Raw genomic sequence first — 72089 nt, 5'->3', positions numbered from 1 at the left:
TCACGTTGTAACGACTCTTCAAATAATTTTAAATTGCTCTGCACTAATTGTGATCAATGCTGCATTCATTTCTAATACCTCTTCAGATTGACAGCCATGTTGTATTTTAGAGGCTGACATAGTTTATTTAAATAAATTTTCCTTTAAAAATATTACCTATTTATCTGCAAGATAAATAAAAATCCTAGGCTATCACTTTTTATTATTTTGGCTAACACAGTATTTTTCTACAGAACTGTATGCTCAAATTTATAGTAACAAGGGAAACTATCATTCACTTAGTATATAGGTAAAGAAATTTACCGGAGTCATTATATTTTTGCCTAAGTTAGAAGAATAAGAAAGTATAAATATTTTTTCTATGTGTCCTAGATCTTTTGCTAAACATGGAGTTGGTAAGGTGGTTGAATGCTCTTTAAGGCTCATTATTTTCCAGTCTACTAGAAACACATTTCCTAAGAAATGCATTAATTTTAGGTTCTGAAAATAATCATTTTAGATGTTTATCCACCAAGATTAACATGGAGAAAACCTAGTGATGCATACTTTTTAGTACGCAGATGGAGATTTAGTAATACTCTGAACAGGCCAATGCCCATTTCCTGAGTGGTGATAACATTTTACTCCTCCCATTCCCAGTCCATTGCAAATGCGCTCAGTGTCTATGTTTTTTCTGTTTCAATTCAAAACTGCCGTTTTCTGACTTGAGCCATCTTAAGTCCTACAAGTAGATGATACCCAGTGTGCCATTCAAATCTAGTGACAGCCCCAGCTCTGATTGGCTGCAGTGCCTAGCATGCGCCTCCCCCTCCAGTTATGAGTTACTGTGCTATGCAGTCATTTCATCCTGAGCCATCAGGCTGTTAAATATTTGTTCTTCTGTGCTCTGCTCTGTATGCTGATTGACAAGTGCTGTATTTTAATAGTCTCACAATGGATCCAAATCTGTTAAAGTCAATGAACTTTCCTCAGTCCCCCATTCAACCTTTGCATCTCCCAGTAGGCACCCTTTTGGTTTCCATCCAGGATGAGTGAAATATGTTACATTCCTTTCCCAACTCTTTTTCTTTTTATTTATTTATTTTTGTCACAACATTATATACAAGCACATATAATGAAAGAAAACAATAGGACAGGAACGGTAGGCACTTTTGTGCACTTATGCATGCCCCTTATAGTCCTCTTAGGAATGGGGTGAGGTCAATGGTTTTTGGTTAAAGCTTTTGGGAGTTTGAGAAGAGACCAAAGAGTCAGGTAGTGTGTTCCAAGCGTTAACAACTCTGTTACAAAAGTCATATTCTCTGCAATCAAGATTGAAGCAGTTAACATTAAGTTTGAATCTATTGTTTGCTCTTGTATTATTGCAATTGAAGCTGAAGTAGTCTTTAACAGGAAAGACATTGCAATAGATGATTCTGTGTGTTAAACACAGGTCATGTCAGAGTCGGCGGAGTTCTAAATTTTCTAATCCCAGGATTTCAAGTCTGGAGGTATAAGGTATTTTGTTGTTTACAGAGGAGCGGAGAACTCTTCTTGTAAAATATTTCTGGACTCGTTCAATTGTATTAATGTCAGAGATGTGGTATGGGTTCCAGACAGGTGAGCTGTATTCTAGAATAGGTCTTGCAAATGTTTTGTATGCTCTGGTTAGTAGTGTAGAGTTTTTGGAAAAGAAGCTACGCAAAATTAGGTTTACAACTCTTAAGAGTCTTTTTTGCTATGTAGTTGCAGTGAGCTTTGGCACTTAGATCATTTGATATGAAAACTCCAAGGTCTTTTACAGGGTGGGGGTCATCAGTAAGGTAATGTCCTTCAAGCTTAGTGTTTGGGTTCTTTTTTCCAATATGTAAGACTGACCATTTGCTGGTTGAGATTTGAAGTTGCCAAGTTTTAGACCAATCGGATACAAAGTCAATTTGAAGGGTAGCAGTATTGTTGGTGGTGTTAAATAGTTTGACATCATCAGCAAAGAGAACACAATTACTTGAGATATGGTCACAGAGATCATTTATGTATAGTATGAAGAACGCTGCCTTGAGGAACGCCACTTTTGACAGGAACAGGATTTGATAGAGCATTGCCAATTTTGATCACTTGTTGTCTGTTTGATAGGAAAGCAGTTATCCAGTTGTGAAGAGGTCCTGAAATGTCATAGGATTTTAGTTTTAGGAGAAGTTTATCGTGTACTACTGAGTCAAAAGCTTTGCAGAAGTCTATGTAGATTGCATCTATTGCTTTGCCTTGATCAAGGTTAGTAGTCCATATGTTTTTGCAGTGGAGAAGTTGTAAGTTACATGATAATTTTTTCATGCGTTCTGTGCACCTTTGGCATTTAGTCATGATGGCCACATGACCACAGAGACATCTTCAGACAGCGCCTGTTCTTCGGCTTTGAAACAGAGATGAGCACCGCCCCTTAGAGTCGGGAATGACTAGCACATATGTATGAGGGGAACCTTTACCTTTATTGACCAATTATCATTTTCTTCATGACTATAATTTCCAAATTTGCTTCTTAAATGCACAAAACATGATGAAAAATCTATAGCCCTACTACCGAACTACTCATTTCCAACACTTGACTTAGTATTGAAAAACCCGTTTATACTTACATACATATGTGTACATGTGTACAGATACTGTGTCCTTTTGGAAAAAGCAAAACAGTAGGGAAAGGAAATTAAAGACAGGAGGTAAGATAAAAAGAAATCTAAATAAATCTAGAATGTTCTACACCATCACATTTTTACTTATTTATTTCATTTGTTTGTAGCCAATATTCATTATTTTTACAAATAAGTCAAAGTGGCAAATATGCCTAATACTCCTTCCTTCTCCTATTTTCCCCACAACAACAACAACCCTGGGAGGTGGTTTGGCTGAGAGAGCATGACTGACCCAAAGTCATCTAACCAGCTTTTATTTTTAATGCAGCACTACAACTCACAGTCTCCTGGTATCTAGTCTGTTGCCTTAACTACCAGACCAAACTAGCTTTGTACTCACTATATCTTTCTATAATTTTCTGTCCTTGCAAACCTTCATAATATCTACCATGTCCCTACACTAATTTCTACGTTGTCTCTTAGGTTATGTGGTATCATCATAATCTATAATAATAATGCTGAATTGTTTCTAACTAAAGAAAGTGTTACCTTTGAGTTTACACAAAGCTTGCAAGATGCTAGGATATTACTTTGTCATCTGAAAGTATTCAGTTTTAAATTTATTTTTTTAAGAACAATATAATACAAATTTGTAAAGTCTCTGAATATAATCTTTTTTTTTACTTAAATGCTAATATTAAATATTCTATTCTTTATTAAACAACTACTAGTATTGTGTTCATATAATAGTAACAAAGCTTGTCATGGATATTCATTCCACTGAATACATTTCAGACAAAAGCAAATAGCATGATTGCAGTTCTCTAGTCTCATTCATTGCAGTGCTATTAAGTTCCAAAGTTTCTTTTCCTTCCCTTCCCTTCCCTTTCCTTCCCTTTCCTTCCCTTTCCTTTTTCCTTTTCTCTCCTTATAGATTAATATTGCTCAGTCTTCATTTCTCCATTGCTGTCATTCATAAAAATATAAAATCCATGTGTGATCCCTGTTGGGTCCATATGTTTGACTTCAAGATACTGACAGCCCATAAGGTCAATAGACAGATGGCTAATGTGCTGAAAATTGACAGAGCATAAATTCAACAGTGATATCCATCATTCAAGCTGACAGGCAAGATAATTATTAACTTTTAAAGTCCAAGCAATAACACCTTTCTCTTTTATGCTGGCTATAGCATTCTTTCTCCAGAAGGTTCAGTGAGAAGCTGAAAATAAATTCAGTGGAAAAAATCTGTTGTTGTGGCTGTTTTATGGTCGTTATTGGTACTGATAATGATTTTGAGACCTGGCAATAAGAAACTGTGAATCTTGGCTTCTCAGAACTCAGGAAAAAACTTTCTGTTTATACCCAGAATTCCCACTGAAAGGAAATACCGTTTGATCTGGAGTGCTTTATATTAATTACATTACTATAAGATACAGCCTTTGCCTATTCCTGTGCACCTTTAGATGAAAGTTTCTCAATCTTGGCAAGTTTAAGATCTGTGGACTTATGTTGGCTGGGGAATTCTTGGAGTTGAAGTCCACATGTTTCAAAGTTGCTACAATTGAGAACACTGATCTAGTATGTCCGTTGTCCACTTTGGGGAGGTATGTTCATAAATGTTACATTTTCTAGCTGCCCTGCTTCTAGACATCTAATTCAAATGATGTGAATATAGCCCAACCTACCAAAATATAACTGTAAAAGTCAGACCAGGAATATAAATTAGAATAGGCAAGAAAGTGGTAAGAGAACATCTGTCTACTCTAGAGGAGTTCAAATCACCAGGACTTGATGGATTATATCCCAAAGTTCTAAAGAAGCCGGCAGATATGATTTTGGAACCATTGAACCAGGGGTGAAATGCTCCCAGTTCGGACCGGATCACCCAATCTGGTAGCGATGGTGGTTGGTGGTTGGAAGAACCGTTAGCAAAAATCCCTCCCACCCCCTGCCCATGCCCAGCTGTGCCGCACAATCATCAGAGGTTTTTTTTTTACTTTTAAAAGCATTTTTCTTTGAGCCTCTGATGATCGCATAGCTCAGCTGGGATCATCAGAACCCTTTAAAAGCATTTTTTTAATAACCTCTTTAGCCTCTTCGGCCAAAGAGGTTGTAGAAAAAATGCTTTTAAAAGTAAAAATAAAAAGTTGGCCACACCCATCCAGTCACATTACACCACACCACCAAGCCATGCCCACAGAACCAGTAGTAACAAATTTTACATTTCACCCCTGCATTTAACCAAATCTTCCAAAGATCCTGGACAACCAGGAAACTGCCAAAGGACTGGAAAAGAGCTGATGTGGTTCCCATCTTCAAAAAAGAAAAAGAAAAAAAACAGATTCGGGAAACTACAGACAAACCAGCCTGACCTGGGAAAATCCTAGAAAAGATAATCAAGCAACAGATCTGCAAACATCTAGAAGCAAGCAAAGTTATAACAAAAGTAAACAAGGTATTGTCAAAAAGAGAACATACCAAATAATTCATAAATGATTGAGATGAGAAAATAGTAGAACTCATCAAATTTGCAGATGACACTAAGCTGGCAGGAACAGCCAACACCCCAGAGTATGGTCTCAAAATCCAGATGGATCTCAACAGACTTGAATATTGGTCCCTATCCAACAAAATGAAATTCAACATAGAAAAAAATAAGGTCTTACACTTAGATAAAAAAAAACAAAAGTACAGGTACAGATTGGGTGAAACCTGACTCAATAATAGTAATTGTAAGAAGTATCTTGGAGTCTAGAGGACAATCATCTAAATATGAGCCAGCAGTGTGCAGCAGCAGCCAAAGAGCTAATGCAATCCTAGGTTGCATTATAAAGGGATAGAATCAAGATCATGTGAAGTACCAGGACTACTCTACAAAGTCTTAGTGAGACCATACCTGGAAAATGATGTTGTGACTTTGGAAAGAGTGAAGAGAATAGCAACAAAGGGACCTGGACACTAAAAGAAGTGGGCATGGCTAGTCTAATGAAAAGAAGGACTAGAGGTGACGTGATAGCAGTGTTCCAATATTTGAGGAGCTGCCACAAAGATGAGGGGGGGTCAACCTATTTTCCAAAGCAGCAGAAAGCAAGACAAGAAACAATGGATGGAAGATACTCAAGGAGAAATCCAGCTTAGAACTAAGGAGAAATTTCCTGACAATGAGGTTGCCTTCAGAAGTTTGGGTGCTCCATCACAGGAGAGACTGGAGAGTCATTGTCCAATCTCTTAAGAAGGGACTGGACAATCACTTGTCAGCAATGGTATAGGGTCTGCTGTGTGAGAGCTCCAAGGTCCCTTCCAACTCTGTTACTCTGCTATTCTGAAACCTCTGGTTCACACAACACCCTCATTCAAAATCAAACAACCTACATTCTGGCTTGGTTTCTGCACCAAGATGTATGGCTTTGTATATTGAGTATATAGTACAATATACTCAACCAATAGTAACGTATTCAATATTTTGATGATGTTAGCATAAAGTACAAATGTAATCATAGAGAGATACTATAATTATAGTAAATGGATTTTTCTCATCAAGTAAACAAAGTGAATCAGTTCTAAAGTCACACTAGCTAGAATTAAACAAAGACTAAAGCCATTACTAACCAGGTCTGCAAATCTGCTTGGAAAGATTGGAAAACCAAACTATGTGTTGGTTTCTCAGTGTTTTTTCAATCACACCAGGCCTAGATTCTTTTGCTACAAGGGTAAGATTTATACAAATGGTTTTTTCATCCTGCATCAGGAGAAAAATGGAACTTGCAAAACATGACAGCAGGAGAAAAAAAGTATCCACCAGTTTCAGCAGCAGGAGGTTCAATTCAATTTGCAGGCATATTTTCAGCCACGTTTGGTAATGCCTCTGTATCGTTCCTTTTCACAAACCTGGAGTAAAAATATCAGGAATGGCTGACCAGCCAAGGTATGTTCCAGAAAAAGGAAGAAAAACTAAATTTTTCTCTCTCTCTTTCTGTCTCTCTCTCTTATCCTCCCTCCCTCCGTGCATACATTGCTTTTAGTCTATCTGACCTTATAAAGCCACTGCAAAATATTGTTTTACTGTTCATCTTATTTTTCACATTTCAGTAATACTGGATATTCTTATAAATGGTAGATTATTAATTACTATTAAAGTAGCTTAAAATATTCTGATATCTTCCACCTCCTTAATAAGTATGACGTATGAAATAATCTATTTGTGGGGCAATTCCATAGAATATGAAAGAACATGTTTATTAGCTCTGAGAGTCCATTGAATATGCGCCTGCATGATTTTCATATTGCTTTTGAAATCACGAGGGCATTACATTGTACAGCCACCTTATTAAATTGCTCTTGAAAGACTAACGGGTGGCAGGAGGCTTTAATTATAAACTCAACATGAATTTGATGTGATGCACATGCTCCTCCTAATCACAAACCTGCAAAGCACTTTAAATTTAATTTTAATCATGGGACTGGTTCAGTATAAGTCAATGGGACTACTCTAACATTACAGATTGTTCAGAGGTATTTCCTACATAAATGTTCATTTGAAGAGCTCTCCCATAAGTCGCTGAGTGGCAAAGAACTCATAATGCAGGAAAGATTTATATACCTGAATCAGGTTGAAAGTAAAATACAGATAAACTGAAAATTCAAGCTATTTATTAAATGACAAGGACAAAACGCCTTCTCTCTCTATTTGCCCAATGTCCTCTAAAGTGGAGAAACTTAAGACACTCCCAATAACAACATAACTCATGAACCTCATGGCTGAAATGTCCTGTAATCATGTTCTGATTCTCATGAATTGCAAAGACTCTTTGGAACCGCTACTGTAGTAAATAGAGAGAAATATTATCAAAGATTCAGACATATAAGAAAACTTTGATCTATTACTCTACATAGTGACAAGAACAAGGAAAGAGACTAATGCAATGCTCTCTACATGGGGCTTCCCTTGAAGAGCACCAGGAGGCTTCAACTGGTCCAGAATGTGGCTGCGCGGGGGATAGAGGGAGCGTCCCGTAGCTCCCATATAGCACCTCTCCTGCGCAAGCTACACTGGTTACCGGTGGTCTTCCAGGTGCAATTTAAGGTGTTGGTTATCACCTTTAAAGCACTCTATGGCTTGGGACCGGGATATTTATGGGACCGCCTACTGCCACAAACAGCCTCCCATCGACCTGTGCGCTCTCACAGGGAGGGCCTTCTCAGGGTGCCATCAGCCAAACAATGTCGGCTGGCAGCCCCCAGGGGGACGGCCTTCTCTGTGGGGGCTCGTGCCCTGTGGAATGAGCTACCTTTGGGGCTATGCCAACTCCCTGACCTCCGGACCTTTAAGTGCGAGCTCAAGACTTTCTTATTTCATCGGGCAGGGTTGGCCTAATTGCAATTTTAATATGGGTGGTTTTTATAAGGGTTTTTAACAATCTCATTTTGGAGTTTTAAAATTTATTGGCCTATGAATTAGATTTTTTAAATTGCTTTTAATGTATGTGATGTGTTTATTTTATCTTGGCTGTAAACTGCCCTGAGTCTTCGGAGAAGGGCGGTATAGAAATATGAAATATGAAAAATAAAGAGGAGGGGAGGAAGGGAGAGGGGAGAGGGGAGGGAGAGGAAGATGGGGAAATGGAAAAGGATGAGAGACTCAGATTGCTTATCATAGAGGGAAATCTTCAGCCCCAACTGAAGCCTAAAATAACCATTTTGTGGATAGACAATTTGATACCCCTTCCCCTCCAAGTATATTAGGCTTCTGGGAGCCCAAAGAATAAGAGTTTGCCTTCCTGGAAAGCCTTATGGCACTTACCTGCCAAAGGGAGGGCCTATTGGTCCAATTGCCAGTGTTCTCTTCAACCCTGTCCCTCAAAAGATTCTTGGCATCCAAGGTGAATGGAGGGCTGGATCAGCACGTCTCAGCCTCCAATGTTTTCTCTTGCCAAAGACCCAAAGGGATATTTCCAATCTACGGGGGGGGGGGGTAGCATGGCCCAATTTGTAGGTGCCCTCTGTAAGATATTTCAGCCCTGTTCTTGAAATAATGGAGAAAGTGGGCCTGGAACATCCCTCTTTTTCAAACATACAGGGCAGAAGAAGCTGTTCAAAACCCACTCTTACTTCTACAGAATTTAACTATCATAGAATATGGTTTGGCAGGGCTGTCTGTGCCAGGGCCAGCAGTGTGGGATCCTGCCAGTCTAGGTGCCCACATGGCTTCCTCTTTAAGAAGACTTACTCTTAGACCCACCAACTTGCAGAGTTTAAAACTTGGTGAGAACACTCAAAAGGTTTGGATTTAGATGTTGGAGAAAGCAACTGTGGGGTTAGATTCTTCTGTTTGTGTGTTTGCGTACCAATATTAAAAGCCCATCCAAAATAGAAGTCATAAAAAAAGTCATAAAGCAATGAATTTATTTTTTTCTCTATTTTAGTTTGCAAATCCTCCTTTGTTTCTTAATTATAGATACACATAATAAAGATTTGACCTCTCCACATTCTAAGGCTGCCTACATATATGTGCACCCCAGTTATGGTTACATTTAGCAGGTTGTCCCAATTTACCTTTTTGGCACCTCTTGCCCGTGTCATCTAATTTCAATTTCTTTGGATTGCATACAGATGCTTTTCTTCCCATTCTACAAGCCTGTGAGCATAGCAATCTGTATGAGAACAAGCTACTGCAATAAGCGTATTTTATCTATTTGAGTCATTATGGCTTTTCTCATGAACTGGAATATTGTCCAAAGTTATTGCTTTGGACTCTTGATAACTTGTACAGAATTGACAAATTAGACACAAAATTATTTATGCAAGAAAAGTGTGCATCATCAAGTTAATAACAGAACCTAACAGGAGCTTAATGAAACATTAGTGATTATATTTAAAAGCTAATTTTATTGCAGCTCTGTGGACCCAGCCTTCTGGGAAGGGACATTGCCAGAATGTTTATACTGGGGAAAAAAAGAAGGCTGTTATTCAGACATTGGTGATCCAGACTTGCCACCTGAAGAACCCCAAAGTAAGGAACACTTTGTAAGATTTTTATTAAATGCTGCATTACTGAGGTCAGAATCTGAATGATTTTTATTTGAATAAACTGTGGTGCTATTGATTGAATGAATGCATGAATAAATGTTTTTCCTAGGAAATTGTTTCAAGAATTAATGGGTAGCATTCTTGACTAATGAAGTTCCTTGAAACTGATGGATTCTGTAAATTAATCATGATGACTCTCTAATTGATTGTAAAGGCAGTTCTTGTGAGTAACTTAAATTGGAACACTACCCCATTATTATTATTTACACAGCTTATTTGACCGCCCATCTCACTGAAGCAACTTTTGGCAGCTCACAACAAAACAACCCAATAAAAATACGTTAAAAACCAATATACAAACAAATAAAAGGCATCCATAATCAGTTTAAAAGAAAATAATATGATCAGCAGCAGAATCTATTCTTACATCAGCTCACTATTGCCAGACTCCCAAGAACTGCAGCAGAGCATGTCTTCAAAGCCTTCCCAAAGGCTGGGAGGGCTAGAGCTAATCTAAGATCCAGGGAGATGATGATGCACGGGTGGGCACCACAGCCGAAAAGGCTGTCTTCCTTGGTCCTACCAGATAGCAATAGCACTTGGACTTATATACCGCTTCACAGCACTTTGTAGTCCTCTCTAAGCAGTTTACAGAGTCAGTGAATTGCCCCCAACAATCTGAGTCCTCATTTTACCGAGCTCGGAAGGATGGAAGGCTGAGTCAACTTTGAGCTGCTGAGAATTTAATTGCCAAACTGTTGGCAGCCAGCAGTCAGCAGAAATAGCCTGCAATACTGTATTCTAACCACTGCACCACCATGGCTCTACAGAATATGACATTCTTCTATAGACAGAACTCATAACATGCCTTTCCTAGGTAGTTGTACCCAGAGAGAGATGATCCCTCATATAATCCAGTCTCATGCCATAAAACCAGGATCTTGAATTGAACAAGGAAAAATAATGGAAATCAATATAGCTCATGGAGCAGACATGTAACATGCGCTGAGAAAGAAATGCTCATAGTTGCCCATGATGCCATATTTTGCACCATATGCAGCTTCCAAATACACTTCAAGGACACATTACAATAATCCATATCAGAGGTGACCAGACCATGAGTGTCTATGAGCAGAATATCCAGGTCCTAAGAGTTAAACAATTATAACTCCTTATAATTATGGTCCAAGGCTGCATAACAATAATATCTTAAACAATTCAAACAGATGGCAAACTGAAATTAAAGTTACTTTTTGCAATTATAGTGACCCTTTTATCCATGAATATTTTTAATTATACTTTTCAGCTGCGAAAAGAGGCTTGTCCTTAATAATCAATATGTAGAAATCAGCATATAGCTCAGTTTTACGGGATTCCTACTGTAATCTTCATAACACATACTGCAAATACAGGAAATACTTTCTTCACTTTTCATATTATTTTTGTATTTCTGTACATGAAAGAGAAGGAAAGACTAAATTGTAGTCTGTTTTCTGTTCCACCAGGTTTAAGTTGCCCATAAAGATCAGGTTTGAGCTCCAAATCCTTCTTCTTGTAATACCATCCAAAATATGATCTACTTTCTAGGACTGGTAGAAGCAAAAATTATTTTTTTAGAATCCAAAACTGTGAATCCACCATCTTTGCACAAGCAGACTACCATCTGACCTAGTCCTCAAAGTCAGAGAAGAAGAAGAAAAGAAGAAACTAGTTTTTCCAATTCATTTGAAAAAATGTGAAATAATCATGAATAAGAACAGTTCCTTGAAATAAAGAATTAGTTGGCAAACCTAAAATATAACTTCAGCCCCACTGAGATGGATGAAAAATGCAGGAGAAGACGAGCTGAGGTGACACAGTGGTTAGTGTGCATTACTGCAGCTACTTCAGCTGACTGCTAGCTGCAGTCCAGCAGTTCAAATCACTCCAGGCTCAAGGTTGCCTCAACCTTCCATCCTTCCAAGGTAGGTAAAATGAGGACCCAAATTGTTGGGGGCAATATGGTGACTTTGTAAACCACTTAGAGACAGCTGTAAAAGCACTATGAAATGGTATACAAGTCTAAGTGCTATTGCTATTGCTATATAGTTTGACTTGGTTTAATACTAGCATTAATCAAAACCTGATTAATTTGCAATTTCTAAAGCATTGCCTCCAGAGGCTCTGTTTTTTACCTTATTGGTGTCTGTTTTTTAAAAAATATCTTAGTAAGTTATTTAAGCTTACAAGTTCCACTAGACTTATGATTGGTCGATTAGTGACCATTCAAAGATACTTACAACTCAGTTCTGAAATTCTGATTAGTGCCCCTTCTAGAATCATGTGACTGCATTTGAGGTGGTCAGCAATCAGCTCTCACTTATAGCTGTTTTCAGCATCCCACATGACTGCGATTTATGTTTTTTCCCAAAAACCAGCATTTAGATCTGATTTTCAGCAAAAAAATGGTCCATGAGAACAATGGGTTCACTTAACAACCATTGAAAAAAAAATGTAAAATTGGGTCAGTCACATGATGATCCACTTTACACCATCATATAATGGCCAAGTTCCATGACGGCCATAGGTCGAAGACTGCCTGTACTTGATTGTTGAAAGGTATTACAGGTGATGGCATTTACCATTCATTTCTGTCATTCTGACTTCTGTCCAATGACTAATGGCAGAAGATCACTCATGATTTCCTCCCTTGGGGTTGAATTGAATTGTGGGAAGACATGGTGAGGGCAGACTACTGGAAAAAGTTTCTACAATGAATGCATGTCATTTGGCTATTTCACAACCAAATAAATACAGTAATCAACGTTCTGTCAATGAAAACAGCATCAACATTCTCTTCCCAGTTGGGGAACTTTTAAATTCTCTTTTCACATTGAAAGAGAATTGCCTTCCATCCACCCACCCCAAAAAAAGAACATTTTCTGCATGATAGTCCTTCTCCATAACTAAAATAGGTGGCTTTTTGAATGATTACTTGTCTTTGCTTCCTACCAAAGCTTTCCATTTATTGCATGGCTCCTGCATTTTCTCTTTTTCTTGATAGAATACTACTGATGAGAATCATCAAATGTTGATCTTTATTTTTCTTTTTGTGCCAGGGAAGAGTCTGTGTTGATTTGTATTATCAGTTTAACAGATGGAGAAAATTGAGAGATATTATGACAGAGACAGAGATACTGTGGTGAAACTAAAACAGTAGATTTTTTTAAAAAAGTAAGAATCGCCTCCTCTTTTTTTCCAAAAAATATTTTGTCTGAATTTCTAATGCAAAAAGGTTCCAAGATTTATTTCAGTTTCCTCCACTTCCTCCAAGATGGAAGCGTAGATGTCAATCATTTGTTGTGTGCAACCAGGGGTGAATATAGAATTTTCAATTGACAAGAACAATTTCATACATAAGACTTTCTTTCTGCCCACTCCTGGATCAGGTCTAAGAATAATGGAAAAATACTCTAGAGTTTCAGTGATTCCTTTGTAGCTCTTTGCCCTCTCTTTTTTCTTTTTCTGTAGTCCCTTAATTTGGGATAGAGTCAGGTTGACTGGATGGAGCTGAGCGTTTACTGGCCAGATGCTCTTCCTGATGCCTACATGGAGTTTGCAGCAGAAATTTTTTCTTTGCATCCTACAAAAGAAACATCTGCCACTACTAGGATTGAACCTTCCAAGTGGGAGGCGAGTGTCTTCACCAGTAGGCTACCACATCATTCATGAAGTTCTATGACTTCTTTATTTGTCTGAAAATGTTCAATAGCATGGTTCAAAGTTGTATACATCTCTTATCTTACCCATTATGCAATTTCAGAGATTAGAGTGCGGCCAAGGAAATCCCCATATAATGAACATTCTATAGCTTTGTGGCAAATGGAACTCATATGCACTTTAAGGTCAGTAAGCTTTCTATTTAGAGACAGCAATGCTCAAAAATAGAATTTATGTCTTGACTGAAAGATTGTGTAACACTATTGCATAGACATGCAATTTCATACCAAGATAAGATGCTTATCTGCTCTACTTTGATGATTCAGAACATAATTTCATGTACTTTTACTACCTTTCTGGGATCTTTTAATAATTAAAAGAAAAAAAGAAAAAAGAAAAATCCATTCACATTTCTCTGTTCTACAATGGCACAAATAAGAAAATGGTCAGTCTTACCATGCAAAGAATAAGGAAACAATAGAAGAGGGGAGTGTTTACATTTATTCTGTGGGTCACAAACCATTGTAGAGTACTTTTACCTTGTGAGGTTCAGATAAATAGACTATTTTTCTTTCCATTGTTGTACAGTTTGCAGTGCTTATGAATTGGTTTCACTGGGAACTTACAGTGAACTACAGTCTGCCTACATCATAGAACAAGATAGGATATGTTATACAGTTTACTTCTTGTCTCATTTGCAAGTCCATGGAGTAATCCCATTCAATCCTGATGGTTTTAGACCACCCATGTTCAGATCTATCATTGCATTGCTTTCATTTTATCCTGAAAATGTTCAATAGCATGGTTCAAAGTTGTATACATCTCTTATCTTACCCATTATGCAATTTCAGAGATTAGAGTGCGGCCAAGGAAATCCCCATATAATGAACATTCTATAGCTGTGTGGCAAATGGAACTCATATGCACTTTAAGGTCAGTAAGCTTTCTATTTAGAGACAGCAATGCTCTAAAATAGAATTTATGTCTTGACTGAAAGATTGTGTAACACTATTGCATAGACATGCAATTTCATACCAAGATAAGATGCTTATCTGCTCTACTTTGATGATTCAGAACATAATTTCATGTACTTTTACTACCTTTCTGGGATCTATTAATAATTTAAAAAAAAAGAAAAAAGAAAAATCCATTCACATTTCTCTGTTCTACAATGGCACAAATAAGAAAATGGTCAGTTTTACCATGCAAAGAATAAGGAAACAATAGAAGAGGGGAGTGTTTACATTTATTCTGTGGGTCACAAACCATTGTAGAGTGCTTTTACCTTGTGAGGTTCAGATAAATAGACTATTTTTCTTTCCATTGTTGTACAGTTTGCAGTGCTTATGAATTGGTTTCACTGGGAACTTACAGTGAACTACAGTCTGCCTACATCATAGAACAAGATAGGATATGTTATACAGTTTACTTCTTGTCTCATTTGCAAGTCCATGGAGTAATCCCATTCAATCCTGATGGTTTTAGACCACCCATGTTCAGATCTATCATTGCATTGCTTTTATTTTATCCCTGGAAATGTTCCTCAATATCTCAATACAACTATTCCAGGGATAAAATGAGCCAGGCAAATGATAACAGAATCAGATCCACTGTGAGATTAAAATTCAATTAAGTTTTTTAAAAGTTTCTTTAATGTAATCTATTGTCATCAGTACCTTAACACATTCTTCATCGAAAGATAGTACTGGACATATTAATGGACAATATTAGAGAAATGAATATATACTAGGTATCAAGTGGATAAGAAATTTCTGTTGTATACCGATAATGGGGAGGTGGACTGGAACTCTGGTCTGTAATATGAGAGTGAATGTAATGCAAGTGTGGCCCTATTTTCATTGATGAATAGTTGGATGAAGTGCAAGATCAAAAGATTATGGTATTGCTATTAATATGCAATTTAATGAGGCAGATCCACTGTCTATGGAGAAGGTAGCTCCATCAGACTTCTCTTACCATCTACCTTCATTCATTCCACTGAGTTGCAGCAAAGGGACAGATGAGAAGTATGGTGGTACTACTGTCTCAACCGAAAGACTGTCAGTTTTTAATTGAACTCCATCGCTTTTGCATGGCTATTGTAGGAATTTTGTAAATAAGAAATAGAAATGTTGCTTTTTTTCTTTTTGAAGGGAGGGCTGGCAACTGGAATAAATAAAATAAAGCAAATTTCATTTTTTAATATATAGTAACTCAAGTCATCGCTGTGAAAAATTGCAGGACACCTTCACAGGAAAACATGGAAAACATTGATGGTTGGAAAAACACAGTATTGAGCCTGCAAAGGCCCAACAGTGCAGTTGATACAGAACACAAATCACAATCAAGCAGAGCATTCAATTACTGGGAAAGCAGAAGCAAAGTCTTGGGCTAGCAAAAGGGAAAAGCAAAGGCACTTTGGATTGCTGTGCGCTGTTGCAGACTCCTGTGGTGTATATTTTACATGCTTGCCTAAACAAAGAAGTTTTTGTCTCTATAGCATCTTGAATGCATGCAAATGTACTATGTTCCCTTCTGGGCAGTAAAATAATTCTCCCAGTTTAGAGGAATTGAAGCCCCACTTTATAAAACATTATTGCAGAGTGTGATCAACTGAGTGAAAGTTTTCACCTGAGGAACTGCAGGAAGCAGTATACTGAAGAGGGTTTAAGGAGATGTAGCTCCATACACAAGGGTGCCATCTTTCTGGCTGCATTGTGCTAAATCAAATCCTGATCATGTGATGCTGCAGTTAGTTTCTTCAAAACAATTGGCAGAGGATATATCTGTTTTCTAATATCACACTTACTCACGATATGGGTTTGATAGTGCAGTTAGGCATTGTTAAAAAGTTTGATAGTCTTCTAATATACTTCCTTTCTTAAGTTCAAGGAAAAACAATCTAAAATCTTCCAGATGTTTTGGATTTTGCTTTCCATCCACTCCAGGAAACATGGCCAATGGTGACTGATTATGTAGTTAAAACCATCTGAGATACCAGATTCCAGTTCCTATTTTATATAACAATATGTATTTTAAAAGTGTATGTTTTTTAAAAGTGCAAATCCAGACATATTAGAGTTCTTCTATTCATCTGGTTTAGAGGGGTCCTAAACATTTTCCCCAAAAGCTATTCTTACAGCATCATTAATTATGAGGAAACCCAGTTTGATGTAGTGACGAAGGTGTTAGCCTAAAAATTAGGAATCTGTGAGTTTTAGGCTTCCCTTAAGCATAAAGGCCGGCAGGGTGATTTTGGACCAGTCAATGTCTTTCAGCCCAACCCACCTCAAGGTTTGTTTTTGTGGGGGAAACAGGAGTAAGGACATTAAGTATGCTCATCATCATCAACCAAACAGTTAATCATTTATTAACTGTTGTTATTATTTAACTTGACAATAGATCTTATCATACCTTACAGAGGATAAGGAAAATATGCAAGAACTATATTTTTAGCAAAAAGCACTGAAACTGTCCAAACAATGAGATAACACTCAGAAGTGACTCATGCAAATACCTCCCTAATTCCTAGGAATATAAAAAGTAAAAAGAGGTATAGCAGAATCAGGCTTGCAAGTTTCTATCATATCTAATTTCAGTAAAAGTAGTTTTAGTCTTCCTGTGGAATAGATTTCTTGGTCTGGTGTACTGGTAGAGTTGACCCTCTAATTTAACCACAATGTTTGATTACCGATAACTTTCGTTAATAATGCATTGGAGAAAATGTAATTTTGCTGCCCTTTAAAAAGTTTGTAGATCTATTTCCTAACTTCCATAATGCTTAAATCTAGGTATTTTCAACAGAGCTATATTAGGAATAGATCTGTAGACTGAAATTCCAGCAAAAGCAATGGATTAAATCAAAGGTTCTCAAAATTTCTAGTTAATGCCACCCTTAACAGTACTGCACTGGAAGAAAAGGTGTTGTTTACCTGTCGCAAATGTCCAATGATTGAAAACAAAGAGATAATGATGTGTTATTACAGATCAAATCGAACAAGAACTGAATATAGAATAGAATAGATTTTTTTATTGGCCAAGTGTGATTGGACACACAAGGAATTTGTCTTGGTGCATATGCTCTCAGTGTACATAAAAGAAAAGATACGTTCATCAAGGTACAACATTTACAACACAATTGATGGTCAATATATCGATATAAATCATAAGGATTGCCAGCAACAAAGTTATAGTTATATTTGAAATGAATGCACCAGTTCTGGAAAGAACAACATGAAGAACAGAATGGAGGCATGGGAAGACAAAGCACTATATGGCCAGTACATTTTTAAAAATCGCAGGGAAAGCAGATAGCAACAGGACCTGGCAATGGCTAAGAGCAGAAAAGTTGAAGAAAGAGACTAATTCTGGCTGCAGAAGACCAAGATTGTTTCTTTGTAACCTTAAGGACAAATTCATACAAAGCCAGAATTGAGAATACAGCAACAGACAATAAGTGCTGCCTATGCAAAGAAGCTGGAGAAACAGTGGACCACCTGGTAAGCTGCTGCAAAAAGATTGCTTGGATTGACTACAAACAATGGCATGACAAAGTAGCAACAATGGTGCATTGGAAGAATTGCAAGAAATATCATTTGCCTGTAAGCAAAAACCTGTGGGATCATAAAATAGAGAAAGTTATAGAAAATTAACAAGTTAATTTGCTCTGGGACAGACAGGCACCTGCCACATAACACCCTGACTTAGCAATCCTCGATAAGAAAGACAAAAAAGTCTGGATATTGGATGTGGCAGTGCCTGGAGACAGCAGAGTAGAAGAGAAAGAATTGGAGAAGATAACACAATACAAAGACCTTCAAATAGAAATAGAATGACTGTGACAAAGGCAAGCAACGGTTGTACCAATAGTAATAAGTGCCTTTGGTGCAATCCCAAAAACAACTGGAGCACCATTTGAACACCATTGGCATTGACAAATTCACCATCAGTCAATTGCAAAAGGCAGCTTCACTGGGAACAGCTTCCATCCTGTGATGATATCTGTAACACTATCCAACATCCAGATCTGCATATCCCAGGTAAGGACTCAATAAGTAGACAAAAATGCCAAACCCAGTCTGAACATCTGGCTAACTGTGTGATAATCAATAATAAAATAATAATAATAATTAAGGCATGGATCAGGGCTGTGAATCTCTGTCTTTAGTAAAGAATGGACCACAAATAAGAAAGTGATAGAAAACATATATCCCTGTGGTACCATACATGCTGTTCCCCCATTATCTCTATTCATTGGTTATGCTAGCTTGAGGTGGGTGGAATTGAAATCTATCAACATCTGGAAGACCACAGGTTTCCCAGTCTTATATTACAGCAAAAGTCATCAGGTTCAGAAATACACCTCTTTCGGTGGCAGAGAAGAAAAATCATACATCAGCTTCCATCTGTGAACATTATCCATCTGGTCACGGCTTCCAGAAACTGGTTCAGCTTTCAAGCTTAGAAAAGCTTGGAATACATAGTTTTGCTCTTCATTGTGCAATATCTAAAAACAATCATGTTGTGATGGTTTGCAGTCATGGAACAAAGCCAGATTTTATCTAAAAAGCTGATGATGGATTGGCAGTAAGGCTAGAATTGCCAGTAGGCTCAGCAAGTAAATCTTCACATGACCCATAATGATGTGATTGTTGACCCATATGAGCTGCAGCTATTAAATGGTAATCTAAATATTTATCTCACTTTACTGTTTATCTTTATCTATTCTATGCCTGATTGCAGTATTGCTTATATAATATAAAACAGACCACATAAATAAATTCATAAATAACTATAGGATGAGAAGCAATGAGCTGTGTTAGTAACCTCTCTGCAACACTATCAACCTACTGCATTTCTTCATTTCACTAGCAGCGGGTGCACAATGATATATTTGTACATTTATTTCTCTGACTTGCGACATTCCCAGAATCAAAGATATACATATCTTCCCAACTGTGCTTCTCCTCTAAAAGGCTGGCCGAGATACACATTCTGTTGATCAACCGTTGTGTTATGTATTTGTTCATTTCTGTGGAAATTAGTTGGATTTAGTCATGTGTTCTTCCTCTTTACAAACATTGCTCATCATTCATAGATCTACTGAAGCAAAGCAGCAACTGTGTGCTTTGCTTAGGCTATAAAGCAGCCATTACTTTGCTTTAATATTCCAGCAAAACAGTTATTAAGATATCTTTTTCTTTGGTACAGAAGTACTCCAACAGAAGCCTTACATACCATAAACTAGGATAGAGAATAGGCATTAAGCTTCTTGATCCCTACAACAAGAAGGAGGCATAATGACCAAATGATAATAGGAGGGAACAACTCAATGCATCGTGTCTTTATGTTTTCTATTTCACTTTGTGCAAGTATTTTCAGCAGCAGCAATTCAGCATGGAGGGAAGCTTTTACCTTCATCCCAGTACAATTAAAGGACTGAAACATTTGTAAATGTAAGGGCGAAAGAACTTACAGAAATGCAAACACAGACTAAAATAGAAAGATAATATATTGGATCTTTCTAACCTAACATTGATCCAATGTTACCTAAAGCTTTTCCTTGGCTTTTATTTCTCATGCAAAGAATAGAATAGAATAGAATAGAATAGAATAGAATAGAATAGAATAGAATAGAATAGAATAGAATAGAATAGAACTTTTATTGGCCAAGTGTGATTGGACACACAAGGAATTTGTCTTGGTGCATATGCTCTCAGTATACATAAAAGAAAAGATACGTTCATCAAGGTGCAACATTTACAACACAATTTATGGTCAGTATATCAATATAAATCATAAGGATTGCCAGCAACAAAGTTACAGTCATACAGACATAAGTGGAAAGAGATTGGTGATGGGAACTATGACAAGATTAATAGTAGTGCAGATTTAGTCAATAGTTTGACAGTGTTGAGGGAATTATTTGTTTAGCAGAGTGATGGCCTTCGGGGAAAAACTGTTCTTGTGTCTAGTTGTTCTGGTGTGCAGTGCTCTATAGTGTCGTTCTGAGGATAGGAGTTGAAACAGTTTATGTCCTGGATGTGAGGATCTGTAAATATTTTCACGGCCCTCTTCTTGATTCGTGCAGTATACAGGTCCTCATTGGAAGGCAGGTTAGTAGCAATTATTTTTTCTGCAGTTCTAATTATTCTCTGAAGTCTGTGTCTTTCTTGTTGGGTTGCAGAACCGAACCAGACAGTTATAGAGGTGCAGATGACAGACTCAATAATTCCTCTGTAGAACTGGATCAGCAGCACCTTGGGCAGTTTGAGCTTTCTGAGTTGGCGCAGAAAGAACATTCTTTGTTGTCCTTTTTTAATGATGTTTTTGATGTTAGCTGTCCATTTTAGATCTTGCGATATGATAGAACCTAGAAATTTGAAGGTTTCTACTGTTGATACTGTGTTGTCTAGTATTGTGAGAGGTGGAAGTATGGAAGGGTTTCTCCTAAAGTCTACCACCATTTCTACAGTTTTGAGTGTGTTCAGTTCCAGATTGTTTTGGTTGCACCACAAGGCTAGTCGTTCGACCTCTCGTCTATATGCGGATTCGTCATTGTCTCGAATGAGACCAATCACTGTTGTGTCATCTGCGAACTTCAGTAGCTTAACAGATGGATCGTTGGAGATGCAGTCATTGGTATACAGAGAGAAGAGGAGTGGGGAGAGCACACAGCCTTGGGGAGGCCCTGTGCTAATTGTACAGGTATTTGATGTGATCTTGCTTAGCTTCACCTGCTGCTTCCTGTTTGTTAGGAAGCTTGTGATCCACTTACAAGTCTGTTCCGGTACCTGTAGCTGGTTTAGCTTAGTTAGAAGAATGTCTGGAATGATGGTATTGAATGCTGAACTAAAGTCTACAAAAAGGACCCTTGCATAGGTCTTTGGAGACTCAAGATGTTGTAGGATGTAGTGCAGAGCCATATTAACAGCTTCATCTGTTGATCTATTTGCTCGGTATGCAAATTGCAAGAGATCTAACAGCGGATCTGTGATGGTTTTCAAGTAGGAAAGCACTAGCCTTTCAAAGGTTTTCATGACTACAACTGTTAAAGCAACTGGTCTGTAGTCATTCAGTTCCTTGATGGTGGGCTTCTTCGGCACTGGGATGATGGTAGAGCGTTTGAAGCAAGAAGGAACATAGCACATCTCTAGTGATTTATTGAAAATATGGGTGAAGATGGGGGCCAATTGGTTAGCACGGACTTTTAAGCAAGAAGGAGTTATCTTGTCTGGGCCTGGAGCTTTTCCTGGCTTTTGTCTGTGAAATAGGTCCTGCACTTCCTTTTCTGTGATCACTAGGGGTTGTGAACCCAATGAAATGGGGTCAGTTGTAGGAGGCTTGGCTGTTGTTGGTGTCTGAGATGGGTGTTGTGGAGATAGGTGGCTATAGTTTCCTTTCAAACCTGCAGTAAAACTCATTCAGGTCATCTGCCAATTGTTGATTACCTTCAGCCTGGGAAGGAGGTTTGCCATAGCCGGTGATATTTTTAAGAGTTTTCCACATGTTTGCTGGTTCATTTACTGAAAACTGATTCTTTAGCTTTTCAGAGTAGCTTCTTTTTGCTACTCTGATCTCCCTTGTTAGTGCATTTCTGACCTGATTGTACAGCATTTTATCACCTTTTCTGTAGGCTTCCTCTTTGGAATGTCGTAACTGCTTAAGTTTAGGTGTGAACCAAGGTTTGTTGTTACTATATATGTATATATAGTCATGCATGTCAATTGTGAGCATGACATTAAGTGCAATATTCAGTTTGGCATTTTATGTGTTATTTGTTTACATGTCTCCCATCTCTCCTCCATCCATTGATGGCAAAATACGAGCTCTAATATTTAGACAAAGTATATACCATAACTTCCCACAACAGCCATGAAAGTGTGACATACAGAATGGTGGACACTATGTATTGAATACAATAAAACAAATAAAAATAAATCTTTATGGAAAGTGCATGCATCTTACAGCCAAACATTTGGCATGCAATACAAAGGAAATGTCATGCACAGCAGTCATATAGGGTTCAAGTCTTGTCTTAAGATATTTGTCTGCTGAAAAAGAGAAATAGGCTGAGGGCCTAGTATTAGAGGATAGCCAAGAGCTGAATTTTCTTGTCCCTTCCTGGTTTTGAGAAGGCAAGGTAGGCATTTCCTTATCAGATGTAGGCAGATCACAATCTGCAGTTCATAAATCACAACTCTCTTTCTTGCAGTCCCTGAAATCGTGGTACCAAAATATTTCCTTTCATGGAAAGAGAAGAATTATAAATTGTTCCTTTTTAATATAACAATTAATTATCTACAACTACAAATGAAAATCAAAGAACAAAACTTGTGAATACAGAATATAAACAAATGTGACTATAAAGAGGAAGAGGAAATAAAGATAAAACAAACAAAGGAAATAGAAGACACATGAATTATTTTATTTTTTTATTACAAAGCAAATACAAGAATTTTATATGCACCAGTGCAGCACTGATGAAAATTGGGTAATGAAATGTCTGCAACAAAGCAAGAAGCTCAGAGAGAACCTCTCAATTATACCTATATTAATAAAATATAATGTCTACAGTTTAATTTTTAAAAGTAAATTAACTCTCATCTACATGAAAATATATTGTCTGATTTTTTTTTCTGAAAAAGAACCACTCCAAAGGCTCCTTAACAACATAGTTCTGCAAAATATGGGCTTCCTTTTTCAAAATGTACAGCTCAATGTATTATCATAAGATCTTTGCCACCACTTGTACTTCCAGGAAAGAAATGGTGAAGTGAAGGCAGCTCTGCTAAAACAGCCACAGCAGAATGAAGAGCCAGTGATAAGACTGGCTCCTTATAATTCCTCTTCAGGCAAGAAGAGGACTTGAAATCACTCACAGGTACTCCAAATGTTGCTCCATGTAAGAAGGCCACAAGACATAGTTCTACATTGGGTTTTGAGCTCTGGGAGATGAAGGAATAAATAGCCAAAGGATGATTAGAACTCTGATTTTGCAGAGGGAGAAACTGACTAGGTCCAGATGGATTTGAAATAAGTTTTTGGAATTAAATATAAGAATCCTTCCTATGGGAAAATGCTTTTGTGTGGATTATTTTTTTAAAAAAAATGATATAATATAATATAATATAATATAATATAATATAATATAATATAATATAATATAATATAATATAATATAATATAATATAATATAATATAATATAATATAATATAATATAATATAATATAATATAATATAATATAATATAATAATATGAAAACAGAGTTGGAGGCCTTCTAGTCCAACCCCCTGCCCAGGCAGGAAACCCTACACCATCTCAGTCAGATGGTTATCCAACATTTTCTTTAAAATTTCCAGTGTTGGAGCATTCACAACTTCTGCAGGCAAGTTGTTCCACTTATTAATTGTTCTAACTGTCAGGAAATTTCTCCTTAGTTCTAAGTTGCTTCTTTCCTTGATCAGTTTCCACCCATTGCTTCTTGTTCTACCCTCAGGTGCTTTAGAGAACAGCCTGACTCACTCTTCTTTGTGGCAACCCCTGAGATATTGGAACACAGCTATCATGTCTCCCCTAGTCCTTCTTTTTATTAAACTAGACATACCCAGTTCCTGCAACTGTTCTTCATATTTTTTAGCCTCCAGTCCCCTAATCATCTTTGTTGCTCTTCTATGCACTCATTGTGGCGACCAAAACTGCATGCAATATTCCAAGTGTGGCCTTACCAAGGCATTATAAAGTGGCACTAACACTTCACGTGATCTTGATTCTATCCCTCTGTTTATGCAGCCCAGAACTGTGTTGGCTGTTTTAGCAGCTGCTGCACACTGCTGGCTCATATCTAAATGGTTATCCACTAGGACTCCAAGATCCCTCTCACAGGTACTACTATTGAGAAAGATACCACATATACAGTACCTGTGCATTTTGGTTTTTTTGCCTAAATGTAGAAATGTACTTTTTTCATTGTTGAATTTCATTTTGTTAGATAGCGCCCAATGTTCAAGTCTGTCAAGATCTTTCTGTAACTTGAGCCTATCTTCTGGAGTGTTGGCTATTCCTGCCAGCTTGGTGTCATCTGCAAATTTGATGAGTTCCCCATCTATCCCCTCGTCCAAGTTATTGATGAAGATGTTGAAGAGAACTGAGTCTAAAACAGAGCCTTCGGGTACTCCACTGCATACTTCCCTCCATGTGGATGTATTTCCTTTGAGGACTACACGTTGAGTGCGGTTGGTCAGCCAGTTACGAATCCATCTGGTGGTGCTGCTGTCTAACCCACATTTTTCTACTTTATCTAGTAGTAGGTTATGGTCTACTTTATCAAATGCTTTACTGAAGTCCAAGTAAATTATATCGACAGCATTCCTCTGGTCTACTAATTTTGTCATTTTGTCAAAGACTGCGATAAGATTAGTCTGGCATGATCTGTTTTTGACAAACCCATGTTGGCTTTTGGTTATTACTTTGTTTGCTTCTAGGTGTTCGGTGATTGGTTGCTTGATTATCTTTTCCAGAATCTTCCCCGGTATTGAGGTCAGGCTGATAGGTCTGTAGTTTCCTGGATCTGTTTTTTTTCCTTTTTTGAAGATGGGAACTACATCAGCTCTTTGCTATTTGCTGATATTCTGCCTTAGTTATTTGCCCCTCTTTCCACTTTTTATATTTGCCCTTTTTGTCTTTCAATTTGTCAGAAATTTGATAGAATGGGACTTTGAAAATTGGACACCAGATGGAAATAAAAGTAATCAAAGACAACAATTTAAAGAAGAACACTTAAATTTGACTTACTAATGAAGCAAAATACATGGAATGTTTTGAAGGATATTTGTGAACAATTGTGATTGCTTCCCCAGATGCCAGCTTTAAGAACGAGGAAGAGCCAGCTCCGGGGACTTCGGAGGGGGGTGCAGAGGAATGCAGGGAACTTGCCGAGGGCTCCAAGCCAAAGTGGGGAGACATAGCAGAGGGGTCGCTGAGGGGCAACCAGATAAGCACCTGGCTGGAGAAGAAAAATGCACAGCTGCATCTGGACAACTCAGAACCCCCCCAAAAGTGCAGGTTGGGGAAGCTGCAAAGCTGCAACCAGCCAGTGAGGATGAGGAGGAATTGCCTCTTCCACCTGATCCACAGATGCAGAAGGTGGAATGGAGGCAGGTTCAATGGAGGTCAATGAGGCTACTCACGAGGACCTGCGCCAGCAATCATCTTTTTAGTCTGATGAGTGGAGCAGGGAGTTGGTGGAAACAACCGCCCATTCACTTGCCGTGTCCATGCCTTGCCTTTGTGACTTCAGTTTTAGTGGATTCTTCACTGCGCTACATTTGGACTTCAGATTTGCTAGTGGATTTTGGACTCATACCTTGGACTTCAGGCTGGGCCTGGATTTTGGACTTTACAGAGTCTTGCCTTGCCTTTGGCTTTGAATTCGGTATCCTTGTGCCTAGACTAAGCATTGTTGGACTCAATAGGACTTTGCCCCGGGTATGAGTGGGAACCTGGGAAATTCACATTAAGGGCCTAGACTATCAATAAAGTGCTTAAAATTCTTGGGCATGCCATATCTGTGGACTGAAACAGGCCAACAATGGACTCAAAAGTTAATTTTATGAATGTTTGCCATTATAGATATAATGTGTCAAAAATACGCTATGGACGAAGAACAAGTTTTACAGGGCAAGATTGCAATTGATTTCAGAATGGATTTAAAAATGAGAGGTCCAAGGTTAATAAGGAAAAAAATGGTACATCGGACATACAAATGAAAGTTAATGTCTTAATAATTAAAATGGATATATTAATAACAAACCAAAAGAGTGACCTGTATAATTTGTCCACATTCAATTTACAAAAGAGACTTGCTAAAGTTTTGAAGAATTTTATGAGAAGGCACAAAGAAATGAGTGAAAAGAAATCACACTTTACGACCTTATTTGAAGTAAAAAAAAGATCAAGATTGTTAAAAGTAGAAGGAAGGAATATAAAGTTGGTTTATTTGATCCCGGTTCAAATAGATATGTTGTTATCTTTGATAATCCTTAGTGGTTATTTGTTGACACCAGACAGAAAAAATGAGGTTTTAAGGATTTGTTTATAGCCAAGAGATGAAATGTGGGAAGAAGAGATCATTAGATATATTTTAAGAGATGATAAGTTTCTAAAAATGTTTGTACGTGTTGTGATGAAGGGGGAAGTAATTGCTTTATGTTTTTCTTTACTATATTCTTAATTTTTTTATTTCAGTGGTGCCTGTATTTTTCTTTTTATTCTTTAATGTTATTTACCTTGTTTTTAATCTAATTTAAATTTAATTTTTAAATAAAATGACCATAAAAATAAGATATTTTCCACTACCTGAGGTACCGCTTCAGTAGAAAAGATAAAAGTCAAACCTTTGGGCCTTTATAAATACCAGTATATAGCCTCAAAACTAATGAGTTTGCTCAAACATGTTCCCTTGCTCTCAAATTATAAAAGATTTTTTTCCACACCTCATTTCAAATATCCAAAATGTGGCTGGGCTAAATATATATTTATTCATTTAATTTATATATCATCTTTCTTCTAGCAGCTCACTCCAAACTTCGTTTTTTTTTTGAACAAGAGAGAGGGAGAAAGAGGGAGGGGAGGAGGGAGGGAGGGAGGAAGAGAGAGAGAATGACAAACAAAAAGAAAAAAACAAAACAAACCCAATCAGTGAACGTTTCTGACTAAGGATACACCTGAAAATGAATCTTCCCAGACTGGCTGATTCACTTATACAGACCATGATTTAATACAACAAGCTATAATAAAAGAATATGATAAGAATTCACTCTGATGAAAAATATACAAGGTATCTTAGTGTTCATGAAATTTCATATTCCTAATTATTGCAGTTTGCTTCCTACTTCCTTCTATTTCTCCAGTAATTTTTGAGGACAAATATATAAGATCTTCCTGATATGATGGTTAAAAATTATTATTTTTTCTTGACTTGAAATAAAAGCAAAAGTAGAGTGAATTTAATTGAAAATGACGAAAACACTGTTATGCAAGCGAAATACAGTATTCGTTAGAGCAGCATTGCCATCTAGTGGTCAGAAAAGTAACAACCACCTCTCCTGAGCAAGTTGTTTACACTTGAGGTGGTCAAGCCCTTTATGACCTCAAACCTATATTAAGATCATACACAGAAAAAGACATACAGACACACAGAGATACAGACACAGATATACACAAGCACATACAGACACAGTACATAACACACACACACACACACACACACACACATTATACATGGAGTCAGCTAAACTACAAGGAAAATCGGATTAGATGTTTCTTAATATATTTCTTGGCAGAGCATGTTATGAGTGAAACTAAGGTAATGCTGATAATTATATGTATATTTGTTTCATAGTAATTTTATAAATAAAAATATAGCCACTCTTGGCACATTATAGTTCACTAATATTTGTTTGGCAGTTCCCTTCTTATCCTCAGAGGTTTGGTAAAATTAAAATCAAAATTAGTTTTGAATATAAAATGAGTAATTAATCTTACTGGAGTTTAAAAATGGATTCTTGTACAATATATTGAGTATCGTTCAAAAGAAATACTCCATGATTAAAGAAGATACCAATTGAGATACAGGTGGAAGGGGTGACCAGGAGAAGACACAATAATTCAATGATGCAGCTCCAAAGTAATGGTAAAAGTAGAAAAGAAATGCTATCTTTATCATGTCTCCAGAGCTCTATAATGTTTACTTTGTCTGGTTATAATGCTATAGAATCGGTACACAGGTCTGTCAAACCATCCGCTATTTTATTACATTGAAATACCAAACATTTCGTCTGTGGTTTCAGGATGTAAAATAACTTCTGAATCATTAAATCTTTTACTCTGTCACCAAATATTGTAGTTTTACAAATGCCATATGACTTGACCTGCTGGATGCTAAAGTATAAACTACTAAGTTTTACAATAGAAAATGAATACTAGTGTTAAATAGTTTTGAACATTCTCTCCTAGGATGGTTGCCAGGGGTATCTGGACAGTATGATTTTAAAAATATCAAGATTGCTGTTGCAATAGTGTGATTAAAGCTCTACACTTTTTAAATGTGTTTTGTACATTACAACACCTTGATGCTTCACATACCCTGCAGGCAGGGGTGGTATTGACCTATCTTAACTACTGGTTCACAAATGTGAGCAACCACCTCCGCGCATGCCACCTCCACACATGCACAGGACCTTCTGTGCATGCGCAGAGCATAAAAAAAGGATGTGATGACATCCGGGCAGGTGGGCGGAGCCTGCTACAGCCCCAGTACTGGTTCACCCAAATAGGGTAGAACCGGCAGAATCCCACCACTGCCTGCAGGCAACCCTGATATGTGTTATTCGACCATATCTGTTAAACCAGATTGGTTCACTGTATGATGGAAAGGGAAGACCTGGAGAACTTTCCCCATGTCCTCAAGGCTTGGATAACCTTGAGAAAAAAATACCCTGCTAAACCTGGATGCCATGTATCCAAGTAATACCAGTAGCAACAAATAAACTTCTTCAGGGAACAGTAACTGTACCACATTCTCAAAACCTTTAATACAATACATAGAGTTAGGGTTAGGATAGATAGGAACCTAAAGGCTTCGTCCTGGATTGTTGATTCTGAAAAGGAAAAACTCTGCCTTTGTACCCCATTCAAGCAAACACCCGTAAAATTGCTTTATATCATGCTTGAATGACAGGGAAGATGAGCATTCCTGAATGGTTTCTAGACTTCACCATGCCTCCACTAAACAGGCATTTTTATATATTTATTTATCAGTTTTGTTTGCTGCCCATTTTGTTTAGAAGCAACTCATTAAAAGCCAGGAAACATTAAAATTAAAAGATTAAAAGATCTCGACAGACTTGAACATTGGGCGCTATCTAACAAAATGAAATTCAACAGTGAAAAAAGTAAGGTTCTACATTTAGGCAAAAAAACCAAAATCCACAGGTACCGTATATGTGGTACCTTGCTCAATAGTAGTACCTGTGAGAGGGATCTTGGAGTCCTAGTGGATAACCATTTAGATATGAGCCAGCAGTGTGCAGCAGTTGCTAAAAAAGCCAATACAGTTCTGGGCTACATAAACAGAGGGATAGAATCAAGATCACGTGAAGTGTTAGTGCCACTTTATAATGCCTTGGTAAGGCCACACTTGGAATATTGCATTCAGTTTTGGTCACCACGATGTAAAAAAGATGCTGAGACTCTAGAAAGAGTGCAGAGAAGAGCAACAAAAATGATTAGGGGACTGGAGGCTAAAACCGGTGGTGGGATTCAGGCAGTTCGCACCTATTTGGGAGAACCGGTTGTTAATTTCCTAAGCAGTTCAGAGACTGGTTGTTGGAAGAAAACTTATTTTGGTTTTTTTCTACTTTACAGGGCTAATCCTGTAAGGAAGGCAACATTCTGGTGGTATTTCTACCCTACTTTTTATTGCCCTGCTTCTTACAGAAACAGCCTCTCTAGTTAACTCTTATTACATTGTAACAGCTAAGGCGAAGTGCCCACCAGCATGTGTAACATTGAGTTGGCCACACCCACACAGTCACATGACCACCGATCCATGCCTACTGAGCTGATCATTCGGGCAGAGAACCGGTTGTTAAATTATTTGAATCCCACCACTGGCTAAAACATATGAAGAATGGTTGCAGGAACTCAGTATGTCTAGTTTAATAAAAAGAAGGACCAGGGGAGACGTGATAGCAGTGTTCCAATATCTCAGGGGTTGCCACAAAGAAGAGGGAGTCGGGCTGTTCTCCAAAGCACCTGAGGGTAGAACAAGAAGCAATGGGTGGAAACTGATCAAGGAAAGAAGCAATTTAGAACTAAGGAGAAATTTCCTGACAGTTAGAACAATTAATAAGTGGAACGACTTGCCTGCAGAAGTTGTGAATGCTCCAACACTGGAAATTTTTAAGAAAATGTTTGGATAACCATCTGCCTGAGATGGTGTAGGGTTTCCTGCCTGGGCAGGGGGTTGGACTAGAAGGCCTCCAACGTCCCTTCCAACTCTGTTGTTATATATTATATAAAATGATTTTAAAAATAACAACAGTAATAATATAATGCTAGCTATTCACAAAAATTTTGACACAGAAATGAGAAGTGTGACTTAAAACTGTGTTGCCATTGTTAAAATAGAATTTACAGGCAAATGCAAACAACAGTATCCATAAGGGGGGAGTTGTGGGAGGGGGGACAAAAAAGCTCAGATGGTGAATATAGCATTGCAATACAAGCTCCATCTCTTTTGGACATGTGTCATCTCCAAATCTACCATCGTGTATTTTGTCCCACCTCCAAATACCAGAAAGTATAAATAAATAGTTGGATTCTTAAACATTGAAAATGAGCAGATAGATAAATTTGTTGTATAAATGGATGGGTAAAGTAAAGACTTTAGGCAATGGTGGGATTCAATCAGCTCACACCACTTTAGTCTAACCAGTTGTTAAATTGCTGGCCCTGCCCCTCCCTGCCTCTCCCCACCCCTTCCAGAAGTCCCCAGCGCCCCGTTTTTGCTCCCAGGAGGCTGCAGGGAGACCTACTAGGTCCAAAATGGGCCCAGGGGGGAGTGTGCCCATTTTTGCTCCCAGGGGGTGCAGGAGGCTGAGTGCTGCCTGTCACACTCCTGTCCACGCCCACCATGACCATGCCCACCAGCTGGTTATTAGGGCAGACAACCAGTTGTTAAATTATTTGAATCCCACCACTGACTTTAGGCCATGTTTTGGTAAGATTTCATCAGACACAATTATATCATTAAAGAATTCTAAAACTAGTTATTCTGAAATAAGTACCAGAGTAGGATTATCAGTCTCCCTAAATCTGGTACCCATTATTAGTAGTGCTGGAAGTAAAAATGATAACTCTCAAAATTCCCAACCGTACCTTCCCATATACTCAGCTATACCTGGGATAGCTCAAAACTGCATAAAGCAAGCCATTAAACAGTTGAAAAATATTTGCTCCTGAATATTTTTTTAAGGGAGGTAACTAAATATCTGTTATTATTGCCAGCAGATTTCAGAAACCTATGTAGCTGTCAATAAAGAAACCAAGAATGCAAAGTAAGTATCTTCAAACTAGGAATATAACAACAAAAATGCCCAGGTTTTAAAACATCAGAGGAAAAATGCATTAAATCTCATGGCACCTTCTTCTACCTAGGCTTAATATTCTGCTTACCTCTGCAGCTCATTGATATATCTGTTCTTTAAAAGACTATTTTATGTCTAATCAAGGGCATCTTTCCATATGATGCCTCCAACAAATCTCTTACTTCTCCAAATATTGAGAAACCAAAGGAAAGGGGAAAAAAGTATTGTTAGCTCTGGATTCATTTTTAGTCTCACACATTGGAGTGAGATAATACATAAAATGGACCCAAATTCTATGACTTCAATAACTGATATGTCTATCTATATATGTACCCCAACAAGGGACACTTGGATAGCAGCCAAAGGATCTTCCATCTTTCAGTCCAGGCATATGAATATATGTTTGAGAGAACAAATTACCTATCTCCTTAATGAAGGGAACAACATCAAAGCAAATATTTGGGATCTACAAGATACTATGAGGATCATGAAAGCTGAACTCAAAAGGTAAGTTGTAATAAAGATGACACTAAAGGAATGGCATATTCTTTCTTTTCTTTTCTTTTCTTTCTTTTTTCTTTCTTTCTTTCTTTCTTTCTTTCTTTCTTTCTTTTTTGAGAAATGTCGTTCAACTGAAACATGAAAAACTATCAATTTGAACCTTACTTTTGCTCAAATATTTTCTCCAAAAAGCTCATCAAATAGACATTTAAAACCCAGTTTAAATCAAAGCCACATTAATTAGTCAGTTCTGATCATTATGGTATTATTCTTGTTGCAGTTACTGTGGCTAATATTTCTAATTTGCACAACATCCAAAGTTCTTTGAATGGATTAATACATTATTTAAAACATGTTTTATTTATTGCGCTTTTGAGTCAATATTGACTTCTGATTTACAGTGATTTACACTGATATTTACAATGATTTATACTGACATTTACACTGAGAACATATGCACCAAAGACAAATTCCTTGTGTGTCCAATCACGCTTGGCCAATAAAAGAATTCTATTCTATTCTATTCTATTCTATTCTATCCTGGGGAGTGTCTCGATTGCTCATGTCTTGTCCTTGGCTACATGTGAAGTTTTCTCAACGGGATGGCCTCAACTTGGAGCTCCCACCTAGCAGATATACCAGTAACTGTTAATATTTTCAACAGCTTGATCAAGACAGTCATTTGCTAGAGCCTTTCTGGAATATATCCAACACATCTCTTCCTTCCCAATTTAGTTGGGGAGGAGTAGCCACTGAAACATTGCACTTCGTCTAATTAGCTTTTTTACAATGAACAAATGATTACAATTGTTGTTGCTATTATTATTCCATGGATTATGCCCAGGATAAAGCAAGCTGAGGAAGCCATCGCTTTCTTAGAAACAGACATGGAAGCAGTTAAGAAAAGACAGCAGGAGGAGAGTGAAACAGCATTTTTAGAGGAGGAATTTCTGCAAAAACTGGTAGGCAATAATAAAAATAAACACTCCTGATTAATTTTCCACACAAAACATGGCATCTTAAAAATAAGAACCATAAATCTTCTGGCTAAATCACCAGTAACTGGTGGCATGATTTGATTGTATTTAAAGCAATACCTGGCAGGCCTACAGTACATTTAGTCAAACAAATCAAAAAATCACTGATTTGTGAAAGGACGGCTTAAAATGAACCTCACCACTTTAAGGTCTCAAGAGACAAGATAAAATGGAGTGTTTCTGGGATTGGAAAGCAAGGAGGGTTAGGTCTAGTTGGATAGAAGGCATCAGGAATTTCCAGGAGTGTAGGCTATTTTAAATTTAAAAAAAAAAACAATCCGAGAAAGCATAATTTGCAAACAATTTGTTGACTGCCAAGAAAATGACATGCACATATTGTGAATAGCCTGGAGTCAGGTTTGATTTGCAAGGGTATTTACCTTTTCTTAGTTCAGGACATATTCACTTGACTCCCTCAATGATTATGGAACATCATTACTTGGATAGGTAGCCCAGATGCTCAGCACATACAATTCAGAAGGTGTGTGCTGACTTCTCCAAACAATCCTCTGAGCCTCTGTCCATTATCAATAGCTATTTGCCCTGTTGGGCAATGTCACAAAGCAGGATAAAGAAGGAATCTCAATGAAAAAGTTTTATTTTTTTGTAAATCCCCCAACAGGATTTCCCTTACCATTGAGCAAAGTGAGAGTTATCTCCTGTGACACTTGCTGGTGGTGGAATGGCAATTCCCTGAACTCTTCCTTCTGGGTCTTCCTCAGCTGGAACATTTCCATTCTGGTCTGCCCAAAGACCTCTGGATCAAGGTAGTCTACCCCAGGGGTTCCCAACCCCAGACTAGACAAGCAGCAGGAGAATGAGCATGTGCAGCTCCATTTGGGCAAGTGGCGGGCACTCAACATGTGCGTGAGAGTGCCACTAGTCTACCACATCATGCCAAATAAGGATTTTCTGCTTTGCCACGGGCAGCAAAATCATTCATTTGGGTAGCTCTGCTACTCATGTCATCATATTATTTCCACACCAGAGTAGTATTCCCAAATGTAGCTCTAGATCCCATGGCTGGAACAATACAAGAGGATTGGGCACCTCCACAAATGAATTTCTTTATGAACCAAAAAGTCATAATGAATCATATAGCAAAACATCTCTTTGAGCTAAGAAAAAATTCCTTTAACTGTAGTTTTATTAAACAAATTATGGCTCAGTTTTTGGAGCATGAATCTATATCTGTTTACCAGCCTTTAGAACTAATGCAATTTTAAGGCAGAGATTTCACCTTTTCTTCTTTCTTAGGAGAAAGACAATGAAAATTTGCATATGAGAATCTTCATGCTTTCTGAGAAGGTAAGTTAGATAGTTATTTTCTTGGATGCTTTTTCATCCTACAACATAGAAATATAAACATGACTCTTTGTTGGATGACACTACTACAACATTATGACAATATTATGGTATGGAAGAAAATAGCTGGCATAGGCTAAAGATGACCTTGTGACTATTACAGATCTTCTGAATACCTCATGACAGGCATTTCACAGAGAACATCATAATGCACATTTAAACAGGACAGAACGTTGACTGCATAATTGTGACCCATCACCATAACTTTTTGAATCCTTTTGCAGATACCCCAACCTCAGGGCATTCTGCTTTGCATGCTTTCCTTAAAAAACAGTCAAAATCTCCCCTTTTTATTTCATCCAGGCACCAAACCATCCAATCTTTAAAAATTGTACATAGATGGGATACATCAAATAAATATCATAATAAAAATAAAAATCAGTTTCAACTTCTTGTTTGAAAGACCATGCATGCTCATTTTGTGAGAAGGTTAATATTTCATTATTAAATAGTATTCTTCTGTTGAACAGCTAGGAAATTCTTCCGATGTCTAATAAAAAACCTCCTTCCTTGTAATTTAACCCTGTTGTCTCTTATCTTGTGCTCTGGAATGACAGGAACAAGTCTAGCTGATCAGCTACATGGCAATCCTTTTGATACTTGAAACAAGTATTATGTCCATCTGCTCATCCCCAGGCTAAACATCCTAATGCCTAACCATTCTTCAGAGGTTTTTGCTTATCAGCTTGTTTTTTTTAATAACCTTCCTAAAATAAGGTGAACAGAACAAGAAACAATAATTCTGTAGGTGCCCTGCTCAGTGCAGAATAAACCTAGAAACAAATTTAAAGACACCCTCCTTCTGTTGATTGCAGCCTAGCATCCATTTCTTCTCTGAGGGTGCAGTGTCAGTTCATATTCAGCTAGGCATTCTGATCTTTTTTGCATGTACTATTGCCTAGTATGATCTCTTCATGCTATATTCATGCCTTTGCTTTTTTTTCATTACCCAAAGGAAGAGCTTTGCATTTGTCTCTGTTGAAATTTTGTTATTATTATTCCAATTTGTGAAATGTTCTTGGATCTTGATGCTATCCTCTAATGCAGGGCTGTCAAACTCACGGCCATGGGTTGGATGCGTTACACGCTGGCCATGCCCATGTCTGGTTGAGCGAAGGGGGAAAAAGTAATCACATGACTACATCATATGATGACACCGTGATGACGCGAGTTTGATACCCCTGCTCTAAAGTATTTGCTATGTTCCTTACTTTGTGTTATCAGAAAATTTATTAATCTAATTCTATAGCTCTTTCCTGAAGTCATTTATAGATATGTTGAGCAGTACAGGGTATAAAACTGCTGTGGAGTATGCTACTTGACACTTTTGTCCATTGTGTTCCCATGACCAATTAAACTGGTCACGCTATCAAAAATGGAAAACAGTTTGGATTAGCATAATCAGAAGAAAAAGAGAAAAAACGGACAACTAGGAGCAAGGTGAAAGCACTTATTCACAAGTTAAGCAATGGGTGCATCATTGGAAGAGCTGAAGAACCAGTTTAGGGTCAGATAATCTGGAGAAGGTCTAGAATGTGTTCACTAAGAATCAACACCAAGTTAATGCCATGTAATCAAACCAGTTAATAATATGCCTACTGTAATTATACTTGGTAGTTTTAATCTCTGGAAGATCTATCATTCTATTCTTTTATTTTTATTGGTTTAACTTAATGTAATTTAAATGGCATTCTCGAAAATCTAATTACTAGGCACCTGCTAACTAAACTGATATTCCAAGGGATAAAGCAGAAATGAATTTTGTTGGGGTTCTTTTGGTGTCATTTTTTATTATTTACTATAGTTCTCCTATTGTTATTAATAATAAATTTTAACTTAATTTTATGCATTCCTGGCCTAATTTTAAAAGGTTTTTTGCCAATAGATAACTTGTTCAGGCATCTTGCAAAAATAATCTTTTGCTAGCAAGGTTCTTGGGAAGGGATGAGGTGGGAGGTAAAACAGGGGACAGAAAAACTAGGAGTATTCTATATGCTATATTACATGTTAACTGTATCAGGGCCCAGTACTGCTTATGCCTGCTCAATTTATGTTCTCAATATGTCAGGTTAATCACATAAATCAGGTTTTAACTTTGCCAATAGTGTTTTTGTTAACTGGTGCTTGTACAGGTAGTCCTTGACTTACGACCACAATTGTGCCCAAAATTTCTGTTGTTAAGTGAATTTTGCTTTATTTTATGACCTTATTTGCCACAGTTGCTAAGTGAATCACTGTAGTTGTTAAGTTAGTAACATGAATTTGGCTTCCCCATTGACTTTGCTTCTCAGAAGGTTGCAAAAGGTGATCATGTGGCCAGGGGCGGGTTTCAAACCCGTTGCTACCGGTTTGCTCGTGGGCGCACCCATGCACATAATCAACGCTTTTGCACAGAAGCGTCTGGGTGGGTGGGCGGAACCTCCCGCCACCACCGCTACCGGTTCGCCCAATCCGGAGGGAACCAGTAGCAACCCACCACTGCGTATGGCACTAGGAGACTGCAACTGTCATAAATACATGCCAGTTGCCAAGCATCCAAAGTTTGATCACCTGACCATGGCGATGCTGCAGCGGTTGTAAGTGTGAAAAATAGTTATAAGTCACTTTTTTCAGTGCTGCTGTAATTTCAAACAATCACTAAATGAACTGTTGTAAGTCAAGGATTACGTGTATATACTGGAACTGCTGTTTCTCAGTGGCAGTTCCTGCCTTTTGGAATAGTTTTCTGATTGAAATCAGTCTGAAGTCCATCTTGAATTCATTATACATACATATATATATATATATATATATATATATATATATATATATATATATATATATATTTGTTTTCTGAGGTTTTCACGGGTGTTTGTATGTAGGTCTTTGGTTATTCGGGTTTTCTCCCACATAAAATTGGAAGTAGCTTCATGCTTATATTTCTGAGGTTTTCACGGGTGTTTGTATATAGGTCTTTGGTTGTTCGGGTTTTCTCCCGTGTAAAATTGGAAGTGTCTTGGCAACGTTTCGACGAAGTCTCATTCGTCATCTTCAGGCTTCAGCTTCGTGCTTCTGGGAGCAATGTGTGATCGCAGCTGTTTCTTCCTTTTAACTGCTAGTGGGGGTTTGAACTGATTGGGTGGGAGCTTGGCTGTGCTCTGATTGGATGGGGGGTTTTCTGTGCTCTGATTGGCTGGGGGTGTGTCCTGTGTTGGTGGGGGCTTGGTTGTGCTCAGTCTAGTCTGTGCTGCAGGGGGATTTGAGCTGGTGAGCTGCATAGCTGTTGTTTGGCTTTGTGGTCGTGCTACATCTTCATAGTGGGTGTCAGTCTGCTGCATGAATGGATTGGAGGGGTTTGAAATGGCTAATGTTGCAGCTGCGGTCTGGCTTCTGGTCCTTGGTCGTGCTTCATGATCAGTGTGGGTTTGGGTCTGCTTTCTGGGTGGATGTGCGGTGGTGACATCCTGTGTGGACCTTGTGAGTGTGGGTCTGGTGTCATTCCTCGTGTTAGGGACTCGTTTGTCAATAAGGGCGGGTTTCCAAATGGCTGGTAGGCGGGAGGTATCATCTCGTTTGTTCATGCTATGTGGGCGTTTTTCTATCTCAATGGCTTCTCTGATTATTCTGTTGTTAAAGTGTTCAGTTTTGGCGATAGTTCTGGTCTTTTTAAAGTCAATATCATGTCCTGTGACTTTAAAGTGTTGGACCAGGGAAGAAGTTGGTTCCTCTTTTTTGAATGAGTTCTTGTGTTCTTCAATGCGTGCACTTATTCTTCTGTTGGTTTGTCCAATGTATGTGGTGGGGCAGGCGGTGCATGGGATTTCATATACTCCTTGATTTTCTAACTCAATTTTGTCTTTGGGGTTTCTTAGGATGGTGGATATTTTTCTGTTTGTGCAGAATGCTGTCTTGATGTTGTGTTTGTGGAGGATCTTGCTGATTCTGTCTGTGGTGCCTTTTATATATGGGAGGAGGGCTGTGCCGTTTTCTTGTTCTCTGTCTTGGATTTTAGTGGGGGGTTCTTTTTGGATTAGCTTGGTAATCTTATTTGTTTGGAATCCATTGGATGTTAGTACGTTAGTGAGAGTGTCTAGTTCGGGTTTTAGGTGTTGTTCATCAGCTAAGCATTTTGTTCTGGAGATGAGTGTCTTGGCTACGGAGTTGATCTGTGCTGGGTGGTGGTGTGAGAGTGCGTGCAGGTAGTGGTTTGTGTGTGTTTTCTTCTGGTAGATGGTGTGTCCTAGGGAGCCATTGGGTTTTCTGTAGACTAAGACATCCAGGATATATATATAAATATAAATATATATATAAAATGCTGTTACCTTCCCACCAAAGTGGTCCCTATTTTTCTACTTGCATTTTTTACTTTCAAACTGCTAGGTTGGCAGAAGCTGGGACAAGTAACGGGACCTCTTCCCATTACATGGCACTAGAGATTCAAACTGCTGAACTGCTGACCTTTCAATCAACAAGCTCAGTGTCTTAGCCACTGAGCCACCACGTCATTCATTCATATATATATATATATGTTTTTTGAGGTTTTCGCGGGTGTTTGTATGTAGGTCTTTGGTTATTCGGGTTTTCTCCCAGGTAAAATTGGAAGTATCTTGGCGACGTTTTGACGGAGTCTCATTCGTCATCTTCAGGCTGGTGTTTACAGCTTCGTGCTTCTAGTAGCAATGTGTGATCGCAGCTGTGTCTTCCTTCTAACTGCTAGTGGGGGTTTGAACTGATTGGGAGCTTTCAAACCCCTCTAATCCATACATGCAGCAGACTGACACCCACCATGAAGATGTAGCACGACCATGAATGCAAAGCCAAACAACAATGCAGCTCACCAACTCAAATCCCCCTGCAACTCAGACTAACCTGAGCACAACCAAGCCCCCCACCCACCCAAACAGAACACACCCCCAGCCAATCAGAGCACAGCCAACCCCATCATCCAATTAGAGCACAGCCAAAGCCGCAACCAATCAGAACACACCTCCACCCAATCAGAACACAGCCAAGCTCCCAACCAATCAGTTCAAACCCTCACTAGCAGTTACAGTGGGGTAAAAAAGTATTTAGTCAGCCACCAGTTGTGCAAGTTCTCCCACTGAAAAAGATGAGAGGGGCCTGTAATTGTCATCATAGGTATACCTCAACTAGGAGAGACAACATGAGAAAACACATCCAGAAAATCACATTGTCTGATTTGTAACGAATTTATTTGCAAATTATGGTGGAAAATAAGTAAGGAAGAAACAGCTGCGATCACACATTGCTCCTAGAAGCACGAAGCTGTAAACACTAGCTTGAAGATGACGAATGAAACTTCGTCGAAACGTCACCAAGACACTTCCAATTTTACGCAGGAGAAAACCCGAATAACCAAAGATAGATAGATAGATAGATAGATAGATAGAGAGAGAGAGAGAGAGAGAGAGAGAGAGAGAAAGAGAGAGAGAGAGAGAGAGAGAGAGAATATTTGCTAATAAAGAAATAAATAAATATATATATATATATATATATATATATATATATATATGAGTTTGATTTTCATTTAATTCTTTCTTTTCTTTTTTAATGTGTTTTATATTTATTATTAATGTTATGTTTATTTAAGTTCTTACTGTGGATATTTATTATTACCTACTATGTATATTTTAACTGTACAAAATTGTCAAACATGAGAGGTACTATTGGAATATATGTTAAATGAAGGAAGGAATAAGTAAATACATAACAAGATGAATAGTCCAAAAGCTCTGGAGGACATCCTGGTTAGTAAGGCTGATCTGGAATAAGGCTGATCTAAACCAATTTTCCTGCCTGAAGTGAATTGGGAACTGTTATTGATTCATTAGTTTGTTCAGCCATATTGAAATAAATGTTTAAAAAATACACTATAATTATCTCCACTGTGCTCATCCTTCTTTATCATATGTCTGCCCTGACAGAGTGAAAACCATTACAGAAGGAAACATGAAACAGCTTTCACAGCTGAATATCTCACTTGTCACAGAAATGAATGTTATGCCTGAAGCACTAAATTTTGATAGATTGCAGCTTTTTTCCCCAGTTTAGTTTTGAAATTACTATTTAATTTCTATTGAAATAAACATTCACATTATTTAACACAGGCAGCATAAATACTATTTTACTGAGTCATTATAAAACTGATTTAACATTAAGCATCCAACCATTGGCATGGTAGGTCTCTGATTATAATCACTGCGGTTTGGTTTGGTTTGGTTTGGTTTGGTTTGGTTTGGTTTGGTTTGGTTTGGTTTGGTTTGGTTTGGTTTGGTTTGGTTTGGTTTGGTTTGGTTTGCTCCTAAGTAGACATACAAGGATTTCCTTGAAAGTGAAAGAGGCAATGTTTAAGAGAAGGTATTTTGCTGGTTCCAAGTCTCCTACCAGTGAAAGTTCTCCTCTCTGAAGCTACTATTAATTAGCTTCCTGGAAGGACAGAGAAACAAAAGGGAGCCCTGTTTATCGGTTGTATTCAGTCGCTAAGTCCTGTCTAATTCTTCACAACCCCATGGACCATAGCATGCCAGGCTCCTCTGTCCACTGTTTCTTGGAGGTTGTCCAAATTCATGTTCCTTGTATCAGTGATACTATCTAACCAACTGCTGTCCCTTTCTCCTGATGCCTTCAATCTTTCCCAGCTTCAGGGTCTTTTCCAGTGAGTCCTCTCTTCTCATTAGGGGGCCAAAGTATTTGAGTTTCAGCTTCAGTACTGTTTAACAGCAGAACAAAACAAAACTGGAAGCTTCAGGTTTAAGATTATCAGACCAGTCTACGAATTGGCCTTATGTATCAAGATGTAGTAGCAAGGAACAGTTGACTGATCAGTCCATAATAGTGAACTGAATATGAATTTTTGTATTGCTTTTGTGTTCAAAACTAGAGCTCAGCTTTGACAGCATCAAAGAATATCAATCAGCGGAACTACCTTCAGCTCTGCTGTTATGTCAATAAGCTACAGGTAAGTAAACGTAGAAGCAGAATAGAAATAAATACATTGTTAAGGGCTTGTCTGTGTGAAAAATGGGAAGTTTCATTATTATCATTATTATATGAAACTCTATGGAACTAGTTTCAGACTAAGAACCAAAGGGGCACGTGGTGGTTGAATATGCTGCAATATATTATTGGGTTATAATAAAGGATGTGGAAGGATTCTGGTTTATAATTAATTATACAGAGAGGAAACATCACCAGAAGTCCTACTATGTAATTTTTGTTTCAGAATTTAAATATGTAAACTATCTTATTCAGTATGAATTTTGAAGTACAGATTACCTACAAATATTAAATCAACCTCTTCCAACACATTTCAGTTAAATAATTACAATTGAACTGATTGGTTGTTATTATTGCAGTAAAAATATCCCTTGATCTAAGGCCAGGACAGCTGAACTGGAAAAATCCAATCTGAAAATTTTTGTACAAATTTCTTTGCTGCCATTCCGCGGTCATCTTGTTCCTGATTGATTGACCAATTGGCAAGATGTTGCAGTTCTACCTGTTCATAATATAGCACAAATAAGAAAAGACTTCTGGATCAAAAGATTAGCACCATAAAATTAGATTACTTCAAGCTGAGGATAATATTCTGCCTCATGTTTGACAAATACCCCATTTTCTATGCATTCCACCACATTTTGTCTCAGAGCAGCTAAAGAGAAAAGCTGAAAATCTTTGCTTTTTGTCCTCAACTCCTGATTTACTACTGCTTTTGAGATAACAAGCTGGGATATCCACTGAGATAATTATTATTATTTTTAATTAGAGGGAGCTTCAAGAATGCAAACTGATTTGTGCAGAGGAAGATGAGGTTTTCAGAAAGGTACACTTTATTATTATATGTGCCAAACTTTCAAAGAGTTAAGGGTGTTAGTTCAAAGAGTCTTATGATGACTCTAAAATGTATTATAGGATCAGTTTCTTTAGACTATACTATATCAGCTTCATGGAATATGATGCTGCAAATTGTGGTTGCTGTGAGAGGAAGAAAAAAGTCAGAGAAGTCAATTATAAAAAGACAATAACAATAAAGACAGTTTCATAAAGTTAAGCAATCCCAAGTCTGCTTCTCTCTGAAAACAGCAAATTAAATTCATAATCCCAGAGTATCCTGATCCCCAGAGTATCCTGATTAAATATAGATATAACTTTTCCCTAAAAGAGACATGGGATAATAGATATCAGCATGTAGCTTGATATGCATTTTCATAGAAATAGAGGATGGAGTAGAAGGCTTCCCCTGGCTCACATAAAACTTCCTACTTACTGTTGCATACTTTATTCTGGACAATGTCCAGCTGTTCATTAATTTACTCATGAGGAATAAAGTGGCAAAGTTCATCTGATTATTCTTGGTAGGTTGGCCAAATGAGAAGGAAGAATGTGATAAAATTCTCTCAGAATTTGAGGCCTGCTTTGTTCCCCATGCCTTTCCCAAGGAAGAAGGTACAATAAAGACAATTTAAAGATGCCCTTCCTGCATCTGGCTGGTGTCTTATAAGGTGAATTTTGGGGCTTTAATGGTCTCTGCCCACTATCTAGATTTGTGTGACAAATCACACAGAAGTTTTCCTTTAACTTATCCAGGTCTGAGCCTTTGGGAATAGCCTTTTGGAATTCACTATGTATCATTTTTATTAACAATCTCTTCATTAACCTTTCGCAAAGCAAAGATATTTTTTTTTTACTTTGGCAAGAGGGGTAGCAGGATATTTGGCTGGTATTAACAAGGTTTTTAAGTGACCTTTCTAAATATTTCACTTCCATTCTTCCCTGATGATTTTCAGGTATTTCAAAGATAGTTCAAATAACTGATTTTGAGGGCAAGCATCTCTGAAGGTTTCAGCTACCTGCAATACTTTCCCATGTTGGCTGGATTCATACATTTTTTTTATTTTTTATTTTTTTTTGCATTTATATCCCGCCCTTCTCCGAAGACTCAGGGCGGCTTACACTATGTTAACAATAGTCTTCATCCTATTTGTATATTTATATACAAAATCAACTTTTATTGCCCCCAACAATCTGGGTCCTCATTTTACCTACCTTATAAAGGATGGAAGGCTGAGTCAACCTTGGGCCTGGTGGGACTAGAACCTGCAGTAATTGCAGGCTGCTGCTGTTAATAACAGACTGTCTTACCATTTTGTTACTCCATAGTTTATATGGCTATGATTCCCTGAATGAATCACAATTCTGGGTTCTAATAATAAAAAAGCATACATGATTTATAAAAAAACAATAATTGCACTCCCTCAACAGATTAAGCCTCAGACATATTGTATTTTTACTTCCACAACAATGTTGCTACTCAGTCACTGCATGTTTAATTAAGGCAAACATAAAGAACTCTAAAACTGAAAATGACCATTAATAACAACAAAAAGTTGGGGGGGGGATTGTATCTATTTGCTGCTGTTTATTGCCATCTGGAAGTTTGCAGCCTAGATATGGTACTTAATGACATTTAAATGTGCTTATGTAAATGCACTGAATAATAAAAACAAAACAGCCAAATAACATCTTAAGAGCATGTCAGAAATTACTTGAATTTGTTTTCCAGATGAAACACCAAATTCAGGAGCTAGAAGAATACGTACAAGAATACGAAGTAAAAATACAGGTATTTTTTTAAGGCACTGAAGTGTGGGTATCATATGCTGGCTGCAAAAATTCAGACGACTATTTTATGGCAACAAGTTAGCGTTGTCTTTGCTGTCCCCTGGTGACCCCTATTTATGCAGTGCTAAGTTGCTAGTGTATTGAAAGATAACTTGCCAATGGTATACAAACATAATATTTGTTTTTCTATAGCCAAACCAAAGGTTCTTGGCAAAAATGTTGATTCCTCCTCACAAAGAAGGCTATCATTCTAAACTGATTCAATAGTGCTTGTATCCCCACTTTTGAAAAACAGTCTTTCCTTTTCTAGAATAAAATAACAGGTGTTGTGACCCAGACTCAAGCAGGTAGGAGAGCTTTTCACCAGGTTCGCCTAGTTCGCCAGTTGCGCCCCTTTCTAGACCGGGATGCCTTATGCACGGTCACTCATGCTCTCGTGACATCTCGTCTGGACTACTGCAATGCTCTCTACATGGGGCTCCCCTTGAGGAGCACCCGGAGACTCCAGGTAGTTCAGAATGCGGCTGCGCGGGTGATAGAGGGAGCCCCTCGTGGCTCCCATGTAACACCTCTCCTGCGCAGACTGCACTGGCTGCCTGTGGTTTTCCGGGTGCGCTTCAAGGTTTTGGTAATGATCTTTAAAGCGCTCCATGGCATAGGGCCGGGTTACTTACGGGACCGTCTGCTGCCTCCGAATGCCTCCCACCGCCCGCGCCTCACAGGAGGGACTCTCAGGGTGCCGCCAGCCAGGCAGTGCCAACTGGCAGGGCCCTGGGGAAGGGCCTTTTCTGTGGGGGCTCCCACCCTCTGGAACGAGCTTCCCCCAGGACTTCGTCAACTTCCTGACCTTCGGACCTTCCACCGCGAGCTTAAGACACATCTATTTATTTGCGCAGGACTGGACTAGATTTTTAAATTTTAATTGTTTAAATTTTAGATTTGGTTTTAAATTGGGGTTTTATTATTTATATGTCTATTTTAAATATTTGGCCTATTTAATAAGTTTTTTAGATTAATGTTTTACTTTGTATATTTATGTTGTTTTATATGGCTGTACACCGCCCTGAGTCCCTAGGGAGATAGGGCGGTATAAAAATATGACTAAATAAATAAATAAATAAATAAATAAATAAATAAATAGCAACAAACGCAGTCCTTAATGAAAATAAACTTTATTCAAGCAGCTGGGAATTGACCCATTCCCAGCGTCATGAAACTCAAAAGAAAGCAAAGGCTTCTCACACAAAACAGTCTGTCATTATTTCCAACCTGGTCCACTTTAGATAATTTTTGTTGGAAGTAATTGATAAATATGGAAAGGTATCAGGATTTAAAATAAATCAGAAAAAAACAAAAGTGATAATTAAAAATATGTCTATACAACAGAAACAAAAACTAGAGGAAATGACAGGATTTGAGGTAGTAAAAAAGGTTAAATATTTAGGGGTCTATATTAGCTCATCGAACAAGAAACTTTATAAGAATAATTATGACTTGCTATGGCAAAAAGTTCAGAATGATATGAATGGCTGGAAGAAATTGCAGTTATCCCTATTGGGAAGGATTGCGGCTATTAAAATGAATGTGTTACCTAGATTTTTGTTTCTGTTCCAGATGATACCTATAATTAAAAAGGATAAAAATTTGGAAGATTGGCAGAGTGGGATTAATAAATTTATATGGCAGGGTAAAAGGCGAGGTTAAAATGAAAATAATACAGGATTCACGGGAAAGAGGTGGTTTAAGAATGCCTAATTTTAAACTATATTATGAAGCAGTAACCCTCTCAGTAATAAGTGACTGGTTTAACTTAACAGAGGAAAGAATTTTGAATATAGAAGGTTATGACTTGTTATATGGATGGCATGCATTTATTTTATGGAAAAAAGTGGATAGGGCTTTTAAGAATCATGTGTTGAGAAGTGCTCTTTATGGTCTGGAATAAATATTCCTATAAATTAGATTATAAGATTCCTATATGGCGAGCCCTAGACATGCAATAGAGAATATAAATATAGAACAGAAACAGGAAATGATTACATATAAAGAACTTTTGTATGCTGAAGGAGGTAGATTGCAATTAAAATCATTACAGGTATTAAATGAAGAAGGGAGGAATTATACTTGGTTTCAATATGGGCAAATAAGTGCTAGATGGAAAGAAGATCAAAAATTGGTATAATGCAAAGGAGGAAAATTTAATAAAGCAAATTAGAAATCAGACCCAGGAGCATATAAAGAGATTGTATAATGTGTTGCTTGAAATAGATTCGGAAAAGGATTTGGTAAAGGATTGTATGATAAAATGGGCACAGAATATTCAGGAACCAATAATGTTGGAAACATGGGAGAAAATTTGGGTTAGAAATGTTAAGTTTACACAAGCACAGAATTTAAGGGAAAATTTTATAAGATGTTTTATAGATGGCATTTAGATCCCAAAAAATTATCATGTATGTATCCTAATATCCAAGCGAAATGTTGGAGGTGTGATTGTGATGATGCTACATATTTTCATATTTGGTGGACTTGCAAGAAAATTAAGGTCTTTTGGATAAGAATTTGGTGGATTATTCAAAATGTACTGAAGAAGAAGATAAAGTTCCTGCCACAATTTTTCCTTTTGGGAATTATAATGGATTGTACAGGGATTGAGACTAAATTGATTTTGAACTTAATAACAGCAGCAAGACTGTTGATTGGACAATACTGGAAGAAAGAAGAGATACCTACAATAGAAGAATGGATATTGAAAGTTATTAATTGGCTGAGATGGCTAAAATCTCAGCGTTTTAAAAGACAATACGCAGGAAAGATATTTAATTGAATGGAAAAAATGGATTGATTATCTACAAAACAGATATCAGATTAAGAAATATCAGATTGCCTTTGAATAATTAGAAAGTTATTTTATGTAATGGGGAGGGGGTTGGGAGACGAAAAGCTTTGGATGTGGTTATTTGGATTGGACTTTACCTTGTGATTGACCGGGAAGCCGGGGTGGGGAGGAGGATGTTTTGTTTTTTTTGGGAGGGAGGGGGAAAAAAGGGGGAAAATGTTTTTGTTTTTTTTAAAACTCTTTCAATAAAAAAAAAAAAAAAAAAAAAAAAGTTAGCGTTGTCTTTGCTGTCCCCTGGTGACCCCTATTTATGCACTGCTAAGTTGCTAGTGTATTGAAAGATAACTTGCCAATGGTATACAAACATAATATTTGTTTTTCTATAGCCAAACCAAAGGTTCTTGGCAAAAATGTTGATTCCTCCTCACAAAGAAGGCTATCATTCTATACTGATTCAATAGTGCTTGTATCCCCACTTTTGAAAAACAGTCTTTCCTTTTCTAGAATAAAATAACAGGTGTTGTGACCCAGACTCAAGCAGGTAGCAACAAACGCAGTCCTTAATGAAAATAAACTTTATTCAAGCAGATGGGAATTGACCCATTCCCAGCGTCATGAAACTCAAAAGAAAGCAAAGGCTTCTCACACAAAACAGTCTGTCATTATTTCCAACCTGGTCCACTTTAGATAATTGCAAAAGTCCTTTGCAGATAAGCATCTTGAGCAGAGAATGGAGAGCTGCCAAGGTCTTCTCACAGAAACATCCAGAGCAGAGAATGGGACGAGCGCAGCTCCAACATTGTTTTCCGGCAAACTGAGACACCGATGCCAATCTCCTTTTAAACCTTATGGGAGGGGCCAATTATCTCTTGGCCCTACCCCCGAGGTGACCTCTCTGCTTGAGCTGCTCCTGCCTCTTGGCAGCTCTTCTCATTCGGGCATTAGGGACAGGCAGCTCTTCCTACCTCCTCGCTACACTCTGCCTCTGGAGGCTCTGGAGTCCACACCTCACTCTCACTACTCTCAGGCCCTGGAGGCTCTGGAGTCCGCACCCCATTTTTCGATGGCCCTGGCCTCGCCCCCGCCTCATCACTGTCCAATTCCGCCACCAGCACCATAGGCTGCTGACGGACCACAACAACAGGTACCAGTTGGATGTTGCAAACCTCATCCTGGTATTCTCTACCTAACGTTCTACCTGGATGAATGTTCTGAATGATTCATGACCCTCTAGATGTCATACATAGAATAGAATAGAATAGAATAGAATAGAATAGAATAGAATAGAATAGAATAGAATAGAATAGAATAGAATAGAATAGAATAGAATTTTTTATTGGCCAAGTGTGATTGGACACACAAGGAATTTGTCTTGGTGCATATGCTCTCAGTGTACATAAAAGAAAAGATACGTTCATCAAGGTACAACATTTACAACACAATTGATGATCAATATATCAATATAAATCATAAGGATTGCCAGCAACAAGTTATAGTCATACAGTCATAAGTGGAAAGAGATTGGTGATGGGAACTATGAAACGATTAATAGTAGTGCAGATTCAGTAAATAGTCTGACAGTGTTGAGGGAATTATTTGTTTAGCAGAGTGATGGCCTTCGGGAAAAAACTGTTCTTGTGTCTAGTTGTTCTGGTGTGCAGTGCTCTATAGCGTCGTTTTGAGGGTAGGAGTTGAAACAGTTTATGTCCAGGATGCGAGGGATCTGCAAATATTTTCACGGCCCTCTTCTTGATTCGTGCAGTATACAGGTCCTCAATGGAAGGCAGGTTGGTAGCAATTATTTTTTCTGCAGTTCTAATTATCCTCTGAAGTCTGTGTTTTTCTTGTTGGGTTGCAGAACCGAACCAGACAGTTATAGAGGTGCAAATGACAGACTCAATAATTCCTCTGTAGAATTGGATCAGCAGCTCCTTGGGCAGTTTGAGCTTACTGAGTTGGCGCAGAAAGAACATTCTTTGTTGTCCTTTTTTAATGATGTTTTTGATGTTAGCTGTCCATTTTAGATCTTGCGATATGATAGAACCCAGAAATTTGAAGGTTTCTACTGTTGATACTGTGTTGTCAAGTATTGTGAGAGGTGGAAGTATGGAAGGGTTTTTCCTAAAGTCTACCACCATTTCTACGGTTTTGAGTGTGTTCAGTTCCAGATTGTTTTGGTTGCACCACAAGGCTAGTCGTTTGACCTCTCGTCTATATGCGGATTCGTCATTGTCTCGAATGAGACCAATCACTGTTGTGTCATCTGCGAACTTCAGTAGCTTAACTGATGGATCATTGGAGATGCAGTCATTGGTATACAGAGAGAAGAGAAGTGGGGAGAGCACACAGCCTTGGGGGGCCCCTGTGCTAATTGTACAGGTATTTGATGTGATCTTGCTTAGCTTCACCTGCTGCTTCCTGTTTGTTAGGAAGCTTGTGATCCACTTACAAGCCTGTTCCGGTACCTGTAGCTGGTTTAGCTTAGTTAGGAGAATGTCTGGAATGATGGTATTGAATGCTGAACTAAAGTCTACAAAAAGGACCCTTGCATAGGTCTTTGGAGACTCAAGATGTTGTAGGATGTAGTGCAGAGCCATATTAACAGCATCATCTGTTGATCTATTTGCTCGGTATGCAAATTGCAAGGGGTCTAACAGCGGATCCGTGATGGTTTTCAGGTAGGAAAGCACTAGCCTTTCAAAGGTTTTCATGACTACAGATGTTAAAGCAACTGGTCTGTAGTCATTCAGTTCCTTGATGGTGGGCTTCTTCGGCACTGGGATGATGGTAGAGCGTTTGAAGCAAGAAGGAACATAACACATCTCTAGTGATTTATTGAAAATATGGGTGAAGATGGGGGCCAATTGGTCAGCACAGACTTTTAAGCAAGAAGGAGTTATCTTATCTGGGCCTGGAGCTTTTCCTGGCTTTTGTCTGTGAAATAGGTCCTGCACTTCCTTTTCTGTGATCACTAGGGGTTGTGAACCCAATGAAATGGGGTCAGTTGTAGGAGGCTTGGCTGTTGTTGGTGTGTCTGAGATGGGGGTTGTGGAGATAGGTGGCTGTAGTTTCCTTTCAAACCTGCAGTAAAACTCATTCAGGTCATCTGCCAGTTGTTGATTACCTTCAGCCTGGGAAGGAGGTTTGCCATAGCCGGTGATATTTTTAAGTTTTCCACATGTTTGCTGGTTCATTTGCTGAAAACTGATTCTTTAGCTTTTCAGAGTAGCTTCATATGACATCATAATCCTGCATTTTCTAGCTCACATGGATACAGTACAATTAAAGTCAAACAAGTGAAGGCTTTTCAACTGAGAGCTGCATAACTCACTGCATGAGAAAAATATCATTCGAAATAATAGAATAGAATAGAATAGAATAGAATAGAATAGAATAGAATAGAATACCGTGTTTTCTCAAAAATAAGATCCTGTGTTATATATTTTTTGGAACTCTGAAATAAGCACTTGGCCTTATTGCCATGCATTCAAAAGCCCGACTGGGCTTATTATCAGGGATGGCTTATTTTGGGGGAAACAGGGTAGAATAGAATAGAATAGAAACAGAGTTGGAAGGGACCTTGGAGGTCTTCTAGTCCAACCCCCTTCTTAGGCAGGAAACCCTATACCATTTCAGACAAATGATTATCCAAACTCTTTTTAAAAATTTTCAGTGTTGGAGCATTTACAACTTCTGGAGGCAAGTTGTTCCACTGATTAATTGTTCTAACTGTCAGGAAATTTCTCCTTAGTTCTAGGGTGCTGCTCTCCTTGATTAGTTTACATCCATTGCTTCTTGCCCTGCCCTCAGGTCCTTTGGAGAACAGCTTGACTCCCTCTTCTTTCTGGCAGCCCCTGAGATATCAGAACACTGCTTTCATGTCACCCCTAATCTTTCTTTTCATCAAACTAGACATACCCAATTCCAGCAACAGTTCTTTATATGTTTTAGCCTCTAGTCCCTAATCTTACTTACTTCAAGGGCAGGACTAATTGGAGCAGGCACTCCAGGCAGAAAAAAGCTTTCATAGAGCAATGGTGTAACTGAGGACAAATGAAAAAGAGTCAGTGTGAGAACATAATGGTAATAGATTATCTGGATCTTTTCAATCAAGGTTCAGGCCTGGGCATAAGAGAAAAAGTCCTCTAATTGCTCTTGCTGGTGACCTAAGGCAAGACTTAGATGGAGAAGAAGGACTCTACTAATCATGATAGATCTTCAATACCATCAAGCATGCTATCTTTCTGGATCCTCTGTGAGAGTTGGGAACTAGGCTGACTGTATTTTGGTAGTTCAGTTCCTTCTTTTCAGAGCAGTTCCAGGCTGTTGGATTTAGAAACAAACACAAACTTTAGTTCTCCATAATAGGGAACGGTCTTCCCCTGAAAAGAGCTGGCATGTAATCTGAATGTGCTCTTGGATATATGGCACTTGTTGGATCAGGGAGTAGAAGTATGGCTAGGAAGGCTTTATCTTTTCCCAACTTGCCATATATTTCCTCCTAGATTCTTCAAGACAGAGAAAAAATTGTGCAGATTGAGCTGTCAGCCATTGAGAAAGAGAAGGCCCGGTAAGACACTTCTATGAATCTAGTTCTTACTGTATCATATGTTAAATTGCAACCTTTGTAAGTCATGCAAACGTTATTGTAATTCTGTACAAGAAGAATATGGCTTTGATCGGTGGTGGGATTCAAATAACTTAACAACCGGTTCTCTGCCCTAATGATTTCTTCCAACAACCAGTTCATCAAACTGCTCAGAAAGTTAACAACCGGTTCTCCCGAAGTGGTGCGAACTGGCTGAATCCCACCACTGGCTTTGATGCACTGCAGCTGTTAAGTTAGTAATACAGTTGTTAAGTGAATTTGGCTTCCCCATAGACTTTGCTAATCAGAAGGTCACAAAAGCTGATCCCATGACACTGCAACCGTCATAAATATGAGTCAGTTACCATGCATCTGAATTTTGATCACATGACCATGGGGATGCTGCAACAGTCATAAGTGTTAAAAATGGTCATAAGTCACTTTTTTCAGTGCCATTGTAACTTTGAATGGTCACTAAATGAACTGTTGTAAGTTGAGGACTACCTGTACTTTTATTTCAAAAGTCACTTTTAGTCCGGGGGGGAGGGGGGGTTCCGAAAAACACTTTCCAGGGTTTCTTAGATTCTCATACCTTTCTAAAGCTATCTTCATTTACATCTGAAACCTGCCGCCAACCAGTCTGCTAAACCAATTCTGTTCTGGTATCCTCTCCCACTGCAGCTTCCACTGCCACCTGACCTGGAGGATGATACATACAATATCTCCAGTTCACGCCATACAAAACAACTCCAGAAACATCCAACAACTTGTGTACCCTGAAAAAGCATTTTAGCTCTCTCTGTAATATTGTTTTGAATCAACATTTGTTGCATATATTTCTTTTAACTATTCAGATATTGTCAATTCAGCTTTGGATATTTGCATATCAATTTCATTTGCACTGATTAATGACCGCAATGAAGTTTTTCAATTTTATTTATTTATTTATTTTATTTTTATTTTTATCTCCCTAGGGACTCAGGGCGGTTCACAACCAGATAAAATACACATAAATACAAATAAAACATCCATTAAAAAACTTATTATAATTGGCCGAATAATTAAAATGATAATAAAAATAATAAAATCCCCATTAAAACCAATTCGAATTTAAAATCTAGTCCAGTCCTGCGCAAATAAATAGATGTGTCTTAAGCTCGTGGCGAAAGGTTCGGAGGTCGGGAAGTTGGCGAAGTCCTGGGGGAAGCTCATTCCAGAGGGTGGGAACCCCACAGAGAAGGCCCTTCCCCTGGGTGTCGCCAGCCGGCACTGTCTGGCCGACGGCACCCCGAGGAGTCCCTCTCTGTGAGAGCGCATGGATCGGTGAGAGGTATTCGGTAGCAGCAGACGGTCCCGTAAGTATCCCGGCCCTATGCCATGGAGCGCTTTGAAGATAGTCACCAAAACCTTGAAGCGCACCCGGAAAACCACAGGCAGCCAGTGCAGTCTGCGCAGGAGAGGTGTTACATGGGAGCCACGAGGGGCTCCCTCTATCACCCGCGCAGCCGCATTCTGGACTAACTGGAGCCTCCAGGTGCACCTCAAGGGGAGCCCCATGTAGAGAGCATTACAGTAATCCAGACGAGATGTCACGAGAGCGTGAGTGACCGTGCATAGGGCATCCCGGTCTAGAAAGGGGTGCAACTGACGAAACAGGCGGACCTGGTAAAAAGCTCTCCTGGAGACGGCCGCCAAATGATCTTCAAAGGACAGCCGTTCATCCAGGACAACGCCCAAGTTGCGCACCCTCTCCATCGGGGCCAATGACTCGCCCCCAACAGTCAGCCGAGGCTGCAGCTGACTGTACCGGGATGCCGGCATCCACAGCCACTCTGTCTTGGAGGGATTGAGCTTGAGCCTGTTTCTCCCCATCCAGACCCGTACGGCTTCCAGACACCGGGACAACACTTCGATAGCTTCGTTGGGGTGGTCCGGTGTGGAAAAGTACAGCTGGGTGTCATCAGCGTACAGCTGGTACCTCACACCGAAACCACTGATGATCTCACCCAGCGGCTTCATATAGATGTTGAACAGAAGGGGCGAGAGAATCGACCCCTGTGGTACCCCACAAGTGAGGCGCCTCGGGACCGACCTCTGCCCCCTGTCAACACCGTCTGTGACCAATCGGAGAGATAGGAGGAGAACCACCGAAAAACGGTGCCTCCCACCCCCAATCCCTCCAACAGGTGCAGCAGGATACCATGGTCGATGGTATCAAAAGCCGCTGAGAGGTCTAATAGGACCAAGGCAGAGGAATAACCCCTATCCCTGGCCCTCCAGAATTTTAGTTTTCCTGGCCTTTGCCTGAAGGAAATTTGTTGGTTGTTTGCATAATCAAAGGTAGTTGAAGTTAGCCAAGTCATGCCTGAAACCTTAGCAGGAGTCTTTATTGTTTGCATTCTGAGCAGAGAAAGTTCCTGACTTTGAAGGAGGCATTCTGATTCTAATATCTGTACTGTCTGTGATGCTATTTTTTTTTCAAGAAGTAGAGTTTGCAGGTGGAAAAATATAGTTAGAGAGGCATGAATTCACTGAATCCAGATCAGAGATGTCAAACTGGCAGCCTGCAGGCCACGCCCATGGCAGTTCCACAAATGGGGAAAACATAACAAAATGTCATGAAACAGCAACGTGATGCCGCAAGCTTGATACCTGTGATCTAAGATTCTTTTATGAGAGAGAGAGAGAGAGAGAGAGAGAGAGAGAGAGAGAGAGAGAGAGAGAGAGAGAGAGAGAGAGAGAGAGAGAGAGAAGCATTTTGTCTACAGTATATGAGCCCTGGAGCCCTGAACAATTAAAAGAATATATATATATATATATATATATATATATATATATATATACATACATACATACATACATCACACACACACACACACACACACACACACACACACACACATTATATATATATATATATATATATATATATATATATATATATATATATATATATATATATATATATATATATATATATATATATATATATGTGTTTTCTGAGGTTTTCACGGTGTTTGTATGTAGGTCTTTGGTTGTTGGTTTTCTCCGTAAAATTGGAAGTGTCTTGACGTTTCGGAAGTCTCATTCGTCATCTTCAGACTTCAGCTTCGTGCTTCTGGGAGCAATGTGTGATTGCAGCTGTTTCTTCCTTTTTAACTGCTAGTGGAGGTTTGAACTGATTGGGTGGGAGCTTGGCTGTGCTCTGATTGGATGGGGGTTTTTTTGTGCTCTGATTGGCTGGAGGTGTGTCCTGTTTGGGTGGGGGCTTGGTTGTGCTCAGATTAGTCTGAGTTGCAGGGGGATTTGAGCTGGTGATCTGCATTGCTGTTGTTTGGCTTCGTGTTTGTGGTCGTGCTACATCGTGCTACATCATATCAACAGAGTACATGAAATCCCATGCACCGCCTGCCCCACCACATACATCGGACAAACCAACAAGAGGCTTGGAGACCGATTTGAGATCTGCCAGAGGATGTACCCAAAAACAGCTGTAGACATTGCTGATGGTGGTAGAAGACCCACCCACCTCGTTTCCCCATGGATTTTAGGACTGGGCTATTTTTTTCCACCTTCTCCATCTTTAGCCTATTCGTCATCATGTGTCAGCCACCATCAGACGATGGGTATCCATGTGAAGAACTATTGACTAATATCCTGCCACCCCGGACAATTATCATCTCTCGTCGACTTCTATCCCCTAGCGAAGTGTTATTTCTATGATTCGTTTACGCTATTCGGTACAGGAACTCTTGCGCCTGCGAGGTGCCCCCGCCTCGCAGGAATGGCCCGTTTTATTACCAAGGGCCGGCCTCAATGACGGGTCTTGGGACCCACAGAGGTGGCATGCGAAGAGGAAGAGCCTTTGGGGGTTTTTAGATAGGGCATTTTTAAGGGGTGGGAGGGGAAGGGCAGGTGTCGGGGGAAACCCGCCGGGTGGGGTATCAGTTCCTGCGCATGCTTGTGGCGGTGAGTTAATAGGTCCGAGGGTTACGGGGGGAGTTCGTGTTCCACTGGTTGAGGGTGATGCTATTTGCACGGTATGGGGGAGGGGCAGATTTGGCGGAAGTGGGGGCTCAGATCGTGTTAAGGGGGTGGGCGCTCGATGCTTGCAGGCGATCGCGCGCCCCGAGCCCTCAGACTTTTCCCGTTCCCCAGATGGTCAAGACCCTCAGAGCCCGGGCCTTCGGCTGATGTTGTGTAATGCACGGTCCGTGGCCAATAAGGCCCCCCTAATCTACGATCTTATTCAGGGGGGTGCCGCGGATTTTATAGGCATTACGGAGACCTGGTTGGGCACAGAAGGGGGCGTGCCCCTGGTACAGATGTGCCCGCCAGGTTTCCGTGCATTCCATCAGCCGAGAGCCCAGGGTAGGGGTGGGGGGGGCGGTTGTGATTAGAGAGAGTCTGGAGCCGAGGGAGACCACTGTGCCTCAGAACCCCTCTTTGTGAACCCCTGTGAACCCCTCTTTGTGAAGTGGGGCCATAGATGTCAGATGGGCTTGCTATTCGCGTACCTGGCTCCTTGCTGCGTGACAGCTGCCCTGCCCGAGCTCCTGGAGGTGCTTGCTGGGTTGGCAGTTGAGACCCCCAGACTCTTAGTCATGGGGGATTTTAACTTGCCATCTTCCGGCTCGTCATCGACAGCAGCTCGGGAGTTCACGGCTTCCATGACGGCCTTGAACCTGACTCAAGTAGTTGATGGCCCCACTCACACGGGGGGTGGTACACTGGATCTGATTTTTGTCTCTGGTCAGTGGTTGAGAGATCTGGACTTAAAGGAAATAGTCATTGAACCTTTGTCATGGTCAGATCACTCTCTCCTTCGCCTGGACTCTCTGACCGCCATCCAACACCGCAGGGAGACGGAGCCGATGCGTTGGTTCCGTCCCAGGCGCCTGATGGACCTGGAGAGGTTCCGGACGGAGCTTGGGCCACTTCCTGAGGGTCTGGCTCACGGCACGTCTGAGGAACTTGTTGCGGCCTGGGAACGGGCCGCGGCGGGGGCCTTAGACCGTGTCGTGCCTCTGCGGCCTCTGACCCGGCGCAGGTCCCAACCGGCTCCTTGGTTCTCCGAGGAGCTGAGGGGGATGAAGCGCCGGAGAAGACGCCTAGAGAGCTCTTGGAGGTCTAGCCGTTCAGAGGCTGATCGGACACTAGTGAAGTCCTATACTAGGACTTACCTAGTGGCATTGAGGGAAGCCTCCTCCCTCATTGCATCGGCAGATAACCGCCCAGCTGCCCTGTTTCGGGTGACGCGTTCCCTCCTTCACCAGGGGGAGCGGGATGACCCACTGCAGGGACGTGCTGAGGAGTTTAACGGTTATCTATACGATAAAATCGTTCAGCTTTGGGACGGGTTGGACCAAAATTGCGATGACTCAGGTGAGATGTCCGAGGGTGGTCTTGGTGACGTTGTTTGGGATGAGTTTGACCCTGTGGCTCCCGAGGACATTATTTATTTTATTTAATCATATTTATATACCGCCCTATCTCCCAAGGGACTCAGGGCGGTTTACAGGCACTAAAAAACAGATAAATAGAATATAAATACAATATAAAACATTTAAAAAACTTATTCCAAAGCCCGTCCAATTAAAAATAGAAATAAAACCCAATTTAAAACCCAAAATTTAAAATCTAGCTCAGTCCTGCACAATTAAATAAGTAAGTTTTAAGCCCACGGCGGAAGTTCCGAAGGTACGAAAGCTGACGAAGTCCGGGGGGTAGATCGTTCCAGAGGGTGGGAGCCCCCACAGAGAAGGCCCTTCCCCTGGGCGTCGCCAGACGACATTGCCTCGCTGACGGCACCCTGAGGAGACCCTCTCTGTGAGAGCGCACGGGACGGTGGGAGGTATTCGGTCGCAGTAGGCGGTCCCGTAAATAACCCGGCCCAATGCCATGGAGCGCTTTAAAGGTGGTCACCAAAACCTTGAAGCGCACCCGGAAGGCCACAGGAAGCCAGTGCAGTCTGCGCAGGATAGGTGTCATATGGGAGCCACGAGGGGCTCCATCTATCACCCGCGCAGCTGCATTCTGGACTAACTGTAGCCTCCGGATGCCCCTCAAGGGGAGCCCCATGTAGAGAGCATTGCAGTAATCCAGGCGACGTCAGCGCGTGAGTAACCGTGGATAGGGCACCCCGGTCCAGAAAGGGGCGCAACTGGCGTACCAGGCGAACCTGGTAGAACGCCCCCCTGGAGACGGCCGTCAAATGCTCTTCTAGAGACAGCCGTTCATCCAGGAGGACGCCTAAGTTGCGGACCCTCTCCATCGGGGCCAATGACTCGCCACCGATGTTCAGCCGCGGATTTAGCTGACTGTACCGGGATGCCGGCATCCACAGCCACTCTGTCTTGGCGGGATTGAGCTTGAGCCTGTTTCTCCCCATCCAGACCCGTACGGCCTCCAGACACCGGGACAGCACTTCGATAACCGTTGGGGTGGTTCGGTGTAGAAAGTACAGCTGAGTATCATCCGCATACAGCTGATACTTCACACGAAACCACTGATGATCTCACCCAGCGGTTTCATGTAGATGTTAAACAGAAGGCGAGAATCGACCCCGCGGCACCCCACAAGTGAGGCGCCTCGGGGCGACCTCTGCCCCTGTCAACACCGACTGCGACGGTCGGAGAGATAGGAGGAGAACCACCGATAAACGGTGCCTCCCACTCCCAATCCCCCCAACCGGCGCAGCAGGATACCATGGTCGATGGTATCGAAAGCCGCTGAGAGGTCTAATAGGACCAGGGCAGAGGAACAACCCCTATCCCTGGCCCTCCAGAGATCATCTACCAACGCGACCAAAGCCGTCTCCGTGCTGTAACCGGGTCGGAAACCGGACTGGAACGGGTCTAGATAGACAGTTTCATCCAGGTGCAAGGGAAGCTGATATGCCACCATACTCTCTACAACCTTCGCCGCAAAGCGAAGGTTGGAGACCGGACGATAATTACCTAAAACAGCCGGGTCCAGGGAAGGCTTCTTAAGGAGGGGCCTCACCACCGCCTCTTTCAAGGCGGCCGGGAAGACACCCTCCACCAAAGAAGCGATCGTAATCGCCTGGAGCCAGCCTCGTGTCACCTCCCGAGTGGCCAGCACCAGCCAGGAGGGCACGGGTCCAGTAAACACGTGGTGCCATCCAGCCTACCCAGCAACCTGTCCATGTCCTCGGGAGCCACAGGGTCAAACTCATCCCAAATAATGTCGCCAAGACCACCCTCGAGCGACTCACCCGCATCACCGCAATCTTGGTCCAGACCATCCCGAAGCTGAACGATTTTATCGTATAGATAACCGTTAAACTCCTCAGCCCGTCCCTGCACGGGTCATCCCGCTCCCCTGATGAAGGAGGGAGCGAGTCACCCAAACAGGGCGGCCGGGCGGTTATCTGCCGATGCAATGAGGGAGGAGGCGAGCTACGCCTCGCTTCCTCAATGCCACTAGGTAAGTCCTAGTATAGGACTTCACTAGTGTCCGATCAGCTTCGAACGGCTAGACCTCCAGGAACTCTCTAGGCGTCTTCTCCGCGCTTCATCCCCTCAGCTCCTCGGAGAACCAAGGAGCCGGTTGGGCCCTGCGCTGGGTCAGAGGCCGCAAAGGCACGACTCGGTCTAAGGCCCCGCGCGGCCCGTTCCCAGGCCGCAACAAGTTCCTCGGCCGAGCCGTGAGCCAGACCCTCAGGAAATGGCCCAAGCTCCGTCCGAACCCATCCGGGTCCATCAGGCGCCTGGGACGGAACCAACGATCGGCTCCGTCTCCCTGCGGTGGTGAATGGCGGTCAGAAAGTCCAGGCGAAGAAGAGAGTGATCTGACCATGACAAAGGTTCAGTGACTATTTCCTTTAAGTCCAGATCTCTCAACCACTGACCAGAGAGAAAAATCAGGTCCAGAGTGCCACCCCCAATGTGAGTAGGGCCATCAATTACCTGGGTCAGGTCCAAGGCCGTCATGGAAGCCGTGAACTCCCGAGCCGCTGTCGATGACGGGCCGGAAGATGGCAGTTAAAGTCCCCATGACTAAAAGTCTGGGGTCTCAACTGCCACCCCGCCAGCACCTCCAGGAGCTCGGGCAGGGCAGCTGTCACGTAGCAAGGAGCCAGGTACGCGATCAGCAAACCCATCTGACACCTATGACCCCATCTCACAAAGAGGGATTCGCACCCGCAATCTGAGGCACAGTGGTCTCCCTCGGCTCTAGACTCTCTCTAATCACAACCGCCACCCCACCACCCCTACCCTGGGCCTCGGTTGATGAAATGCACGGAAACCCGGCGGGCACATCTCCACGAGGGGCACACCCCCTTCCGTGCCCAACCAGGTCTCCGTAATGCCTATAAGGTCCGCAGAACCCCCCTGAATAAGATCACAAACAAGGGGGGCTTTGTTCACCACGGACCGAGCATTGCACAACATCAACCAAGGCCCGGCTCTGAGGATCCTGACCATCCGGGAACGGAGAAGTCCAGGGGTCGGAGCGTGATCGCTTTCAGACATCGAGCACGCGCTCCCGAAACTTGGTATGACCCTCGCCCGCCATATCTGCCTCTCCCACTTACCGTGTCAATAGAACCACCTCATCAATAGGAACACCTCCACCCCATAACCTCCGAACCTGATAAAGAAAGACCGCGAGCATGTGCAGAGACTGGCCTCACCCGACGGGTTACCCCATTGCCCGCCTTACCCTCCCACCCCTTAAAAGTTCCTCTCTAAAAACCCCACAAGCTCTTCTTTTCGCATGCCACCTCTGTGGGTCCCAAGACCCATCATGGAGGCCGGCCCTCGGTAGTGAGGAGGCCATTCCTGCAGGCGGGGCACTGCAGGCGCAAGAGTTCCTCATGAGTATAGTGCGAGCAGCTGAGACTAAGAATCGGCAAAAACAAAAGCTCCATCTCCGAATGGCAGGTGGTAGCAGATGGTACTAGTCCAGAATGAGGACGGACGCAGAATGGAACAGCGATAGGCACCAAATGACAGTCTAGGTGGTATTCTGTCGAGTGTATAGTCCAAACATCCTGGAACCGGGGGTGAGGGGAGATGGCACTCAGTCCTGGGGCACACCCTCCTCCGCCTTCCTCTGTCCCCAAATAAGTCCCATTGTCTCCCCCAAAAAGTCCTAATAGGACCAAAAACGGCCATAGAAGTCCCAAAAAGGCCGAGGGGGGCATGGATGATGTTATCACAGTCACAACCACAGACTGGTTACAGGGGAACCGCCCGAATGCCTCCATCATCTCCCGCAAACCTCCAACAACCCTCCAGACATGGCCAGGAATAAATCCTAACCACCCCAGAGGCCAGGTCTCCAGCCTTATCCCCAAGAGGCCAGGCCCATATAAAAGGCTGAACTTCTCCGAGAGGCTGGAGGATATGAAGGCTGCCAAGTCCACAATCCGGCAGCAGGGAGAAAGCCAACAAACCGTGGCACAAGAGGCAGATGGCAGTAGTAAGGGTAGATGTAATACCTCCGCTCTCATCCAAGTTGCAGAGGCTGAAACCCCCAAAATCCGAAGTCGATGGTCAGAAGAGGGCCGGAAGACGAGTCCAATGGCTAGAGGCCCGCCAGCGAGACGAATCGGCCGAAAAACGGCCGGCTAGAAAACGCCGACTCATCGCCCCACCTCCGAGCTCAGAACATGGCCTCCGAATCCACCGCCAGCCTACCCGGCCTCGTTCTCGGCAGCCATGTATCAGAGAAGGTCCAGAGACCTCTCCCATGGCTGCTCGAAAAGAGATCTCCCGGGCCGGGGGCAGCAAGCGGCTAGACGGGCCGCCAGGACATTGCCAGCATCGGAGGGGCCTTTTTCCTCGTCGGAGCCGAGTCTTCAGAACAGCGCCATCTTGCGCATGCGTAGAGCTATGGACAGGTTGTTGGGTAGGTTGAATGCCACCACGTGTTTACTGGACCCGTGCCCCTCCTGGCTGGTGCTGGCCACTCAGGAGGTGACACGAGGCTGGCTCCAGGCGATTACGACTGCTTCTCTGGTGGAGGGTGTCTTTCCGGCCGCCTTGAAAGAGGCGGTGGTGAGGCCCCTCCTCAAGAAGCCTTCCTGACCCGCTGTTTTAGGTAATTATCGTCGTCTCCAACCTTCGCTCGGGCGAAGGTTGTAGAGAGTATGGTGGCATATCAGTTTCCTTACACCTGGATGAAACTGTCTATCTAGACCCGCTCCAGTCCGGTTTCCGCCCGGTTACAGCACGGAGACGGCTTTGGTCACAGGATGATCTCTGAGGGCCAGGATAGGGGTTGTTCCTCTGCCCTGGTCCTATTAGACCTCTCAGCGGCTTTCGATACCATCGACCATGGTATCCTGCTGCGCCGGTTAGAGGATTGGGAGTGGAGGCACCGCTTATCGGTGGTTCTCCTCCTATCTCTCCGACCGTCGCAGACGGTGTTGACAGGAGGGCAGAGGTCGGCCCCGAGGCGCCTCACTTGTGGGTGCCGCAGGGTCGATCCTCTCGCCTTCTGTTCAACATCTACATGAAGCCGCTGGGTGAGATCATCAGTGGTTTCGTGTGAGGTACCAGCTGTACGCTGATGACACCCAGCTGTATTTTCCACACCGGACCACCCCAACGGCTATCAAGTGCTGTCCCGGTGTCTGGAAGCCGTACGGGTCTGGATGGGGAGAAACAGGCTCAAGCTCAATCCCTCCAAGACAGAGTGGCTGTGGATGCCGGCATCCTGGTACAGTCAGTTGAGTCCGCGGCTGATTGTCGGTGGCGAGTCATTGGCCCCGATGGAGAGGGTGCGCAACTTAGGCGTCCTCCTGGATGAACGGCTGTCTCTAGAAGATCATTTGACGGCCGTCTCCAGGAGAGTTTTCTACCAGGTTCGCCTGGTGCGCCAGTTGCGCCCCTTTCTAGACCAGGATGCCCTATGCACGGTCACTCACGCACTCGTGACGTCTCGCCTGGATTACTGCAATGCTCTCTACATGGGGCTCCCCTTGAAGGGCATCCGGAGGCTGCAGTTAGTCCAGAATGCGGCTGCATGGGTGATAGAGGCCTCGTGGCTCCCGCATGACACCTATCCTGCGCAGACTGCACTGGCTACCTGTGGCCTTCCGGTGCGCTTCAAGGTTTTGGTGACCATCTTTAAAGCGCCCATGGCATAAGGCCGGGCTACTTACGGGACCGCCTGCTGCTACCGAATACCTCTCTCCCACCTGCGCCTCATAGAGAGGGACTCTCAGGTGCCGCCAGCGAGGCAATGTCGTCTGGCGCCCAGGGGAAGGGCCTTCTCTGTGGGGGCTCCCACCCTTTGGAACGAACTACCCCCAGGACTTCGTCAGCTTCCGGACCTTCGGACCTTCCGCCGCGAGCTTAAAACACACTTATTTATTTGCGCAGGACTAAGTTAGATTTTAAATTTACGGGTTTTAAACTGGGTTTTATTTTTTATATTTTTAAATATTTGGCGTTTAGAATAAGTTTTTTAATTGTTTTTTACTCTGTATTTATGTGTTTTTAAGTGCCTGTTAACCGCCCTGAGTCCCTCGGGAGATAGGGCGGTATATAAATATGATTAAATAAATAAATAAATAAATAATAAACAGAAGAATAAGTGCACACATTGAAGAACACAAGAACTCAGTCAAAAAAGAGGAACCAACTTCTTCCCTGGTCCAACACCTTAAAGCCACAGGACACAATATTGACTTTAAAAAGACCAGAACTATCGCCAAAACTGAACACTTTAACAACAGAATAATCAGAGAAGCCATTGAGATAGAAAAACGCCCACACAGCATGAACAAACGAGATGATACCTCCCGCCTACCAGCCAATTGGAAACCCGCCCTTATTGATAAACGAGTCCCTAACACAAGGAATGACACCAGAACCACACTCACGAGGTCCACACAGGATGTCACCACCACACATCCACCCAGAAAGCAGACCCAAACCCACACTGATCATGAAGCACGACCAAGGACCAGAAGCCAGACCGCAGCTGCAACATTAGCCATTTCAAACCCCTCCAATCCATACATACAGCAGACAGACACCCACTATGAAGATGTAGCATGACCACAAACATGAAGCCAAACAACAGCAATGCAGCTCACCAGCTCAAATCCCCCTGCAACTCAGACTAATCTGAGCACAACCAAGCCCCCACCCAAACAGGACACACCTCCAGCCAATCAGAGCACAAAAAAACCCCCATCCAATCAGAGCACAGCCAAGCTCCCATCCAATCAGTTCAAACCCCCACTAGCAGTTAAAAAGGAAGAAACAGCTGCAATCACACATTGCTCCCAGAAGCACGAAGCTGAAGTCTGAAGATGACGAATGAGACTTCGTCGAAACGTTGCCAAGACACTTCCAATTTTACGCGGGAGAAAACCTGAATAACCAAAGACCTACACACACACACACACACACACACACACACACACACACACACACATATATATATATTTGTTTTCTGAGGTTTTCACGGGTGTTTGTATATAGGTCTTTGGTTGTTCGGGTTTTCTCCCGAACAACTGCTAGTCGGGTTAACTCCCGACTAGCAGTTAAAAGGAAGAAACAGCTGCGATCACACATTGCTCCCAGAAGCACGAAGCTGAAGCCTGAAGATGACGAATGAGACTGAAGGCCTCTTCATCCTGCCAATATGGTTTCCAGCCAATATGGTCCTGAGCGTTCTTTTGCCAATTGGGCCTGCAATATTTGCTGATGTCATCGATCTATTTTGTTTTAGGTCTCTTTCGTGGATGCTTTTTTATCAAGTGGGATCAGTTCTATGACTGACTTAGTCCAGCTGCCATCTGTTCTTCTTGCTATGTGACCGACCATTTCCATTTCCATTATTTTACTCTCTTGATAGTATCATATACTTTCATTTCTTCTCTCTATATATTCCTTTTAATTCTTCAGATTAAATTTACTTTCTTGTAAAAAGACCTGGGAAGAAAAGGCTGACTAACAAGAAAAGAAACCCCACTCTTAATATAAATGTCTATGTTTTATATACAGAGCATACCTACATCTTATCTTACAAGCATGGCTTTCTCAGTGTTGGCTTAAAGGACACCACTTCTTTCATCATCATAATCTGAGTGGCTGTGAATACCGACATCCCGGTACAGCCAGATGATGCCATCGCTGACTGTTGAGGGCGAGTTATTGGCCCTTATGGACAGGGTTCGCAACTTAGGCGTCCTCCTGGATGGATGGTTGTCTTTTGACGAGCATATGACGACCGTTGCCAGGGGAGCTTTTTATCAGGTACGCCTGATACGCCTGTTGCGCCCCTTCCTAAACCGGGATTCCCTATGCACGGTCACTCATGCCCTTGTCACTTCCCGCCTGGACTACTGTAATGCTCTCTACATGGGACTCCCCTTGAAGAGCACCCGGAGGCTCCAGCTGGTCCAGAACGCGGCTGCGCGGGTAATAGAGGGAGCGACTCAAGGCTCCCATATAACACCTCTCCTGCGCAAGCTGCACTGGCTTCCTGTGGTCTTGCGATTGCAATTCAAGGTGTTGGTTACCACCTTTAAAGCACTCCATGGCATAGGACCAGGTTATTTACGAGACCGCCTCCCATTGACCTGTGCGCTCCCATAGGGAGGGCCTCCTCAGGGTGCCGTCAGTCAAACAATGTCAACTGGCAACCCCCAGGGGGAGGGCCTTCTCTGTGGGGGCACCTGCCCTCTGGAATGAGCTGCCTCCAGGTATAAGACAACTCCCTGACCTCCGGACTTTCCGTCGCGAGTTGAAGATGTTTTTGTTTTGCAGGGCTGGCTTAAAGTAATAGTAATTTTAATAGGGGTTTATTATAGTTTTATTATTGTTTTAAAGTCGTATTTTCGGCCAAATTGAATCAGTTTTTTAACAGGTTTTTAAATTTTTGGGTTATATGTATATTGCGTTTTTATCTGGCTGTAAACTGCCCTGAGTCCTTTGGGAGAAGGGCGGTATAGAAATTAAATTATTATTATTATTATTATTATTATTATTATTATTATTATTATTATTATTATTATTATTATTATTATTATTATTATTATTATTATTATTATTATTCCAAAGACTACCACATTCTTCGAGGATTTCTCAAGAAACCCTTTTGGGAGGTTTTAGGAACAAGTTCACTGGTACAAAATCTGTTTCAATAATCCAGACTTCTCTTCTTTCAGGTGTCACAGCAACTTTCCAGGCAAGTTTTTGAATCTTCACCCAAACAACTTGATGTATGAAATAGCCAGGGCTCAACTGGTCAGTAACCTTGTTTTATCCAAAACAGAGAAAGCTATCTGGTCAGTCTTGTGAACATAAATTATAGATCACCAATGAGGAAAATTGGGTCCTCCGTTTTAGCAATACTTATCACAATTATTGAAAGTGAGCTTTGACAGAGATACTTGCTTAGTGATACCTTGGAGTTGTAGAATAAGATATGGCTTAATAGCTCTGAAAGGGAAGGGATATAGACTAACCTTATATAATTTGTGATTAATTCAAAGAAACTGGCAGGTTGTCGTCACAGTAAGCTAATAATCTACATTTTGCAGTTACTAAATATATAACTCTTAAGTAGTCAGCAGATACAGTATCTATAGTCCTAAAATAAGGATTGTCTTAACAACCTAACGCTATGATGCTCCTCTGCATTAACAGTGGGGCACAAATTTAGCAGTAATTGACTCGTCATCTGTTGTTACTGGATTTCTTTGCACATATGGGTGCTTGGCATCAATAGAGAGACAGCATGCCTCTGAATTTCAATTGCTGGAATGGAAAGCACCAAGGAAGTGTTATCATGTATCCCACCTGAGGTATCCATCTGAGAGATCTGAGAAGGAATACTGAACTAGACTGGACCTTGACAGGATTTAGTAGGTTGTTTCTTAGACACTCTTAAATCATGTTGCTCAAAATGGTTACAAATGCTGTTATTTCCCAACATCTAAGAGAATAGTGCAAAATCATGCTGCAATTTAGCAGCATGGTTTCAATGGCAAGAAAATTAGATTAAGGGAACTTAACTGTCTAAATTACACAGAGAGGAACTTTAAAACGTTCACCATTTAAGTACTGGGAACACTGGAAGCTAGAAATCTTGAAATCTAATTTTACTCTTTTTTACCTAAAGGAAGAAAAAATAAGAATGGAAGAGAGGCCTATGAAACAGCAGCTTTGTGGTGGTAGGTTAGTGAAGCAAATATTACTATTTGATAGTGACAATAACTACAACGTAAACTTGCAACAACCAGAAAGAGAAACCTGACTGATATGCATAGAGTACATTTTTCTTATGATCAGATGATTGCCTGGAGAGCTTGTCTAAGGTTTTCCCGTGGATTTTCAGAACTCGGTTTTTATGATTAATCAGGCAGACCACAATTTCCATTAAAGAAAAATATAATTCAAAGGTGAATTTGCCATACACTCAATGGTAGCAGGGCATTAAACAATAGGATGATTTATGAAATCTAATGAGAAGCTCTTCCTAGTTTCATAACTTCATAACATATTATGTACCATGAATGCCACAGATATCCAACACAGCTGTAGCATCTTAGCCTAAATGAGCTTACATCATTAGTCAAAAAGAAATCAAACTTTATTTATTTTTATTTTATTTATTTGTCACAACAGTATATATAAGCATAAGCATGAAAAACTATACTATATAAAGCATATATATAATCATAAGTACGTAATAACTATATGAAATTGGATACTATCAAAGGGAACATTAGGACAGGAATGGTAGGCACGCTGGTGCTGTTATGCATGCCCCTTACAGACCTCTTAGGAATGTGGTGAGATCAATAGTAGATAGTTTTTGGTTAAAGCTTTGGGGATTTTGGGAAGAGACCACAGAGTCTGGTAGTGCATTCCAGGCATTAATAACTCTGTTGCTGAAGTCATATTTTCTGCAATCAAAATTGGAGAGGTTCACTTTTTTAGAATCCATTAGATTCCAGTAAATTGGTTGAAGAATCAGTGCATGATAGATCTTCAGTGGAATGAACCAAAAATGAATATGATGATTCTAAATATTGGATCTCAACAGCTTTCCTATTTTTACCTGATAGACTATTAAGTAAACTATTAAACTATAAACTAATTTTTATTTATGCCGGAATAATTATAATGAAATACATTTTTCATTAGATTATATAGTAACTTTTGGAAAACTTGTCTGTGTTATAGTAACTTTTGGAAAACTGTTAACATCTCAGAAATATAGTAACAAGGGGATTAGTAGTATTAAAAATATAAGAGGAAAGTTATGAGAAAACATAGGTCAAAAATGGGCACAGCAGAGGAAAAACCTGCCATAAAAATTTTAATAAACTCATACAAGTCAGCTTTAATGTTCTAAAAGATCTCTATAAATATATTAGAACTTCAAATAAATAATAACACTTGACTGCTTCTTTCTGTGATGCAAGATAGAAGAAAGGATTGCATATATTATGCAGCTAAGCCTTTCCTTTCTTTCTTTTATTTATTTATTTATTTATTTATTTAATTTTGTCATAACAATATATACAAGTATAACACAAAACATATAGAATAGAATAGAATATTTTAATTTATAGACCGCCCTTCTCCCGAAGGACTCAGGGCGGTATACAGCCAGGATAAAATACAGGAAAAAACAACACATACAAAGCTAAAAACAACCCTTAAAAAACCTATTCAATATGGCTACTTTAGATAAAATATTTCCCTATAAAATTTACAAAAAAATTTAAAACCCATAAAATCAATTTGATATTTTTAAAATTTAAGCGAGTCCAGCAAGACGAAATAAGTAGGTTTTAAGTTCACGGCGGAAGGTCCCAAGGTCAGGTAGTTGTCGAAGTCCAGGGGGAGGCTCGTTCCATAGGGTAGGAGCCCCCACAGAGAAGGCCCTCCCCCTGGGGGCCGCCAGTCGACATTGCTTGGCTGATGGCACCCTGAGGAGCCTCTCTCTGTGAGAGCGCACCGGTCGTTGGGAGATAGATGTTGGCAGTAGACGGTCCCGTAGGTATCCCGGTCCTAAGCCATGAAGCGCTTTAAAGGTAGTAACTAACACCTTGAAGCGCACCCGGAAGACAACAGGCAGCCAGTGCAGTCTGCGCAGGATAGGTGTTACATGGGAGCTCCGAACCGCTCCCTCAATAACCTGCGCAGCCGCATTCTGAACTAACTGGAGTCTCTGGGTGCTCTTCAAGGGAAGCCCCATGTAGAGAGCATTGCAATAGTCCAGGTGAGAAGTAACGAGTGCATGAGTGACCATGCATAGGGCATCCCGGTCCAGGAAGGGATGCAACTGGCGGATCAGGCGAACCTGATAGAAAGCCCTCCTGGAGACGGTTGTCAAATGGTCTTCGAAAGACAACCACCCATCCAGGAGCATGCCCAAGTTGCGCACCCTTTCCATCGGGGCCAATGACTCGCCCCCAACAGACAGCCGCGGCTGCAGGTGACTGTACCGGGGTGCCGGCATCCACAGCCACTCCGTCTTGGGGGGATTAAGTTTGAGCCTGTTCCTCCCCATCCAGACCTGTACGGCTTCCAGACACCGGGTCAGTACTTCGATAGCTTCGTTGGGGTGGCCTGGGGTGGAAAAGTACAGCTGTGTGTCATCAGTGTACAGATGGTATCTCACCCCAAAACCACTGATGATCTCACCCAGCGGCTTCATATAGATGTTGAACAGGAGAGGCGAGAGAATCGACCCCTGCGGCACCCCACACATGAGGCGCCTCGGAGTCGACCTCTGTCCCCCTGTCAACACCGTCTGCGTCCGGTCAGAGAGGTAGGAGGAGAACCACCGATAAATGGTGCCTCCCACTCGTATATATGAGGAGAAACAAGGAAGTATAAGTATGTGTGTGTATATATATATATAAATATTTGTTTAACCAAAGATATATATATATATATATATATATATATATATATATGTATGTATGTATGTATGTATGTATGTATGTATGTATGTATAGGGAAAGAAACAATAGGACAGGAACAGTAGGCATGTTTGTGTTCTTATGCATGCCCCTCTCTTTGTGGCAGAACTTTGACCCTTTCATTAGGGACAGATTAACTTGTGCCAGTAAACAAACCACAGATTTCTGTTTCCCTTTCTTTTGTTAAATAGGAGGAATTATTATTTTTATCAGGTGTTGGTTTGGTTTGATTTGGTTTTATATGATGTCTTTTGGGGAAGGGAACATAGAAGTTGATTAGATAACAGACACAGAGCAATGTTTCTGTTGTTACATGGGTGTCACTGAGGGCTAAATGACATAAAGACTCAAGATACTCATGATTATCTAGTCTTAGGTTTGTGGGCAAATTGTTCAGTATTTCAGATCTAGCAAGATTCAAGTAGAAATAACATTGTTTATTTCTTCCGTTATGTGCATAAGCAGAAGACAGAAAGACTATGGGATGGAAAGTATAGAGAATATTTTTCCCAAAATGTATCTCTTAGACTCAAATCAAGTATGGAAGTTTTCCTCACAACCCAGCTTCCAGAATTACAGCTCATGCAAGTTTTAGTAGAAGTTCCAACACATCTAGGAAGCATTTGTTTGGGCATGGCTGGGATTATAAAATACTGTCTTGCTAAAACTTGTCATAGCTGGGGAGATACAGATATAGTTCTGCCACATTCAGTCTACAGTTTTAGATGTTTGATCAAGCCTGATAGAAAGAAACCAGATACTTCATTGACACTGAAATTTTATCAATTGATGGTAAACTAAAACCCGGAGAAGGGATATTTTGTTTTTTTGCTGTTTGTTTTTCTTTCATCTGTCATGTGAATGCAGGGCCAAACATATTTCTTTATCACCCAATATGGATTCTCCTTATTAGTTTTCAACAACAAATTCATATGCCCAGAAAATGCAACTAGGGCTTCCAGACATGACTTTATGGTCATCTCTGAAACCCTCTTTTTAATCAAAAATCCAAAGCATTCTTGTACCTGAACATCAAACTCTAGGAATTTAATTACAGTATGTTTTCTTCAATCAATAAACTGTCATTAAGATGTAAGAAGTTATTGTTTTTGCCATGACCTACTTTACTTTTATCAACTGCAAGTTTCACATTTCTTTTCAACAGGTGGAAGCTAGCCTGGGTTTTTATTATTTTGTGGCATTTTGCTGGAATCCTGCTGGTGATACTCCTCACTGTGCTTCTAGTCATACTGTTTGTTCTTGGTGTCTGCCTTTCAAACCATACAGTCACAGAGGCATACCAACGACCCTTATGGTGGTTTTTGGACTATTATATCCAGCCACATATGCAACTGTATAGTACTGGCCTCTTACCAAAGTGATGCCAGAATCAAAAAGAGCTGCTGACTAAAGAGATCCTGTCATTATAATGTATATGAATGTGGATAAAGCTGATATCCTATCAAAAATTTCCAGGGCTGAATTATTTCAACTGAAATTCCTTGCAGACCTGCTCAATTTACCATGCTAAATAAGGCAACTCTGTGTGGTTGACACTCAGGACACTTGAACCATACTGTTTTCTCTGCCTGCTTGAATTTAAAGATAGCATAAGAAAAGTCCATACCAAAGGCCTATCTAATCTTCCTCCCAATAGTGGTCTGAGTCAGCCATTATGGCCCATTATACCTTCTATGAATCTAATTTCAAAGCAGACCTATTGGTAGCAGTTTCCTTAGTTTAGCTTTGTGCTAGTTATTTTCTTTTCTCTGATAAGTGTATCTCCCACACTCAGTGTCATTGAAAATGCCAAATTCTAGAATAATGAAAAGAATTGTTTATCCCCTTTCTTTATACCAGGACTGTTATAAAACCCATAAGAAGAGTATGCATGTCAAGTGATTGATGATCCATGACACAAAGCATGATTCACAAATTGGATAAAAATTGTTCTTTAGAGGAATATAGTTTACAAATAAAAATAAAAATATAGAACACAAATACTTAAAACACAAGGTTATTAAAAGCATTCATTAATTCAAACTGGAAAAATAACAATAAAAATACTATCAATAAAACGAATATTAAGAAGTCTCTTCAGATCACATTAAAATGATACAAACACTTGGTGAAAAGATGAGTCTTCAACAAACAATGGAACTGAACTTGTGAAGACAAATGCTGCTTCCTAAAACAGGGAATTCTCCATAAAGGCATCAGAATATACAGGTAATCACTCCATTGGCTTTGCCCATAGGTAGAAATGTGAATACCTTGGAAGAGCTCAAGGACTGAGTTAGGACATATCAACAAAGGTATTTCAACCAAACCCTGGCCAAACCATATATAGCTTTGTAGGTCAACAATAACATAATTGGAAATAAATGTGCCACCAATCAAATGAGGTAATATGACTCAAATGTTGTGTGCTATTCCAGACTCAAATAGTGACTGTCTATTGCTGTAATATATCAGAGGAACAGCATGGAAAGATGTCTACAATCTTGTGTGTTGTTTAATGGGGCATCAGATGATGCTATTGGAACAAACTTGGAGCCAAAGTAGACATTTGGCTTTGTTGCAGAGTCTGGTTCTTATATTAGCATCATTTCTTATTGTTTCTTGTTATTTGTGAGAATTTGTTTCAGTTGGGTGGTTGAAGAGAAACAATGTAGTGTGGGAGTGGGAAGCAAAATTTAGCTCTGGACCACTGAATTCAAC

The 72089-nt window shown here is 40.6% G+C and overlaps 1 protein-coding gene across 3 annotated transcripts; it reads left to right on the top strand.

Moving 5' to 3' along the window:
• Positions 1-27602: 27602 nt before the first annotated feature.
• Positions 27603-71222, top strand: LOC131201033 (uncharacterized). 3 transcript variants are annotated; one of them, XM_058188536.1, is made up of 12 exons: positions 27603-27701; positions 31406-31455; positions 31828-31992; positions 32831-32948; positions 34281-34331; positions 41269-41346; positions 42154-42210; positions 43951-44010; positions 51354-51418; positions 65595-65614; positions 66551-66602; positions 70534-71222. In XM_058188536.1, exons 1-12 carry the CDS (start codon positions 27687-27689, stop codon positions 70748-70750), a joined length of 948 nt encoding a protein of 315 aa, XP_058044519.1. In that variant the 5' UTR covers positions 27603-27686; the 3' UTR covers positions 70751-71222. The 3 variants fall into 3 exon arrangements, with proteins under 3 accessions (XP_058044519.1, XP_058044521.1, XP_058044522.1); XM_058188538.1 differs by having other exon boundaries at positions 65595-65673; positions 70534-70670; XM_058188539.1 differs by lacking the exon at positions 51354-51418 and having other exon boundaries at positions 70534-70628.
• Positions 71223-72089: the final 867 nt, after the last annotated feature.

This window comes from Ahaetulla prasina, chromosome 6 (genome assembly GCF_028640845.1).
Source record: "Ahaetulla prasina isolate Xishuangbanna chromosome 6, ASM2864084v1, whole genome shotgun sequence".
NCBI classification, from domain to species: domain Eukaryota; kingdom Metazoa; phylum Chordata; class Lepidosauria; order Squamata; family Colubridae; genus Ahaetulla; species Ahaetulla prasina.
This window is presented reverse-complemented; position numbering and strand designations above follow the sequence as displayed.

What these genes read in the sequence shown, in the direction of transcription:
- LOC131201033 (XM_058188536.1), top strand. An exon ending in AAAGAAACCAAGAATGCAAA is followed by an intron (nt 31,456 to 31,827) that starts GTAAGTATCTTC and finishes TACCCCAACAAG; the next exon opens with GGACACTTGGATAGCAGCCA. An exon ending in TCTTCATGCTTTCTGAGAAG is followed by an intron (nt 34,332 to 41,268) that starts GTAAGTTAGATA and finishes GTTCAAAACTAG; the next exon opens with AGCTCAGCTTTGACAGCATC.